Source organism: Prunus persica, chromosome G2 (genome assembly GCF_000346465.2).
Source record: "Prunus persica cultivar Lovell chromosome G2, Prunus_persica_NCBIv2, whole genome shotgun sequence".
Taxonomy (NCBI): Eukaryota; Viridiplantae; Streptophyta; class Magnoliopsida; order Rosales; family Rosaceae; genus Prunus; species Prunus persica.
In genome coordinates, this window is record NC_034010.1 from 19,331,419 (window position 1) to 19,401,629 (window position 70,211).

The 70,211-nt window shown below is 37.4% G+C and overlaps 7 protein-coding genes across 9 annotated transcripts in view; 2 read left to right on the plus strand and 5 right to left on the minus strand.

Moving 5' to 3' along the window:
• Positions 1-2,493, minus strand: part of LOC18785781 (TMV resistance protein N) — a 5,283-nt gene extending 2,790 nt beyond the window's left edge. The window contains exons 1-4 of the mRNA XM_020558072.1: positions 1,829-2,493; positions 607-1,705; positions 200-496; positions 1-93 (exon numbers count right to left, since the gene is read on the minus strand). The exon at positions 1-93 is cut by the window's left edge and continues 735 nt beyond it. Of these exons, the coding sequence (XP_020413661.1) occupies positions 1-93; positions 200-496; positions 607-1,705; positions 1,829-2,334 (1,995 nt within the window). The 5' untranslated portion in view covers positions 2,335-2,493. The remainder of the gene's footprint in view (positions 94-199; positions 497-606; positions 1,706-1,828) is intronic.
• On the minus strand, positions 4,616-8,593 carry LOC18787308. Its single transcript, XM_007221096.2, has 9 exons — positions 8,252-8,593; positions 7,827-7,893; positions 7,617-7,694; positions 7,236-7,288; positions 6,552-6,635; positions 5,486-5,538; positions 5,337-5,401; positions 5,169-5,227; positions 4,616-4,972 (listed from the first exon to the last, which is right to left on the minus strand). Exons 1-9 carry the CDS (start codon positions 8,495-8,497, stop codon positions 4,883-4,885), a joined length of 795 nt encoding a protein of 264 aa, XP_007221158.2. The 5' UTR covers positions 8,498-8,593; the 3' UTR covers positions 4,616-4,882.
• Positions 19,786-39,238, plus strand: LOC18787307 (CCR4-NOT transcription complex subunit 1). Of its 2 annotated transcripts, none has more exons than XM_020556540.1 (51): positions 19,786-20,097; positions 21,158-21,455; positions 21,588-21,816; positions 21,939-22,278; positions 22,379-22,492; positions 22,591-22,719; positions 22,812-23,003; positions 23,088-23,282; positions 23,462-23,599; positions 23,700-23,822; positions 23,914-24,164; positions 24,633-24,736; positions 25,292-25,386; positions 25,463-25,699; positions 26,489-26,677; positions 26,806-26,890; positions 26,982-27,049; positions 27,949-28,094; positions 28,211-28,319; positions 28,433-28,579; positions 28,701-28,748; positions 28,828-28,956; positions 29,056-29,289; positions 29,371-29,511; positions 29,691-29,776; positions 29,855-29,960; positions 31,039-31,134; positions 31,456-31,608; positions 32,103-32,282; positions 32,376-32,554; positions 32,658-32,793; positions 32,881-33,006; positions 33,176-33,220; positions 33,426-33,503; positions 33,706-33,822; positions 34,415-34,541; positions 34,621-34,721; positions 34,790-34,927; positions 35,025-35,108; positions 35,417-35,563; positions 35,646-35,777; positions 35,880-35,909; positions 35,996-36,142; positions 36,237-36,298; positions 36,739-36,892; positions 36,991-37,182; positions 37,273-37,377; positions 37,580-37,714; positions 38,086-38,319; positions 38,690-38,794; positions 38,888-39,238. In XM_020556540.1, exons 1-51 carry the CDS (start codon positions 19,999-20,001, stop codon positions 39,035-39,037), a joined length of 7,185 nt encoding a protein of 2,394 aa, XP_020412129.1. In that variant the 5' UTR covers positions 19,786-19,998; the 3' UTR covers positions 39,038-39,238. The 2 variants fall into 2 exon arrangements, with proteins under 2 accessions (XP_020412129.1, XP_020412130.1); XM_020556541.1 differs by having other exon boundaries at positions 29,371-29,502.
• LOC18787109 lies at positions 39,698-42,005 on the minus strand. The gene is made up of 3 exons (XM_020558189.1): positions 41,004-42,005; positions 40,842-40,923; positions 39,698-40,461 (listed from the first exon to the last, which is right to left on the minus strand). The coding sequence occupies exons 1-3, from the start codon at positions 41,390-41,392 to the stop codon at positions 40,201-40,203; spliced, it is 732 nt and encodes a 243-aa protein (XP_020413778.1). The 5' UTR covers positions 41,393-42,005; the 3' UTR covers positions 39,698-40,200.
• On the minus strand, positions 44,947-46,450 carry LOC18786266 (protein transport protein Sec61 subunit beta). 2 transcript variants are annotated; one of them, XM_007220440.2, is made up of 2 exons: positions 46,333-46,450; positions 44,947-45,463 (listed from the first exon to the last, which is right to left on the minus strand). In XM_007220440.2, the coding sequence occupies exon 2, from the start codon at positions 45,458-45,460 to the stop codon at positions 45,209-45,211; it is 252 nt and encodes an 83-aa protein (XP_007220502.1). In that variant the 5' UTR covers positions 45,461-45,463; positions 46,333-46,450; the 3' UTR covers positions 44,947-45,208. The 2 variants fall into 2 exon arrangements, with proteins under 2 accessions (XP_007220502.1, XP_020414193.1); XM_020558604.1 differs by lacking the exon at positions 46,333-46,450 and adding an exon at positions 46,239-46,325.
• Positions 47,024-51,043, minus strand: LOC18787043 (F-box protein At5g51370). Its single transcript, XM_007217919.2, has 2 exons — positions 49,661-51,043; positions 47,024-47,872 (listed from the first exon to the last, which is right to left on the minus strand). Exons 1-2 carry the CDS (start codon positions 50,881-50,883, stop codon positions 47,599-47,601), a joined length of 1,497 nt encoding a protein of 498 aa, XP_007217981.2. The 5' UTR covers positions 50,884-51,043; the 3' UTR covers positions 47,024-47,598.
• On the plus strand, positions 53,952-57,655 carry LOC18784605 (transcription factor UNE10). Its single transcript, XM_007217930.2, has 6 exons — positions 53,952-54,467; positions 54,586-55,231; positions 55,379-55,483; positions 55,872-55,937; positions 56,911-57,261; positions 57,410-57,655. The coding sequence occupies exons 1-6, from the start codon at positions 54,367-54,369 to the stop codon at positions 57,491-57,493; spliced, it is 1,353 nt and encodes a 450-aa protein (XP_007217992.1). The 5' UTR covers positions 53,952-54,366; the 3' UTR covers positions 57,494-57,655.

Here is a 70,211-nt window from a genome sequence, read left to right on the forward strand (position 1 = left end):
CAATCTATCCAGATTGGGGACCAATGAGAAGTCGCCGGTTTCAGTGAGCTCATGGGAATTGCTGAGATCAAGGATCTTTAATGATGGAAGATGCTGTGAAAAGAAAAATGTAAGAAGGCAGGAGTTTATTCTTGTAGATTTGTCTACCAGTTAATCCCTAAGAAAAACTAAAATGAAAAGTGTGGAGTAGCATGCATACCTTTGTTCCCTTCCAGATTTGCCTTAAGCTACTATAGGGCATTTCAAGAACAACCAAGCTCTCCAAAAGAAAGTCACTGGGTATAGAGTCTAAAGGGAATTTAAGCCAATACAACCATCTCAGTCCTTTAGGAAATTCTTCATAACATCCCTTGAGCTGTACAAAACTAAGCTGGAGTAGTTTTAGTTTAACCATCCTTCTAAATGCATTAGTTTCGAAGACTACCATATTTGATTTTCTCAAAGGAGTCTCTACAGGGTGCAGATTAAGGGCAAGACCTTCAACTTTCTTTGAACCCTAGTACAAAGAAAATAGAAAACAAAGCATTTGGATTAGTAACCAACATGAATGCACAAAAACAGAAAAAATATTATGCTTGCGGCATACATAATGAGCATGTTTCTTACATTCTTTTCTCTCAATACATTGAGAGAATCCTTATGATGCCATAATCTACTACGTTTCTCCAGCTCTTTTGATTCTTGGCGAACAATTTCTCTTCCCATGTCACGAATCATTTGATGCATCTTCACCTTATTATATTCATCAATTGTTAACAAACACCTATCGAGGAGATTTTGAATGCCAACAATTGTAAAGAAATCACATCCATCTAGTATATTCACTGTGACATCTTTCTCATTTCCAATGAAGAAACATGCAATATGGAGGAATAATTGTTGGTCATGGTCGTCTTGTAAAGAGTCGTAGCTTATTCTGAGCTTATTCACAATGTCACCGTTTGGAATAACTTCCAATTTCTTTAATGCACTTTCCCATACATCTGTACTCTGCCCTGATAGTGAAGAACCCAAAATTTTAAGAGCTAATGGAAGTCCTCCGCTGTGGTTTACTACCTTTTCTGAAAGTTTCACATAACCTTCAACTGGATAGTTCTGTCCGAAAGCGTGGCAACTAAAGAGCTCCAATGATTCAACATGATTTAAGGTTTCAACATTATGCACCTTAACATCTTGATGAGCCTTCAACAACCCCACACACCTAGTTGTTATAATAATTTTACTTCCTGGATAAAACCATTTTCGCATTCGAAGTACAACATCTAATTGGTTCGTATGATCCACATCATCAAGGACAAGAAGAACTTTTTTACAGCTTATAACATCCTTAATCTTAATTATTCCCTCACTAACACTATGTATCTTCACTGTTCTTCCACCCAAAATATCAGAGAGAAGTTGTACTTGCATTTGAACCAGACCATCGGGACCTTCTGAAATCTCCCTGATATTTTCAAGGAAACTTCTTCCTTCAAATCTTGAAAATTTTGAATTATAAACAACTTGTGCAATGGTTGTCTTCCCTATTCCACCAATCCCATAAATCAAAAATATCCCAACATCAGATGATCCATCTTGTAACCATAAATTAATCTCTTTGACTCGAGAATCCATTCCAATTAGGTAAGGGGCAACACTCAATGGTGTGCGACTTAGCTTGCCTTCAATCACTTTAACAATTTTCTTGATAAACTTTGCCTCGTGCCTAGAAAATTGCAATCCAAATGAAAATAAATGGGGAAATCAAAATATAAAGTCTGATATGTTAATATTATATATATCATGAAAGAAAGCTTTAAAAGGACCAGTTACAAATAATGAAATTTACCCATCACATTCATTTTGTAAGACCATGCCTGCAAGATCTGCAACTTCTGCAAGTGCTGCCCTCCATCCTTTCACCTTGTCCTTGTTCAGAGATCGATTTTTTTGGTGTCCAGCAAATGCTTTTGCAAAGCTTCCAGTCTGCTTCCTCACCTCTGATGGATCGATGTCGTAGAAGACTGGTAAAACTACATGATCAGAGGTCCTCTTGCGTTGCAGGATCATCACAAGCTCGTCAAGGCACCATTTGGAAGACGCATAGTCTTTCGAAAACACAATGACAGAACTTCGAGAGTGTTGGATTGCTTTCTCCAGCTCTGGCTTGATATCTTCCCCTCTCTCAAGTTCATCGTCGTCTCGGAAAGTTTGAAGCCCTGCGTTGACAAAGGCTGTATAGATGTGGTCAGTAAAAGTTTTGCGAGTGTCTTCACCTCTGAAACTCAAGAACACATGATAACTGCAACCACAAGTATCTGAAGAGGAGGCTTCTTGAGCTCTAACAAGTGCCATTGATGAACAAGCAGCTCAGTAAATCTAGCTGGTATTTTTTCCTTGCAGGTTTCTTAGCTGATTATATCATGATCAGGTGATATTAAAGCGCGTTTCAAAACAATCTGCTCATGAATGTCCTTTCCTGGTCAAGAAAGTAAAAGCAGTCTACTCCATCAACTCAAAAGCAAATGGCATAGATACCAATGCATGTCCTTTTTTTTTTTATATCCTAAACGCAATAATTCGTGGTAGCTGTTGATTAAGGGGAAAACTTCTGAGTGCGAGACCACACATCGGTGTGACAATCATATTAAAAAATTTACTGTAAATAAGAGTCTTGGAACTAAACATTAAAAGAAAATAAGTTGTATCGTCTCTCTAATTGAAGTAGAATCCATATCTAAACAAGTCGGATATAAGTTATTGGTCTAACACATATACTTTCAACCTCCGTTAAAAAGAGTGCATAATATGTACTAATATTGAGTTGAGATTGTACAATTAATTTTATTCAAATTGAAATTAACGACCTTGTTTAATTTAAATTTTACATAACTGATTCCACTTTTGTTGCATGACCTCATTGAGGCACAGAGAAGAAACATAAGTTACCTTGGTTTGATCCATTTTTGTGAGCCAAGTTCATGATTTGGAGCTTTGATGTAGTTTTAGTGGTCTCGTTTATTTTCAGTGGAATCCAAACTCCTTGCTTTTTGACAAAAGATGGCGTTGATGGTTTTGGGTGAAGGCAATGGCATCATGAGTCATGAGGCCATCCCTAATGGGGCTCTATTTGAGGCTCAACCATCACAGAACTCTCATATATGTACCTAAGAGCAACTCCAGCGAGGAGCCCTAGTCTCTGTCTGGGGGGGTTTGGGCCAAAAAGCTATTTCCAGCAACAAGCTGAAGCCCGGGTGCAAGGTGGGACCCAGCAACCTGGACTGGCCCGAGCTCCAGCCTGAGTTTTGGTTCTAATGTCAACGAGCTACAGTGCCGCTACAGTCCACATGTCGCACTTTGGGCTCTCTGATCAGATTTTTTTCTCCAATCCAACGGCAACCAATTTTTGTGCAATAAAAAAATGAAAAAAATCAAATTTTTTCCAATAAAATACTGAATTTTTTTTCTATATATACCAAAATTTTATCCGATTGAGATATAAATTTTATAATAAATATTGACAAGTACGAATCCAAAAATCTTATTCGAAAAGATTATCCAAATTAATTGTTTAGGTAAACAAATTTGTGAAAAAAATAAAAAAATAAATAGTATTTGCCCTTTGCCATGGCAACCGGTGGAAACACACAATACCATTTGCAAGAACAACTACTATTCATGTGAATAGTGGCTGCCCTAACTTCCTCTTTGCCATGACAAAGGACAAATGGATGAAGTTGCTCTAATGTCAAAAAAGGTCCAAAATGCCAAAAAAATGTCAACCCCTTCAGCCTGAGTGGTTCCCACATGAATCACTTTTTTCTATCCTCAATTGCACAGGACGTGCAACTGCCCAAATACTCTCCTACCAAACCACATGCGCAGGGCCCGCTAGCACATAAAAAACACTTGATTTTTGTACCCTCCTCTTTTTCTACCATTTCTTTTTCTTCTTCAAATGAAAGTCTTCTTTCTTACTTTTTTAATAGAAATAAATAGCTAGTTTTTTTTATTTACTCTAATCACTTTTTTTAAAAATTTTGTTCAAATTTTGAATTATTGGATTAATATCCGACGGTAGATGACTACAATCTCTTAGACTCCTGTAGTCCAAGAGATCGGAACTGTATAACATAAACATACATTAAAAAGTAATAAATTAACAAAAATAAAAAATAGCACATAAATTAAATTACAGCATCCTATTGTGAGAGAGATGCCTTTAAAATCTTAAAGATTCCATTGAAACTCTAAATGGATCTCTATCAATCTCTTTTGGAGCCCTTACCATTGGGAATGGCTTGACAAAGGTGTACGTACGTTCCCACCACCGACTGTCACTGAAAGCTCTCTCTCTCCACCATCACTCTGATTTGATGCAGCACCAATTTGGTTTAAAAAGAAATTGAGAACCTAATGCGTAGGCCTAGCCTTTTGCTGGAATTTTTCTTGGAAATTTAGAAAAGATATAAGATAATAAATATTTTTTAATCAAACGATATTAGAAGAGAGATATTCGAGAATCTTTTTGGTTTTTTGCTAAATACTATTAACAACTAGATCTATAACCGTCCACAATATTGGTCGGGTTGCGACAATTGTACCTGCCAAAACAGATTAGCATTTGACAGAGAGATTTAATGGAGAATTCCCAGCAAGTTGGGGACGTTTTGTTGCTAATTATCAGCCTGTAGTTGAACTAATCACAAAACTCAAACTTTTTTCTGTATGGCCTATCTCCTGCCGAAGGAGAAGAACCAAAAAAATGAGAAATTTGTATTCTTAAGCAATATTGCTTCTACAAAAAGACTCATGAACAAAAAGTTATAAGAACTCCAATAAATTCAATTATTGACACTTGTATGAAGTCACTGTAACTGAGGGAATGGCTGTGAAAGAATTCTCAGACTGAGATCCCATAATTGCTAATTTTTGTGACTTCCTTTGTCAAAGCATTCCTTTCTTGCTTTGCCTCGGTAGCTAGTTTGGAGACCTGCAAAGGGGACAACCCAAGATGAGCACTTCACGCAAAAGTGTATATGAAATCCATAACAAGGAAATATTTGTACAAGCCAGTTTTCAAAGGTCATTTTTTATGGTTTTTGTCTTTATGAATTTAAGTGCTTGTATCTTTTTTATCTGGAAAAGGAAGAAATAATTAAGTGCAATGCTATGATCTGAGAACTCACTTGTGACCGGAACATGGATGCTTCTCTTCTAGGAAGTTCACCAAGGATATCTTTTAAACCTGATACAAGAAAGAACAACGTATAAGCAACAGAAGCAAAATGTTTCATTTGACTACACTTTTAACTGCTTAATGTCAACAAATTTTAGGGTTAAAAGTAACTGCATACCCGCTGCTTGTCTTTCAATCTTATAAGCTGAGCGAATGACACTTTCAATTTGTTTCCCTGTTTGTCTGCCAATAGAATTTGGACATGAAAAGTAAGTGCAATAGAAAATGGAGTGAATTATAAACTGCTCCTCTTTTACAAATGCAAACCTGAGTTTTGTCCTTCCCCTTATCAGTTCCTCTTCAGCATGTGAAGCCCTCTTCTGCAAACAATAACTATACCATGAGTTCAATTCCTAGGAATGCTTGCTAGATTAAACATAATGAGCAAAAAACCACAATATTGAACAGGGCACTCCATTATGCAAACAATTATTCTTTCAAAATTTTATTTTACTTCCTTCATTAATGCACATATCTCAATGTATCAACCAGGATGCATCCATGCCTTCTGAAACAATTTTTCCCTAAAGTTCAAGTGATATTTTGATCATTTAGACAAATTTCTGCTCACATTAATAGAAGAATAATACCATCCTTCCAATTTGTTACAACACAAGTTTCTCTTGCCCATTAATTCCCTAGGCTGCCTCCGAGTTGTATTGTTGCTTAAAGGAAAATCTTCCTCATTCATTGTCAAGTGGCATCATAATGATCAGATATCTACCTCAAAGCTCTATGTGATGCACGTAGAAAAATATTTCTCATTTATTGTCGCAATTTTTCAGGTGTCATCAAACCTTTCAACCCTCCGGTTTTCCAGTTTAGTGTGCATAGGGTTCTGTGGGAGCCAGTGGCAGACCTCTTGTAAAGTTTAGGTAACTACTCAAGTTGACAGTTTGGTAGGTACTTATAATTGCCCTTTGTCAAACTTTTGGTGAGGGTAGATTCAAAGAGCACATGAAAAATTCAAATTACCTCAGGGGCTCTGACAACAGTGACAACCTTACATTTGCAAAAAATTCATACTGAAGAAAAGCAAGACATCCTATTTATTTTTGGCAAAAGATTATTCTTCTTGTTGATTTACTCTACTAGTATTCATACTTTGCAAACCAGTAGGAAGCCCAAAATTCTTCATAATATATGTCCATTGCACAAGAGTTTGCCAAAACATTTTCCAATAACATTTATCGTCAATAAAAGTATTGCTTTTCACAAGTCACAATCAAGCAATAGAGAACTAAAATAATCAATGCATCAACAGATCACATGTTGTGAATCAAGAGAGAGAGAGAGAGAGAGAGAGAGAGAGAGAGAGAGAGAGAGAGGTTACCTCTAATTTTTCACCTTCAGCCTTTAGAAGATCAATTGAATGTCGCAACTCCTTTACTTTGGCATCAGCTCTAGAAAGTAAAGACTGCAGCAAGAAAAAAGTGCTGAAGCTAATCTTTACATAGATATAATGACTACGCATCTTGTGTTTGCAATAATATTACAGTTTAACAAATTTTAAGCCTTGTTCTCTCACAACATGCCACAGAACTCTCTAGTCAACTTCGTCACAAATTACTCCCATGCAATTTCTTTATAAAATAAACTTCCATCCTTAAATCCACATGATACTGACAATCTTGAGATCATTACCATGTCACCACAATTGGCTCCAGAGGCAAAAAGCTCCTCATGGTTGAAATTTAGTCCCCACCAGTTTCTTTTTCTCTTTTCCACATTAGAAATCAAAGTACAAACCAAATTTTCTAAACACTGGAAGACAGAATGCTAAGACTCTGGCAACAATAAAACATGTCATCAAAGAATACATACTCATATGGGGAGTGGCCATTATTATTAGCTGGTCGTTGGATCTCTAAATATCAAATTAAAATCTCACCCCTCTGTTGGTCATTGTTACATAGCTACGCAATGCACTAAATATGAAGATTCACTCCATCTGTAAAAAGGGTTAGTGATGCTACCAATGCAACTGAATGTGTCTTTAAAACCAATCCATTCTTACCTCTTCGCTCACAAAAAGGCGCAAAGTTTTGTGGTACAACAGGCGTCGTGGCCCTGCAGATAAAAAGATAATTACGGGCAGTGACCATGGGTTGATACTTGATATTATGTAAAACTTCTCACAACTTAAATTGTTATCTACAATTCATTTCAAACATTAGCACGGAATCCTAAAACTTCCTGTTACACATTTTCAAGTATAATCAGTAGCATCCCTGAGATTCAACAACACATGGTTTTTTACATTTACCTACTAGAGTAAGTAATAAAAGTAAGGCTTGAATTGCTAGAAAAATGTTTAAAGAAACTAAAGTTTGAATGTATGCAACCCTTCAAAAACCTGATAAATATGATAGAATCTGCTAAGGAAATGAAACCATACTTTTTAAAACCAGAAGACCCAAACCAGCAGCAACTCCACCAGTAATCATGGGATGTGAAGCCGCAATAAGAACACCCTCTGCACCAAAAAAGTGTAAATATATATTTCTTTTTCAGTCTGAAACTTCTAAAATCTTTAATGATGTAAACAAAAGATAACGAACAACTCAATTTTTGTTTTTGAAAAAACAAAGATAAACCAAACACTAACCTTTAATCTTCCCAAAAAACATATCCTCATAAGTACCATAATCAGACTTGATATCTTCCAAAGAGTTCTGCATTCAGACATTCAAACTCATGGAAACAATGACCATATTTCTTCACAGAATTGCAGAATTGACAATCTAAACATTTGAAATTTGAATTGACTATTTGATATTTTCATTAGAGATTACAAATGGCAATCTTCTTTCTTTCTTGTAGCTTTCAATAAAAAAACAATTCCTTTGTTCTACTGGCACCACGAATCTAAAATATCAAAAATTGAAAATAAAATTCGCATAAACGATTTAGAGACTCTCTTCCGTACTGCATTAATTTCATTGTTTTCTAAGGAACCAAAGAGGAAATGTAAAAAATAATAATAATAATAATTAAAATTAAAAATGGAGAATTGAAGGAATCTCTCTTTACAATGGTTTGGCTGAAATGAGCAGCGGAGGTGGACCGAATCTCGGAGAGACGTGATCTAGAAGCTTCGATGGCGGACTCGAAAGTCTCTTCGATGGTCTTCTGGTAAACCCGAGCCTGCTCGACCGCGTAGTCGATCCACGGAGTGGCAGATTGCTCTAGGGTATGGAGACTGTGACTTATGGAGTCGTTGGGTGATATGGCTGGCTTCTCTTCTGAGGAGTTTTCTGGCAGTGGCACCGTCGCCATTGTTAATGCAATTGAGATTGTTCACTCTCTTCTGATAAAATTTTTTTTGGCTGCAAATCGTTGAGGTCGACGGAGTTGCTGAATCCATGGACCCGGCTAATCTGGTCTTGTTAACCGGGTCGGGTTGTGGTGCTTCTTTATTCATGGGCCGTGTTAAGAACTTCCTTTATCAGGCTTAGAGCAACTTCAACCATTTACCCTTTGTCATAACAGGAGTTGATAGAGCAGCCACTATTCACATGAATAGTGATTGCCTTTGTAAATAGCATTGTAAGTTTTCACCTATTGCCATGGCAATGGGCAATTACTATTCATTTTTTTTTTTCATAAATTTTTTTATTCAATAATTAATTTGGATAATATTTTTTGATAAGATTTTCGGGTTCTTACGTGTCAAGACTATTCATAATCAGATAAAATTTTCCGATAAGATTTTTGCGTTCAAATTTCGGATGAATTTTAAATTTCAGATAAAATTTTCATTCAATCAAATCAAGCCACATGACATCTCTATCTTGCCAAAATTTTCTATAAAACCAGAGGCTCAGCTCATACCTATCACACCACATCTTTCTATATTTTCATTTCTCAAAGTTTAGAATTCATACTCCATTCTCAATAGAAGATTTTAGAAGATGCTTGGAGAGGCAAGAGCGAGAAAACAAATGAGAGAAGCCGTAGACAAGATGAAATAAATATGTTGCAGAGATAAGAAGATGAACAAGTTGCCATAGCAGTGGCTTTGCTTGATGAAGAGAACCAAGGTCGTCATTGTGGTTCACAAGTCGACCGTCGCCGAAATGTTGACAGACATAGTCATTCTCTGGGTAAGAATATTTTGGAAGATTATTTTAACTCAACTTCTTTCTACTCTGATGTTGATTTTCAAAGGCGATATAGAATGCAACCCCATTTGTTCAATAAAGTCATGCATGATATTTGCAATTATGATGCATACTTTGTTCAAAAGTGTGATGCTGCTTGGGTTTTGGGACTTCCTCCGGAGCAAAAGCTTATAGCTGTTATACGAATGTTGGCGCATGGTTCATTTGCTGATCAAGTGGATGAGATTGCCCGGATTGGGAAGTCCACTACATTGGTGGCATTGGTAAGATTTTGTGATGCGGTTGAAACTCTGTGCACTAGGGACTACCTGCGTAGACCTACTCCCAGGGACTTCCAACGGTTTCTACAAAAAGCTGAAGCTCGAGGATTTCCAAGAATGATTGGTAGCATCGACTGCATACACTGGCAATGGAAGAATTGCCCAAACTGCATGGCAAGGAGATTACAAGAATAGAAAAGGCCAAAAAATTATCATCCTTGAAGCCGCTGCTGGCTTCGATACATGGGTTTGGCATGCCTTCTTCGAAGTTGCCGGATCCCAAAATGACCTCAACGTGCTGGGTCAATCCCCAGTCTTTAACGATGTTTTGAAAGGTGAAGGCCCGAAATATCACATACCAAATCAACAATACAGTGTACCATACGGGATTTTATCTAGCTGATGGCATCTACTTGAGGTGGACCACATTTGTCAAATCCATTTCGAATCCCCGATTCTAGAAGCAAAAATTATTTGCTTCATATCAAGAAGGATACAGGAAAGATGTCGAAAGGTGTTTTGGCATCCTCCAAACTCGATGGTTGATTATTCGAGGTGCGGCGCGTATGTTTGATGAGGAGGTCCTGAGAAGCATTATGATGTCTTGCATCATCTTCCATAATATGATTGTGGAGGATGAGTATGATTATGATGTTGCAGAGGTCTACGAACCAGATCCCATGAACACGGCCTTGACACGAATTTATGAAAGGCCCATGGGGTCAAGTGGAGAACCGTTTGAGCCGGATATGTTGGTTAGGGATGATCGTTTCATGACCCGTATGATAGATCAATATACAGAGATGCAATCTTCGTATATTCATGAAAGACGTCAACTTGACTTGATGGAGCATCTATGGGCGGTGAAAGGCAATGAAAATGAATGATGGAGCATAGATGCTTTGGTTAGGTTTTATTTAGTTATGGTTTGGTTGTGTTGATTTTTATTTATTATGGTTTGGTTGTGGTTTGTTATTATTATTGTGCCTTGGTTGTAGTTTTTTATTTTATTTTTTATTATGCTTTGGTTGTGGATTTTCCTTTTAATTATATTTTGTTTGATGTATGGAATATGTTGAATAAAAAGGTGTTTTATTGAATGCTTTGTTTATTAAATAAAGAAAGCCAATACAAGTCATTAAGAATTACTACTACTAAAATAAAATACATGAATTACAACAACTTTAATAGAAAAAATGAAAAATACAAATACAGAAAAGGTATGCCAACTAATTTAATGGTTTTGAACATTTAACCAATCCGTGTTGCTAGGCCTATCATCCTGGAAAAGTCTTCTTCTCATAACATCCCTTCGTTCTAGCTTCCAAAATTGTTTTGTTTCAGGGGACATATGGCTTGTATCCATCGCTATGGTTTCCCGATCCGTCTTGTCCATCTTTTTTGTGTGCAAATACTTCCATTCTTGTGCATATTCTGCTCGAATTGCCATCTCGTTCTCTTGGCATTTCTGCTCCATTTCAACTCTTATGGCGCTTTGCCTTTCAATTTCCTCCAAATTTTTTGATGTATTACTGCTCGAATTACCCCATTTCTTTGCCTTCGCAGCTCTTCGGCCAATGGGCCTCAGCTCCTTTTCGATAGGTGAGTCTTGACTCATTGGGGAATCGAGAGGTGAATCAGATGTCATTGAATTACGGAGTGGCGTCTCTTTTAACTTAACGGCGGGACCCGTGGGAATAATTTAGAAGCGTTTGCAATTTTTCACCACCTCCCAACATTCATGATGGTTGAAAGTTTCTTTGTCTTGCCCAATTGCACCAAACCACATCTGTGCTTGAATCATCTATTAACAAAATAATAATGGAAATGCAAGAAATATTTAAAATATATTGGATATGCAAGTAACAAAAAATAATAATAATGGAAATGCAATTAACCTTTCAAAATATTAGAAGTGCAAGAAATATTAAGAAACAATTGGAAATGCAATAAATATTAACAAAATATTGAAAATGCAAGAAACATTAATATATATATATATATATATATTAGGACATTAAACAAAATAAAACGAAAATTAGAAAATATTTACCTCGCTACTAAGATTTTTCCCGCTTCTATGGTTGTCCCTCGTTTTTGCCAAGACATCTCTCTATTTTGCCAACTCTTTATTGAGAATTTTCCACCTACTTAACAATGTCATTTCGGTACGAGTTGACCCTGGAATTTTTTCATAAAATTCGGCATAAATTTTTTTCTACATATGACAAAATTTCATCTCATTGCCTGACACGAGACAATGACTAATTTGGACCCATGACTCTGACAAGAAAACATCTTCCAATGTGCTCCACGCCCCTCCGGTTTCGATAGAAGAAGCCATAAAGATAAGAAATAAAAATACAATTTGAAATAGAGGAAAATGTTGAGTAAAAAGTGAATAAAAGTAGAAGTAGAAGAAAATGTATGAGGATTGGTGTTGAAAGTGAAGAGTAATTCAGAATTTTTTGGTATTTTTTTTAAAAAATTTCGATTTTTTTCATAATTTTATTGCCAAAAAAATGCCAGTCGTTGGATTGGAGGAGGAAAAGCAGATTAGAGCGCCTAGGCCTTGACACCTTTCTTCTACTCGTTGGAGCTTGCGCAGGGCAGACATCAGCGCACTCAAGTTTAAATTTTTTTTACCGTTGGCGCGTGCATTGCATGCGCCAACGGTAAAAAAATGTTAAACCGCGCGATGACGTCGCGCCTGACGTCATCCCCTTTCGGGCTCGAGCTCGGGCGAAACTTGCATTCTGGCATGCCCGTCTTCGTGGTTCCCACTTCTAGCACAGGCAAGATTGGCCCACTGGAATTGGATTTGTGTGCAACCCCCCTCCCCCAGCCCGAGGCTTGGGCTCCTGGCTGGAATGGCTCTTAGAGGCAATGACAAGACAAAAGCTGTTACTATTCACATAATAGTGGCAACCCTTGCAAAAGGCTAATAGTATTTCCACCAATTGCCATGGCAACCCAAGGGCAATCACTATTCACATGAGATATGAAGAGACGAATTTATATAGAGTTTTGGTGTGGGAAGAATATGACTAAGTATTTATTCAAAAAATTCTGAATTTTTCAGTATTTTTTTAAATTTTTTTCGTTGCTGACGCCCGCAGGCTAGAGCACAGACTCTCTTTGCCTTTGGGCTGGCCCGATTTGCTGGGACCCAGCTGGAGCCCGGGCAACTTATGCCCGCTAGAACGTCAAAACGGGGCTTGGGTCCCCTCATACCCTGGCAAGGGCTACCACTAGAGTTGCTCTTATGCCGAGTCCTAGCCATGGTAATCCAACTATTACTTTTAAAGTTAAAATGGCAAAAAGTTACTTTTAGTTATGTAGTTTGTCGAATTTTCTACTTTTACTTTTGTGGTTTCAATTCTTGCAATTGGACACATATAGTTTAATATCTTTGCATTTCAAAGACATGTCCAAAGTGTTATCTAATTCTGTGACGTAGTAAGTATGTATCATAAAACTGGATGAGTATTTTGGCAGGATTAGAAGGAATTTGACAAAATTTGTAATGTGTCCTTAAATTGCGATGGATTAAAACTAAATGGGCAAATTGATAGAATTGAAACTATAAGGACCAAAGTGGTAAAATAGGTAATGACAGGACCCGCCCCAAAATTTCTCGAAACTCGAGACGAATCTTGTGGAAATTTCGACATCACTCTGATGTCAGGCCCACTTACTAAAGACCGAGACTTTCTACCAAAATTTTGGCAAAGTCTCCCCTGTAATTTGAACAATCTCAAAAATTTTAACCTGCATAAAACACATTTAATATCCCAATAGGCAGCACGCACAATATAATTTCATGCAATTCACAAATTCAGTCTTCAGCCCTCACATAAATCGAAGCGAAACCAAATTACCAACAAAGCCCTTAAACCAAATATTGCCTTAAGCAAGGCAAATAATAAACTCAAATAAGAATTATGAATACCAAACGCAACTCACAACATCGAACTTTCCCAATTCCAACATACGAGGTTCTAACCTCTTAACATAATCACATCTCATTCTCACCCGAATTTCAGGACCAACGACAAGGTCCGCACCATACTCAACAAAAGTTTAACCCGCAGCTGCACCTAGGCACTACCCTAGGCTGCCTATGTACCCTTACTGAGGGATCAAGCCACACGTAGTTCTTTCGACTAAATCCTGGTTCCAACCACCTACAAAACCTTTATTCATCTGTATGTTAATCACATAATCTCCTCATACACTGGAACGTCCAACGCCACGTATGGGGCCTGTCTCATACGCCGGAAGAATCTCACAACACGTGTGAGACCTAACAACCATGAAATCTCTCCATACGCCGGAATATCCAACGCCACGTATGGGGTCTGTCAGCACGCCGAAAAATCCTGCGCCACATGTGACCTAACAATTATATCATCTCCCCATACGCCGGAACATCCAACGCCACTTATGGGGTCTGTCTTCAGGCCGGAAAATCCTATGCCACGTGGGACCTAACAATCACAAAATCTCCCCATACGCCTGAACATCCAACGCCACTTATGGGGTCTGTCAGCACGCCGAAAAATCTCACGCCACGTGTGACCTAATAATCATATCATCTTTCCATACGCCGGAACATTTAACGTCACGTATGGGGTCTGTCCTCACGCCGGAAAATCATACGCCACGTGGGACCTAACAATCACACAATCTCCCCGTACGCCGGAACATCCAACGCCACGTATAGGGCCTGTCAGCACGCCGAAAAATCCTACCCCATGTGTGACCTAACAATCATATCATCTTTGCATACGCCGGAACATCCAACGCCACGTATAGGGTCTGTCATCACGCCGGAAAATCTTACGCCACGTGGGACCTAACAATCATAGGGTAGTACTTACATAGTGTAATCAATATCCGGGGAGGTACATAGGGTAGTGCGTATAACACTTCAAACTGACATACTCTCAATTATTTAAACTAATACTAGAGGTATTCCTAATTTAGTGATATCAGTCTATAGTAGACTGCAACGTAATTAAATCAGAAAAATAATATTATTTTTAGACCAATGATCATGCACATGGACATAATTTTCATAAAGATCCTAGAACAATTTAAATATTATTCAACGCTTGTTTTCACACAAATTCCATAATATAATGTACCACACAACTAGAACATTATACTTTATTTATAATCAAATAATATTAATCAATGATAAGTAACAACCTCTAAGGAAAATCCTAAATCGAATCAATTTCCAATTTAACCTCAAATAACAATTTAGACTCGATAAAAATGTTATCCTAATACCTTCTGAAGGGTGAAACTACCTCTGAAGACTCACGGTCAATCGAGAGTCAAACTACCCAAACTTGGTCAAACAGGCCCTCGGGGCCCACGACTACCAAATTCTGATATGAAAGTTCCTATGGGTTCCACAAGGGTTGGGATACACGTCTTACAAGTTTAGTCCGGATCGAACGGTCGAATCTCTCACGATCGGACGATTACTATAAAACACAAACTTCAAGTTGTTAAATCGGAACATCCGGGGCTCCGATTCACGATCCATCGAATCCCATACGATCCTAAGATTGTCTAGATTAACATATTATAAATTTAATACTATCCAACGGTTCAAACATATCGAACCCAGATAACACACAATGTACGATATCCGTTCGAGACTCAAACGGTATCCAAATTGAAATCCGAGCACACCTACGCGCTCGAGACAACAAAGGGATCGCATCGGGACACAATGCCCCTTTTCTACAGTGCACACGCGCTTCCACACGCGCCGGCAGTGCGTGGGTGTCTAAAGCGATTAAGCATCGCTAGAAATTCTCAAAATCACGGCTCAAGGTTCCTACCCTAGGTTTAAAACCCTATTTGAAGTCACTTTTGTTCTTGGACCTACCCCCAAAATTGACCGAAAGTGGCTAGAATCGCGAGCCCAAAATCGACCGAATTTCAATTCGTAAATCGAATCATCAACACTCAAAATTAACGAAATCCTACCAAACTATCAGCTATATCATGAAAAATAGGTGAGAAAACATACCTCACTCATCAGAAACGGAGGCTGGAGGAGGGAGAACGAGCGGCTGGAATTTTCCTTCCGAAACCGGTCCGTTTTCTGTAAAATTCGATTGTGTCACTGCCGGCTGGCGTCGGAGAACAGGTAGGGAAGGACATCGGAGTCTGGCCGGTCATTTTGAGACCGGTCCTTGCCCAAACGGTGGCCGGACGTGGCTGTGGCAACCAGGGGGGTTTCGCGACATGAGAGAGAGAGAGTGCGCGGGGAGAGAGAGAGAGAAAAAAAAATCTGATTTTTATCAAACTTTTTTGAAATATTTACGATTGTGCCACTGAGGGTATTTTGATCATATCTTTCTCGTTACAACTCCGATTCAGGCCCACTACGTGTCTACGGACTCATCTCACCGTGCTCTACGCAATGGTGCAGTCGAAATTCCCAAATTTATTCTCGATCAAAAAGTCAACTTTAAACCTAATAAAATATTCTAGGAGCAAAGTGGTCTTTTATCTAAATAAACTAATATTTAGCAATTTATTTAGGACCAGGTCGTTACAGGTAACCTACTTAGACTAAAAATAACTTTTTGCCTTTTAAAATCTACATTGAATACCCTTCGCGATGAATATGAGAATTTGAGGCGATGGGTTTGGATTTTGTGACTTCAAATTCAAATAATTATGTTTCGGCCCAACTTGAGTTTAAATATTTGAATTTGACCCAATTCGATTAAGAATTTCATAAGCTAAAACATCAAGGGCTCGTTTGTTTATATAAATTTGATTGAGTAGGTTTGGATATGAGGAAAAACTTAGTTGCAACAGGGAGAGCCATAAAGTGTTATTATCCCTAACCAATAATGTTACGCCACATGGAAATATGATCACGCATGTTATAGTGTTATTAGTCGAAGATAGCAAAATAGTGATATCCCCATTTCATAGAAGTCTTTTTCTTGGATTTGAAGGATTGAACCCAAATGTTTATGTTTAGTTTTCATTGCATGAATTAGATTTACTTGAAATGGTAAAGTTCAATTTAGTAACCGGTAGTTGTACTTGTGAGTCATGTTTGTCCTTACAATCTCAATTTTAATACTTAAGTATCCCATATTTTTTTTTAGTGTGATTCTGACTTTAGGGAATTGTCAAAATTCCCATTAGTTGAGTACATGGCAACCATAGCAACAAAACAAACATGTGATAATTTGGTTGTCCCACTTTTTGTCCCATGTTTTAAAGTCAATTTGAGGGTATTTTCGAACAAGCCTAATTTTAGGATAAAACCATACTCAAAATAGATATTTTGGGTAGGAAGACATTAGTTGTTTGAAAATAACCTCAAATATACTTTGAAAAAAACAAAAAGGTGCAACTCAGGGCTGGCTGCCACATAGGCAGCTAACCAGAATTTTGATGGAAACCATAACACCAAAATCACTTTGAAAAAAATTGACAAATCAGAGGTACTTAATTGTTAAAATTAAGATTGTATGAACAAACATGACTTACAAGTACAACTCCATAGTACCAAATTGAAATTAACCATAGTTGAAATTGAACTAGAATATGATAAGCCCAAATTTCTCATTCTCTTTATTTATACCCTCTATCCTCTCCTTATCTATTACCAAACAACGAATTTAAAAAATATATGAATTTGAATATGAAAATTTAAAATTCAAGTCCATATCCTTCTTCTTTTATATTTTTAAAAAGGGTTATTTACTAAAATGGTCCTCCAACTATTGCTCCAGTATCGTTTTGGTCCACCAACTAAAATTTTCATTTCAATAGCCCTTCGACTCTTCATTTGGTATCAAGATGGTCCTACCGTCAAAGTTTGTCAATTTTACTGTGAAATTGAGGGGTAAAACCGTCCATATACAATAACTAAACTCATTCCTTATCTCACGACTCCAACCCATATATCAGCCTCCCCCATCTCAGCTTCCCTCATCCTTAACCCAGCCCCCCTTCCCCAACCCCCTCTATCTCTTGCATAAAGTAGCAACTTCAAGCCCAAATAGCCCCGCAAATCTGGCCAACCCGATTCAAATAACATTCCCAGATCAGATCTGAGTTAGTGTATAGAGAGAGAGAGAGAGAGAGAGAGAGAGAGAGAGAGAGAGAAAGAAAGAAACACCCTTATTCATAGGTTTTCATTTTCGTAGCTTTGGGTGGTAATTATCGTGGATTTGAGAGAGAGAGAGAGTGCGGGTCATGGTGAGAGCGGCTAGGGGTGGTGAGGTGACGGTGGGTGGAGGCTGAGAGGAGGGAGGTTGCGGGGTTGGAGAGGTGGGGTTGGGTAATGCTGGGTTTGTTTGTTTTGGGGTTACTTTTTTTAATTTTTTGTTGTTTATTTTTGTATTTATCTGATTTAAATTTTTTTAATTAATTTAAACAATATAAAAAAAATTATTACTTTTTAAGTCCATGTCAGCTGGAAAAAAAAGCCATATTAGTGGTGAGCTTCAATTTTTTCAATTTTAAAATTAGGTACAAGTTCCTATAATAGTTTCCTTTAATTTTTAATTCATATGGACAATTTTACCCTTAAATTTAACGGCAATATTAACAGACTTTGATGGTAGGGCCGTTTTGATACCAAATGAAGAATTAAGGGACTATTGAAATAAAAATTTTAGTTAGTAGACCAAAATGATACTATAGCAAAAGTTGAGGGACCATTTCGATCAATAACCCTTTTAAAAAGTCAATATCCTTCTAACAAAATGGGCTTTAGCACTTGAAATGACCATTAGAACTATAAGTATTTCATCCTATTTCACGAGTCTCTCTCTACTGTGTATCTCCTCCATATCTCATTCTCTAGCTTTCGTCCATCTATTTCATCTATCTCTTCACTCATTCCAATATGAAGGATTATTCAATCAAATAATAAATAGTAAGTGGGTTAATTTGAAAATAAATGAATTGCTAGTTGTAGAATATTACTCTTGTAAGAATAAACCAAATCCTCGTTAAATTGTATTTTTCCAATAAAAGGGGCTTGTACGTGTTCTGCAATACCCCCGGTCCGATCTAAAATTTGAGATTTTAAAATGTTTGTTTTAATTGAATTGAATCGGACATTTAATATATATATTCTTTTTCCATAACCCTACACTTGTTTTTTTTCCTCTCTCGCAACGACTTATTAATTCTCGAATTTTGGTCCCTATCTCTCATCTACCTCACGATATCTCTCATTTGTCTCTCAATCTCTTTAATATAAGTCAATCTCTTAACTTTGTGTCTCGATCTCCCTTTCGATCTTCTCGATCTTTGGAGTCCAACGTCATTGATACTCATATTTAGAGATTTTCTAGCTGTTGTTGCTCAAATTTGGAGTCTAGCATCGATCTCTCTCTTTTCCTGTATGTCTACTTCTTGTCAAGAACCGACCCAATCATAATGGTTTTTCGGTGCATCGACCATTTGGTTCTAATGAGCAATGATTCATGTTAGTCCAATACCACCTTAAAATTTCGAAAAGAGGAAGACACGTACAAAACACAAATTGATTTTGAATTAATTTATAACATATAGTTCGGATAGTTATTATTCAACCTATTATGTTAATCGAGACTTTCAATTCGAATCGATTTGGTATAAAATATAGATAACAAATAAATAATTACCGCCACAAATGCTCATCCCTAGATTTATCGGGACCTGTTTCGTAACGTTTTAAGGGGTTGTTTTCATTTTCAGAGAACAAAAATGAGGTAAAAACACGTTCAATAGCCCAAAAACAGAAAACACTGAAAATGTTTTCATAAAAGGAAAACAAGTTCATGTGTCCTTGTAGAAAACAGAAAAAAAAAATTGTTTTCATTCTCATAGGAAACATTTTTATAAAAATAACTCACATATTATTTCAAATTGTACTACCAGACAAGTTTTCATTGTTTTTGTTATCTGAAGATGTTTTCTAATTAATCTACCAGACGTATTTTCATATGAAAATGCGTTTTCATTTTCTCATTTTCATTTTAGGAAAACATTCTCTGAAAATGCTCTCTAAAAACATCACTAGACGGCCCTTATTTCCCTTATTTGTTTTTCCAACACACGTGGCTCCACTAGAAGGTAAGCATTAGTCGATGAAAAAGAACCCGCAGGTAACCGAGTTGAGTTTCCAGCGGAGAGACCATCGTGTGCGCTACCACTATAATAATACACACTCCAAATTCAGATCAGACGCCACCAACCAAGTCTCAACCTTTCGCTTCTGTCGACGATTCTCGAAATCCCTAAAGTGCCCCTGTTTTTCTCCAAAATCTCGCTCCCCTGCACCCTCTGCTTCGCAATCTCTATCTGAGCAAACCCTAGCACCCCTCCCAAATCCTTCTCCGTCTACGCGATGCTGAAGTTTTCGCCGACCACCGCGAGCCAGATTCGCTTTCTCCTCCAAAGCCTCAACGATGCCAACTCTGACTCTGTACTCCGAGAGCTCTCTCAGGTACTCCCGCTCTGTTTTGGTTTTTGTGTTTTATTCATCTTGTTTGTGATAATGTATTGGACGCCTAATTTTCTGTAAATTTCGGAGTTTTGTGGAATTTAGACGAACTCATTCCACTCGGTTGCATTTCTGGACTTCAGCTACTAATAAAAGTGAAAAAAAGAAGACAGGATTAAAATTTGGCCGCGTAGTTTAATTTTGGATTGCTCAGTATGGTGCTTGAATGCAGTGTTGAACTTTAGCTTCATAGTGTTTGTATGACACAACGCCTGCGTTGTGTTTCTCTGTGTTCAAATTTGAAGAAATGGGCGGATCAAAGGAAATGCTAAATGTGCTAAGATTTGCACAAATTTAGTTTACAATCTGATGGCAGCTGAGTTAGCGTGCCATGCTTCTGCTGGCATAAGTCAAACTGACATGGCATTGCCACATAAGCTTCTCTGTCAGTTTGTACCAGAAAAGTTGTACTACCCATTGCAACTCAAACAGAAGTTTAGCATAAAATTGTGTTCGGTGAGTGGGGTGGCAGGACCATGACGAATTGAATTAGAAGTGGGGAAAGTTAAGTAGGGGGAATAGGCGAAAATTCCAAGTCGTGTTGTGTTTTGTATTTTCTATTTGTAAATATTTTCTGGTGTTCATTTCTCCAGCGTGCATTGGATGTTGAAATGTTTTCAACTAACAGCTTTAGTATATGAAATCTGAATATTCTTTGTTTTTTGGTGAAGATATTCATATTTTCAGTTGAGTGAATGGTTAACAATACACACTGGATTAGGAATTACTTATCATGCATGTGATCTGTTTGCTTTAATTTTTTTTAGTCCAGTCTACAATATCTGTAGCTCTTACACATGGCCATTGAATGTTTATGTTTATTTCTATGCTGAGGGCGAAGAATCTTTCCAATCTTGAATTTTTAAATTTTGATATACTTCTGGATAAGAAAATATTTAATGTGGCTGATAACAAGTACCCTTGAATAAGGTTATTTTTTGAGCTTATCTAATCATGCATCGTACTGGATCTCTTGCTGATGTAGTTTGTGGTTTCATGGCAGTTTACTGAATATGGAATTGAGGGAAGCATTTTGCTGCTCCAGACCTGTCTGGGTCATCTCACTAATTACGGAACAGACTTGAAGAATGTGGCACTGGAACGGGTTCTTTCCTCAGTTTTTAAATATCTTCTTGACAGACCTAATTTCAATACAGTGTTTTGTGAGTCCCTAAGAAATACAGAGATCAATGAAGGAATTCTAGAGAATTTCTCGAATGCATTACACCTGTCTGTATGTGAGAAGATTGCCATTGGTCTTGCGTTGTCAGATTCTGAAAACCTAGACAGCAGGACATGTGGTAAGTTTCAGTTAAAATGATGGTGAACTGTTTGACTGATGTATTCTTGCTCAAAAAAATTTCTTTTGCACTGTTAGTATCTTATAATTTTGCTGTAATTTCAATGTAGAATTTAATACTGTTTGTTTCCAGGCAAGAACTTCTGTATGGCTCAGATCCAGAAGTTGTGTGAAAATCCTGTTGCGATGAACTCTTCTGAGCAAATTCAGAACACTGTTATGTTCCTCCAGCGGTCTGATGGCCTTTCCAAGCATGTTGATTCCTTTATGCAGATGTTATCTTTATTACAGCTGAAAGATGACAGTTTGTTTGTTCTAACTCCATTGCTTTCAGATGAGCTTCGTGATGCCAATTTTTTGAGGTACGGTAATTTTCTAGTTGTCTTTCTGCTAGAACTACTTGGTATTAGGTTATTTGCCTTTTCTATCTATTTGTCATGCCAAAATAGATCCTGTGCTCAATAGCTTCTGCTTTTTGCTGCAGCAATGTGGGTTTGTTCCATGAAAGTGGAGAAAATGATTTTGATGCTATTTTAGCAGAAATGGAGAAGGAAATGAGCATGGGAGATATAATGAAGGAATTAGGTTATGGATGCACAGTTGATTCATCTCAGTGTAAAGAGATTTTATCCCTTTTCTTACCACTCACTGAGTTTACTATCTCAAAAATACTTGGCATGATTGCCTGTACTCACGCTGGTCTCGAGGACAATCAGAATACATTTTCAACCTTCCGGTTGGCACTTGGTGACAGCACTTTGTCTGACATGCCTATGTTGAACACCTGGAATATTGATGTCCTTGTAGATACAATCAAGCAACTTGTGAGTTACTTGTAATCTTCTTCCATTTTTTGTTTGAGTTGTGACTTAGTGGAGGAAAGTGCATCCGTTTTCTTTTCCTAATTTTGTTTGCTGATTACAGGCTCCCGGCACCAACTGGATACGGGTTATGGAAAATTTGGATCATGAGGGATTTTACATTCCTAATCAGGAGGCTTTCTCTTTTTTCATGTCTGTATATCAGCATGTGTGTCAGGTAGGTTTTGTATTCTTGCAGTTTTTTAGATTACTATTGTGCAAATTGTGATGTTTTAGTCTATATTAATCTGTGGTCTCCGGACTTGAGCTGTGCAGGAGCCCTTTCCCCTCCATGTCATCTGTGGATCTGTCTGGAAGAACACCGAGGGTCAGCTATCCTTTCTTAGACATGCTGTATCAGCACCACCTGAAGTGTTTACCTTTGCTCATTCTGTTAGGCAGCTGGTACAATCTTATATTCATCCAGCTTATACATGTTCCCTGTCCCCTCATGTTATATTTGTTTGACCATTCTGAGTTACCTATCATTTTTTCAGGCCTATATTGATGCTGTGCATGGCCATAAGCTTCAACTTGGACATGCAAATCATGCGTGGTTGTGTCTTGATCTTTTGGATGTACTGTGTCTACTAGCTGAGAGGGGTCATGCTCTTGCAGTTCGATCGATGCTTGAGTATCCTCTTAAACACTGTCCTGAAGTCCTGCTTCTTGGGATGGCACATATAAATGTACCTCTCTAAAATTGATGTTTTAAAACACTAGATTCTCATAATACTTTCTCTCGGTTGATAAATTTATACGTGCCATTGCAGACTGCATACAACCTGCTGCAATATGAAGTGTCTTTTACTGTTTTCCCCATGATAGTAAAAAATTCCATGGGCAGTGGCATGATTAACCACCTCTGGCATATTAACATCTCGCTGGTGCTGCGGGGATTCGTTGATGCTCACAATAGTGATCCAGATAGTATGGCTAGAATATTGGATATCTGTGAAGAGCTAAAGGTAAGTTTGGGGTGTACTTATGAATGATCTTCCAACCAGTGTCTGTTGCACTTGTTGCTGTATAATTGAGAATCAAGATAGTGTGTGTTGTGTCAGTCAGCGTTTTTTTTTTTTTTGGGGTTGTATTAATGTTACTGGAATTTCCATTTATTTCTCGTATGTTCTTCTTTGTTTTGTAGATTCTGTCATCCGTCTTAGAGATGATTCCTTCCCCTTTTAGTATCAGACTGGCGGCTCTTGCTTCCAGAAAAGAGTTTATAGACCTTGAGAAGTGGTTGAGTAATAATTTGAATACATATAAAGATACTTTCTTTGAGGTAATGTAACTTTTGTCTCCGTCCCCTGCTACAAATTTAGGTAGCAATAATATTAAAATCATGCATATCACTGTCTTATACGAATAATGCAAAATTTCAGGAGTGCATCAAGTTCTTGAAGGAGATTCAATTTGGTGGATCACAGGATTTTTCCACCAGACCTTTCCAACATTCTGGTGCTGTGTCAAATCTTTATGTGGACACTGCTACTACATTCTCGAAGGTTCGACAACTTGGCATGCGATTTTGTTTTCTATGATGTAGAGCTTCATCATCTATCATGCAGAATTTCATCATCTGAATGTTGATTTTAGGTTCTTAAAGCTCATGTTGGCTTGATTACCTCTAGCCAACTTACTGAGGAGATGGAAAGATTGTCTGTAACAATTATGGATTCTAATCCAAGGCTGCAGAATGGTGGCACTACAGAGTCATCAACTGATGGATATGCAGATGATATTGAAGCGGAAGCAAACTCTTACTTCCATCAAATGTTTTCTGGTCAGTTGACAATTGATTCAATGGTCCAAATGCTTGCCCGATTCAAGGAATCTTCTGTAAAAAGGTATGTCTGTTGAGCGTTTGAATCAGGATACTTTAATATTATTTCCTCAATCTTCTCTCATCTTTTCAAAAGCCAACTATTGCCTACTTTTATCTTGTTCAATTGCAGGCCATAGATCTTGTGAAGTACACATGATACTAGATTTTCTTTGGTCAAAGTTAGGATTGACTTTTAAAAGAATCTAATTATGCATCTTTGAGTTAGTACAGTTTGTATCATGTCTTGCTTTTCCCCAGCCCCACCTCACGCATGAGAACCCAAATTGCTTTTTGATAGTTTCATTCTCTTACGTGCCGTATGTATGTAATATTGATGTAATATTGTTTTGGCACTTCTTACTCTTCTATTGGTTTAATTATAGTAGAAGGGAAGGTCCGTACTAAAATCTGCTGAAGCTTCTTACTTTCACATTATATTATTTTTAAAATTGAGAGTTAATTAACAATTCTTTGCTGCATGAATTGACAGGGAACAGTCAATTTTTGAGTGCATGATTGCTAATCTGTTTGAAGAGTACAGATTCTTCCCCAAGTATCCTGAAAGACAGCTCAAAATTGCTGCAGTTCTCTTTGGTGAGTGTTTTTAATGACTCCTCAGTCCAAATTGTATTTCTAGATTTGCCCTAAAACTTTAATTTGTCTAAAGACTGTAAAGAGTAATGTACAACAGAGTTCAGTACAATACATTTTGGTTGAGCTGAGAGTTTGTTTTTTTAAATGGGCAGGGGAGCCACATATTTGGTATCTGTTAGGAGGTAGTATGAGAAACAGTTAAGAATAAACTTTTTTTGGTATCTACTATTTTCTAATTATGTGGTCAACTTGATGGTCATTATTTGACATGTCATTAGCATGCATTTGTTAATGAATAAACCAGATGTGATTCTTGTCCTTTTTAAAGTTTTCTTTTGTGCGTGTGTAGAAGAACTCATAAGATTTGAGTTAGTTGCGATATATATAATTATGATTCTTTCCCATTGTCTGTCCCCTTAGCTTTTCTATGAAAACGTTGTGAAATGGATTCCCTCTGTAGTGTGATAGATTTTTTTTCTTTTAAATATATGGTTTCGTATGCCCTAATTTGTTTTAGGGATGACTGTTTCATTGTTATTGTATGCAATGTTTCAGGTTCTGTCATCAAGCACCAGCTTGTAACTCATCTGACTCTTGGGATTGCTCTGCGTGGTGTTTTAGATGCATTACGCAAGCCTGCGGATTCAAAAGTTCGTAATATTTCTCATTAACTTCTCTCATTAGTTTTTCATATCATGATATTGCTGATGATCTTTCTACTTGCAGATGTTTGTGTTTGGAACTAAGGCTTTGGAGCAGTTTGTGGATCGTCTGATTGAGTGGCCGCAGTATTGCAATCACATTCTTCAAATATCACATCTGCGTAGTACTCATTCAGAGCTCGTGGCTTTCATTGAACAGGCTCTTGCTAGGATTTCATCAGGCCATTCAGACTCAGATGGAAGCAACCATGCTTCTGCTCATCACCACAGTCCCAGTCAAGCTTCCTCAGGAAATGTGGAGGTCAGTGGTGTACTTGGATTTGTGATGTGTCATTATTCAAAAAATTTATCAAAATACTTAGAAAAGGATGCATTGCAAAGCAGTTTATAACCAGAAAAAAAGTATACATTTTCTTGCAATTGAGAAAAAAAGTATACATTTTCATTCTACTCTTGAAATTTACCAGTACGAGAACCAAATGTCTTTTACACATCCAGGTTCTCAGTTGTGTAAATTTTCAATCATTGCATATCGCAGTGAATAATTTGTGATGTTTAAGTATAAAATTACTACCATTAGGCCATAGATTTCTCGCCGTGTCCTTTTTTTTTTTTCTTTCTTCATTTTCTTTTACACATCTATTCTAGAATTCGGGTCTTCACCATGATCCTTCTCCCATGCCCAAAATGTTCCAGTGGACATCACTGAAATATTAATTTCTTTAACTACAACAAATGTAATCACATATCTGATCAGTCCACATTTTAATGGTACTGGATGCAATTTTCCAGAGCTATGTAATGCCCTTTGATGTTTACACCAGAAGAACTTCATTCCAAGGCTCATCGGAAGTAAAATCATGCTGGAAGTTTTGGATATATTTACATCACCAAATTGTCTCTTACACTCTTAGGATTATGTGTCAGATGCCATTTGTTTGTTCTTTTTAAATCTTTTGTTATGAAATTATTAATTTCATACATTTAGGATACATGTATTGAATTTAACCATGCCTTGTTATTTCAATATATTTGAGCGAGCTGAGCTATTGTTGCCCACTTATGCTTACATGCTGAGTCATTAATGCAGTTAAATGGTTCGAGCATCTTACATACTGGGCAGCAACTATCATCTCCTCTCCAGCTCCAACAGAGACATGAAAGTTCTCTTGATGACCGTCATAAAGCCTCAACTTCATCCAATGACATAAAGCCACTTTTATCTTCTGTTGTGCAACCTTCGGTTATTCCTTTAGGCGATGCTCCTAGTATTCAGAAGGCATGCCTGCTTACATTTTTGAAAAGGGGGTTTTTTTTTTGGGGGTGTGGTGGTGTGTGGGACTATATTCTATCAGCTCCTTGTATTATTAAATTTTGATTCCCCCTCATTTTCTTATAAAATTGCAGTCACAAAGTGCAGTCAGTGCTCCGGCAATGTTGTCTTCTTCTTCCCCTGGTTTTGTTCGTCCTTCACGAGGAGTTACTTCTACAAGTAATTTTCAACTTCTTTGCCAAGTCATTATTTCATCCGTACATAATTAAGTTCCTGGTGAATGTTACAATAATGTGCAATACAAATACAGGGTTTGGCTCTGCTTTGAACATCGAAACATTAGTTGCTGCTGCTGAGAAAAGAGAAACTCCCATTGAGGTATTGTGTTCCATCTTATAGGCCTCGTATTCATGCAAGATGCTGTGACTTAGTGTGTGTTGATATATTATACATACATACATATATATATATATATATATCTTTTTGTTTTCACACTATCACATGCCTGGTGTAGATATGTACATTGCAGTCAGGTTTCTAAAACTTACGTGGGGGCCCAACTCCACCTTACCTATTCTTAGTGGTCTTAGCTGCTGTAGCCGCTTCTGTTTCACAACTATATCGTCATATTTGATTGACATTAATACTCCTTATTCAGTGTGTTCTATATTTCGATAAGTGTTTTTGACATAAGTATGCATCAGATCAGATTGTTTTTATATGAGGGCCCAGACTGTGATGGCATTTGTTTTTTTCTACTGCAAATATGACATCTTAATATTGTCATTAGTCTTCTTCTTCTCTTTGCCCTGTTTGAATATTCTTACAGAAAATTTGCTCTTATGGACTAATTAGCCAATGTATCCGATTGCTGGGTTCAAATTTTAATTACCTCTTGGTTAAGGGCTTTAACTCTGTATAATAGTGAGGGTGATGCTTATGGTATGTTTTTGAGTATATGTGATTTGCTAATCTACACTTTAATGAAGAAGTATCTAAGATGGCTACTTTATATACTTTTCCATTTTTGTTGTTTACTGAATTGATTTGGGATGCTGCTGGAACAGGGAGCAAAAGAGTTGAGTTTCTGTGTTTTTATGTTTCTCTCTTATTCTGTGTTTTTAAAGTCTCAGCCTTGTATGTTTTTGAAAAAATTGTAATTTTCTGAGGTTGATATTATGTTAGAACTTTGAAGTTTCCGGGCAAAGTATTCAGCTTGTCCGTGTCATGTGTTCTTCTGATATTAATGCTTACATGTTCCCAATTCTCTTTTACAGGCTCCAGCATCAGAGGTTCAGGACAAGATATCATTTATAATTAATAATATTTCAGTTGCTAATGTTGAAGCCAAGTCAAAGGAGTTTACAGAAGTAATGAAAGATCAATACCATCCTTGGTTTGCGCAGTATATGGTTATGAAAAGGTTAGGAACTTTTTGGAAATGAGATATGCATAGATAAATTTGTTTGTATTTTGATTGTCTCATTTCCCTTTGGTTATTGTCTTAACATGTGGTGCACCTACCTAACCTCTTGGCAGGGCAAGCATTGAGCCGAATTTTCACGACTTGTACCTGAAATTTCTGGACAAAGTTAATTCTAAGGGTTTGAATAAGGAGATTGTTCAAGCTACTTATGAGAACTGCAAGGTTTGTGTCTTTTCTATTTTTCTTCTGGTCAGATGCGCGGTTTATTGTCTTACATGTATGATATTTGTGCATTTGAGTATGATTATATATTTAATGCCTGTGCATTGTCTCAGGTTCTTCTTGGATCAGAGCTTATAAAATCAAGCTCAGAAGAGCGCTCGTTGTTAAAAAATTTAGGGAGCTGGCTTGGGAAGCTTACAATTGGAAGGAATCAAGTCTTAAGGGCTCGTGAAATAGATCCCAAGTCTTTGATTATAGAGGTGTGAGTTTGATCAATGTTGTTGTTCTTGATTTGGTTATTCTTAGTGGATTAGACTTATGCTACCTATTAAGTGGTTACCTTTTGGTTTTTTCTGATCTATCCCTCCCCCACCCCTACAGGCATATGAGAAAGGGTTGATGATTGCAGTTATACCCTTTACTTCAAAGGTATAGTTATGCTTGTTTTGCTTTCTTTTTTTCCTGACGGAAGGGACATGAAGATCTTATGCTCTTTTACTTGCTGCAGATTCTGGAGCCATGCCAAAGTAGCCTGGCATACCAACCACCAAATCCCTGGACAATGGGTATTCTTGGATTACTTGCTGAGATCTATTCAATGCCAAACTTAAAGATGAACCTGAAGTTTGACATAGAGGTACACATACGTTTTCATTTGGTTATCTATTGAAGCTTGCCTTCCATAATTTCGTTATAGAATTTCTAGTGTATCTGCCTTATTATTTTGGAATTTCAGGTTCTATTCAAGAATCTTGGTGTGGATTTGAAGGAGATAACACCAAGTTCTCTTCTCAAGGATCGCAACAGAGAACTTGAAGGGAATCCTGATTTCTCTAACAAAGATGTTGGAGCATCCCAACCACAGATGGTTGCTGAAGTGAAATCTGGAATCATATCTCCACTAAATCAAGTTGATCTACCACTTGAGGTTGCGCCATCTTCTGGGAGCCATACACATCTATTACCTCAGGTTTGTCAGAACATTTTCTTGAGAATTGAGATCTTGTTGGGTTGTTTTTAACCTTGACAATTTAATGTATTTTCTATTTAGTATGGCACTCCTCTTCATCTTCCACCTGGTACCTTTAACGAGGATGAGAAGCTTGCTGCTTTAGGGTTGTCTGATCAGATTCCTTCTGCTCAAGGACTGTTACAAGCTACTCCATCACAATCACCGTTTTCTGTGAGTCAGGTGCAGCTCAATGTTTTCATGTTTTTGTTGTTGGTTTTTTTTTTGGGGGGGGTGGTGTTGGTGGGGCGGTGTTGGTTGTGTGTATGTTCAAGTATGGTCTAGTAGGGATGTTTGCCTCCTTCTTGTTAGTGTTTTTGTCCTCTGATCCTCTACTTGGCTTGGCCTCTGGCCATTTGCAGCTTCCCACACAAATACCTAATATCGGAACTCACGTAATCATTAACCAGAAGCTAACTGGCTTGGGATTGCAACTGCATTTTCAGAGGTTCTATGATAGTCCTTTCTTACAGTGTACCTTGACCAGCACTTTGTTAGAATTACTCATTTTTAAAATATAATGCAGAGTGGTTCCAATCGCAATGGACAGAGCTATCAAAGAGATAGTATCTGGTATTGTTCAGCGCAGTGTTTCTATAGCTACCCAGACCACTAAGGAGCTTGTTTTAAAGGTTAGTTAACTGAATAATTCTTGCCACTGTTGACTATTATTTGAATAAATTTGCTATTTTATCTTTCAGGCTGTGTCCTGGTTAAATCTTGTCATCTTTGCATAATGTCTTATTTCATGTCCACCTCGTCACTATGGCTCTTTGATGACTCGAACTTCATCTTCTTGTACCCCCATTGTTCTACTTTAGCTTCTACAACACATTCCTTCAATCAATCCTTGTTTTGCCACTCCCCCATTGATATCCATGTTACAGTTGCACTTTATATTTTGTATAAGCTCATTCTTGAGGGCCAACTGTATTCTTATGTAAAGCGTAGTGGGCCTTGTTCAGTTATGTCAGAATTTCAGAAGCATTTCTGCACTTTGGTCTTTGCATTGGGACTCATTATGCATTTCCATTTCTAATCTTGAATTGGCTTGTTGGTGGCAATTTAAAAGAATGTGTGGTTGCTATTTCAATTCTATGTACTATTTTTCTGGAGCAATATTTTGATATTGTAATGTTCCTCTTGCTTTTGTTTGTATAAATGGGGTTGGAGTCAGTGCAATCCAGAGTTGGCGTTGATGTCCATTCACGACTCTGATATGTACGTGCATCCTACATGCCTGAATAAAAGATTTATAGGTGTTTTTTTATCTAAATAATGAGGGAATAATGTTACAAGAAAAACTAGTGCTCCTGTATGACTTTCTCTTTTTGTATTGCTGTTTAATATTAGTCACATTTCCAAGGTTAAAATTTCAACACATTTAACCATTCTAGGAAAGCCTTCCTTACCGCTCTCATCTGATGCTAAATTTGGGGCACTGAACTGCGAGAACATTTGCACTGTAAAAGATTGTTTCATGGGTTGGATGTCAAAAATAAGTGTCTTTGATGTAGATCTGTTTCCACTGTTCTACCCTGCACTGTTATTGTTCCTTACACTGTTTCTATGGGTTGTGATTGGGAAGTATATTGCTGTAGTGCCGATTCTTGGAAATGTTTAGTTTGGTTGCTAACTAAAGAGTTTTCCGAAACAGTAATCTGTCTAGTAATTTACCCTAATTCTCTTTCCAATTCCTTGTGTTGGTAGGATTATGCCATGGAATCAGATGAGACGAGAATATTTAATGCAGCTCACTTGATGGTTGCGAGTTTGGCAGGAAGTCTAGCTCATGTGACATGCAAGGTATTTCCTCTTACAATAAATTTCTTGGGATTGTTTTGGGAAAATTTGTATTGTGAATGCGACCTATTATTTTAACACATGTACGATCACTAGCACAGTATGCTGGTTTAAGGGTTCATCATTCAGGGTATGCATATGCGTGTCATTATTTGGGTAGATTTGTAACACCACATTGGAACGCCACGCATTGTGTCTGATACAAATAACAATTTCTACTCCAAATACTATTCATTGCTGCAAATTTATTGGGGTGCCTTTTCTTGGTGTGAGGACTTCTTTTATTTCCCTGTGTTCATCTTCTGTTCGTGTTTCTGGAAGCAGGAACCTTTGCGTAGTTCAATATCAACTCAGCTCAGGAATTCCCTTCAGGGATTAAATATTGCCAGTGATCTTCTAGAACATGCTGTACAACTTGTTACTAATGATAATCTGGATCTTGGCTGTGCAGTTATTGAACAGGCTGCGACTGATAAGGTTTGGCTTGATGAATACACACGCACACACATAATATCTATATATGTATATGTTTTTGAAAGTTACTGTTATTGTTTGTTTACATCAGTTCTTTTTGTGTTGATTTACCATGGTGGCAAAATGTGAAACAACAAAAGAAAGCTTCTGTATTGCTCATATTAGGAAGAATGTGTGCAAAGAATGGTCTTTTGATGTTAGTGTTACCATTGGCAGGTTAATGTCAATATTTGAGAATTTTTCTGCCAGTCTAAAAACATTTCACTACACATTTGTTTATGCTAGGATGTAACTTAAAACAAAAATACATCTGGGTCAATTGGAAAGGAAGTGAAATATGTTTTAGAATTATATGCTGACAGAAGTTTGCTTTGGAAGATTGAAATTTGAATTTAGATAAACTAGTTCTGATCTGTAATTATTCAAAATGATCCACATGTAGAGATAACATGGATATTCAATTATGCTGTTGTTCACTTGTGTTTAACTGCTTGCAGGCCATACAAACAATTGACGGGGAAATAGCTCAACAGCTCTCATTAAGAAGGAAGAGAGATGGTGTTGGTGCAACCTTTTTTGATACTAACATCTATACTCAAGGTTCCATGGGCGTTGTGCCGGAGGCCCTTCGCCCTAAACCTGGCCATTTGTCCCTTTCTCAACAGCGAGTTTATGAGGTAATGCGCTACTTTTTGGTACTGATATGGTCTGGTGATGAGATGAATGTCAAGCAATTTGTTTTCTTCTTACACTTCCCCTTTATTATATAGGACTTTGTTCGGCTACCCTGGCAGAACCAGTCTAGCCAGAACTCGCATGTTCTTCCTGCTGGTACTCCAGCATCAGGACAACTTAACACAGGCTACTCAGCAGGCCCTGGAAGCAAATTTGATGCAGTTTCTCGTCCGCTGGATGAGGGCATTGAACCCAATTCAGCTCTGCATCTTAGGTTTCTTTTATATATTTTGTTTCTAGTTTTTAAGTTATGTAGTTCATGTACTTCTTGAAGTATTAGTTGCTTGAATGTTTGTAATTTTGGTGTAATGTTTCAGTGCTTCCTCTATTCATGTCGGGGTGGGTGATGGTGTTTCCCAGCAGAGTTCTGAAAATGATTCTGTCATTGGTTCATTTCCTTCTGCTGCTTCTGCCCCAGAGCTACAATCAGTAGAGTCGTCTGATGCTGTAAAGGTTGAAAAAACTTTTTACATGATATTATAATTCTCAAGTTACTTTTTACATGAAAAAACTTTATTCTTACTTACATTTTGGGGCTAGGAATCTGGAGTTTCTTCACAGCCACAACCTTCACCTGCTGTAACTGAGCGTCTTGGAAGTAACATTTCAGAACCTTCTCTCAACACGAGGGATGCATTGGATAAATACCAGATTGTGGCACAAAAGGTTGGAAATAACCTTTGTAGCTTGTCCTTTCTTTCTGATGTTTGTCTCGTCTTTATTTGTATAGCAAATGAGTTCTTGATATATCCTTCATCGATATATATTTTTTGTTTACTTTTTATTTTTAGTGTTTATGAGTTAATGAAAACCTAATCTTCTGTATTGTTTTCAGTTGGAAGCTCTGGTAACTAGTGATGCTAGAGATGTAGAAATTCAGGTACTGTTCTGTTCGTCTTTATGGTATCTTCTTCCTCCAAATTGTATCTTGAAGGGTATTATCCATGTATACGTGCATCAAAACTAGTTGGTATAGAATAAACCTTGAAAGTGTTTTCCCTTTTGTAGTCATACATACATAAGTACATACACTATGACATGTATATTTTACACTAGATGAATGTTCTCTGGCATGTCTTATCCAGGGAGTCATTGGTGAAGTTCCTGAGATTATACTCAGATGTGTTAGTCGAGATGAGGCTGCCTTGGCTGTGGCTCAAAAGGTCAGTGCTATCCTTTGTGAGAAGCTTTTGTGTTATTTGTTCCTTTGAATAGTTAATCATTACAGCTAACTTGAATGCTTATGGAGTTTCTCTGTTGATGTGAAGCAACTGGTTTGATTATCCCTGGACAGAAATTTATGTTTCTGGTAAATATTTGTCCATTGATTTTAATGCTTCGAGTTTGTTTTTAATCTTGAAACAGGTTTTCAAGGGTTTATACGAGAATGCATCCAACCATATTCATGTCGGTGCTCATCTTGCAATCCTGACTGCCATTCGTGATGTTTGCAAGCTTGTTGTTAAGGAGCTCACTAGTTGGGTATGCACTATTGTACTTGTGTTATGAGAGAGATATTTTTGTCTGGAAAGCCTCTATGTTTTCCTTTGAACATAATTATTTCTTGATTTGGATCATATTTGGGTTACCTAATTTTCGTACAACTTTTTTGCCCTTAATGATCCTTAAATTTCGGCTTTTCTTGGTGAGCATAACTTTATAAATTTCTAATTATTTTCCTTACTATAGTTCTTGTGGTTTTTCTCCAGTCCTTTTTGGGGTTGTTTGGCCTTTTTGTTTTGTTTTGCCTCAGTCTGTTTTTCCTCCATCAGCTCGTAGCCTGTTTGGAGGCAGTTGTTTCCTTTGCTTTTGGTTTATGCGGGTTTGTTTGGGCGTAGTGGATCCCTTATCCACTTCTTGTTTCTTTTCAGTTTCTTTTTAATAATATCGTTTCTATTATAAAAAAATTATTTTCCTTACTATTGTCCGTACTTAGGATTTTATTATTATGATCTTGTCAATTCTATTCGTAGCAGTTAAGACTTAGATAATAGTACGATCTAGATATATTAATAGCACTTCTATTCATGTCACATTTTCCCATTCTAATATATTGGGTTGCTACTTCTTGCAGGTTATTTATTCCGAGGAGGAGCGGAAGTTTAACAAAGATATTACTGTTGGCCTTATTCACAGTGAATTGCTAAACCTTGCAGAGTACAATGTTCATATGGCCAAACTTATTGACGGTGGCAGGAATAGTACGTAAAATGGCTGTTTTGTTTACAATATTAATACTACTGCAGTTGATGTAACTTACTGATATCTTAAAATCTGCAGAGCCTGCAACTGAGTTTTCCATTTCCCTTCTCCAAACTTTGGTGATTGAAGAATCTAAAGTTATATCAGAACTTCATAATCTTGTTGATGCTTTGGCAAAGGTTTGTGTAAAAAAATTGCGCTTTGTGTTTTACATTAGTACAGTTTGTTTACTGATTCTGATACACAGCTCGCTGCAAAGCCTGGATCTCCTGAGTCACTACAGCAGCTGGTTGAAATGGTGAAGAATCCTGCTTCTAATGTGGCTGCTCCATCTGCTATTAATGTTGGAAAGGAGGACAAGGCCAGACAATCTAGAGATAAAAAGGTCAGTGGAGATGTCTTTAGTATTTCGGCCTACTTTATGTGTATTTTCTTCTGACTCGATTATAATAATAAATTTGTTTTTTTTTGGGCTGAAACAGGCTCCTGTTCACTCTCCTGTGAACAGGGAAGACTTTAGTAATGTGGAGTCTGTGGAACCTGATCCTGCTGGTTTCCGTGAGCAGGTACCACGATACATTCTTTATAACCCTGAACTGCACATTGTTAGATGTTGAGGATATTCAACAGAACTATTATTTGCAGTGAATATTTGAACTAAAGAAAATTTGTAAGGATGTAACTGGGACATGACTTGGTTGCTTGGTACATAAGGGTGGGAGGAGTATTGTTGTTTTGAATTTAGGTGGATAAATATGGGTACCATCCTTGATATTGTATTTAGAGCACAAATACAAATATGTCTATGGATGAAAGAGTGGTACATGTAAAGTTGTTCTCTGATGTGTTTTCAACTTCTTTGAATATGCTGTAGGTGTCAATGCTGTTCGCCGAGTGGTACCGGATTTGTGAACTTCCTGGTGCAAATGATGCAGCTTGTGCCCATTTCATCTTACAGTTGCATCAAAATGGTCTGCTGAAGGGGGATGAAATGACAGAGCGGTTTTTCCGCGTCCTCACAGTAAGTTTTCAATTTCTAGAATGGTATGTTACAGAATGATATGAGGAGTTACCAAGCATGTGTTTTTTTTCCTCATCTGCAGGAGCTTTCTGTTGCACATTGCGTGTCTTCTGAGGTGATGAATCCAGGCACATTGCAAACACCACAACAAGTGCAGAGTCTCTCCTTCCTTGCCATTGATATCTATGCTAAACTTGTCTTCTCAATTTTGAAGGTAATTATTCCGTCGTAATTTTATTTTATGCTCCTAATGATTCATGTACAAAGTTTTTATTTTATATTTTATGAAACTTACATGTCTTGTTTGATTGAGCAGGGATCGAATAAACTATTTCTCTTGACTAAGGTGAGCACAAGGAGATTTTGAGTTTGATTGAATCTTGTTTTTAGTGCTTATCCAATAATGCTTTTGCATGATTTGGCCCCTGGCAGATTTTAACAGTCACAGTGAGATTCATTCAAAAGGATGCAGAGGAAAAGAAAGCATCTTTCAATCCAAGACCATATTTTAGATTGTTTGTTAACTGGCTGCTGGACCTTGGTTCTCTGGATCCTGTGGTTGATGGTGCTAACTTTCAGGTCTGGATCAAGTGGATTGCTGCTAGGGTCTTTTGCCTTTGTTTTGTCATTATTGTTTATGCTGACTCACTAATTTTGGTTGTCTATGTTGCAGATCTTGTCAGCATTTGCAAATGCATTTAATGCTTTGCAGCCTGTTAAAGTTCCTACATTCAGGTTAGCATCCTGGTTATATTCATTACTCTTTTGTCAATGGTAGGAAATGAAATGTCAGTTCTTAAGACAAGGAAATGGTAGCTTATATGGTTGAGTTTGTATATTATTAGGTTTCCAGCTCTGTGATTATGAACTTGTAGGTGATTGGATGATATTGTAGGGATTTTATTTAACTACGGATTGGGTTGGAGTTGATTTTGCACTGGCCCCTATAATTACTCCTTTTGTCTCTTCCTTTCCCTCCTTTTCTTTTTATCCCTTCTCTATTTCTATCTCTGTGCTGTTCTCTATTGGTTGTGCATCATTGCAATTCATGATTGGAAAGATTATCATTCAGTCTTGGTGTACAAAAGTTAGATATGATATTTTTGTAAGAACAAATTGTGATATTTTATTCCTTGGAACTTTGTGCGTTCCTATACTGATAAATATTTTATCAGCTTTGCTTGGCTCGAGTTGGTGAGTCATAGGAGTTTTATGCCAAAAATGCTCGCTGGGAATGGCCAGAAGGGCTGGCCCCTTATCCAACGTTTGCTGGTACACTTGTTTCAATTCATGGAGCCATTTTTGAGGAACGCTGAACTAGGAGTTCCGGTCTGCCCCTTTTTTCCTGCTGGGCTTCATTGTATGTTGCAGTGTTGCTTAAATTGCTTTCTGTCTCACAGCATTTTCTCGTATTTTTATCCATGTAGGTTCATTTCCTGTATAAAGGCACGCTTAGGGTGCTGCTAGTGCTACTTCATGATTTCCCAGAATTTCTGTGTGATTATCACTTTACCTTCTGTGATGTTATTCCTCCAAGCTGCATTCAAATGCGAAATATCATTCTCAGTGCATTTCCCCGTAATATGAGGCTGCCGGATCCATCTACTCCAAACTTGAAGGTTGCCGACGATCCTGCATATTTACTCTGTAACATTTATGGGTATGAAAACTAATCTGGTGGGGACTGGTTTGTCCTTGTATATATGCAGATTGATTTGCTTGCTGAAATCAGTCAGTCTCCACGTATTCTTTCCGAGGTTGATGCAACTCTAAAATTGAAGCAGATGAAAACCGATGTGGACGAGTATCTCAAGGTATGCACAATTTTCAACTTGTAGACTAATACTGTTTTATTGCTCATGTGCTAATTAGGTTTTATGTACAGGTGGACTGATACATCTTTTGTGTGGACATTTTGACCTTCCCCATTTAGTGTCCCCTTTCTACAGTTTTCTCTATTCTGCTTTTCTTAGTTCAAATTTTTATTAAGATTAAATGTTGTTTGAAAATTTGCAGACAAGGCAACAAGGTTCTTCATTTCTGACTGAACTGAAGCAAAAATTGCTACTTCCATCAAACGATGTTGCCTTGGCTGGTACTCGTTACAACGTACCCCTCATCAACTCCCTTGTGCTTTATGTTGGGATGCAGGTACTTGTTCTTATGCTAATATTATGCCTCTACATATCATTTGTCTCTAAGGTGACATATGCTACAAGTTTCGACTGTTCTAATACTTGTTTGTTTAAAATCAGTGTTCTTGTTTTGCAATATTGGAACCTACATAGAATCCATTGCTTTCCATAAGTTCCCACTTCAAAAAGTTCACAACTTGTTTGTAAGATTTTCTTGATTTCCACGTTCTAGTGAACTCTGACTGCTATGCTTTGCTGAAGAAGAGGCATTAAGGAATTTTTTAAATCCGAATTCTAAAGATCTTTCTGACTCGGTATTTGGAGAGGGTCTTGACTTGAGTAGAGAGTGGATGGTCCAGTGCTTACTTTTTTGGTTTAATTTTACAGGCTATCCAGCAGCTTCAGTCTAGAACACCTCATGCACAGTCTCCCCAAAGTGTTCCATTCGCTGTCTATTTGGTGGGTGCTGCTTTGGATATTTTCCAGACTCTGATAGTGGACCTAGATACTGAAGGGCGCTACCTTTTCCTAAATGCGATTGCAAACCAACTGCGCTATCCAAACACTCATACCCATTACTTTTCGTTCATTGTTCTTTACTTGTTTGCCGAATCAAACCAGGTGAGACAAGTTAGATGTTTGCTTTTGTTTATGATATTCATTGTCTGTTCTTGTGGTTAGTCCCATGGGCAATCGGAGCACTTTGTTTTAATGTTTCCGGGGACTTATATCACAAGTCTTGGATGCGAAAGCATTGTGATCAAGTTGTTAAACATGCAGACTGCCATATATAACATACAAGTTAAATGTGCACATTTCGCGATATGTTGCATATTTATGGGCGGGTAGATCCTTAATGTAGGGTTTAATTCTTACCAGATAATCTTTGATAATGGCCACAGAACCCCAATGCATGTTTCTAGATTGCTTTCATATCAATTATGATTCAGCTGCATACATCTTCTAACTGCCAACATTTTTTATGCTTCAGCATGAAATTATCCAGGAGCAAATCACAAGAGTACTGTTGGAACGTCTGATTGTTAATCGACCGCATCCATGGGGTCTTCTGATTACCTTCATTGAGCTTATCAAGGTAAATGTCCATCCCTTTGAAAAAGAAAATAGAAAGAAGCTTAAATTTTGCAACCTGCAGATTTGTTCTAATCGTTATGTTGTATTATTTCAGAACCCTAGATACCAGTTCTGGAACCGAGCTTTCATACGGTGTGCGCCAGAGATTGAAAAACTCTTTGAATCTGTCTCAAGATCCTGCGGCGGTCCAAAACCTGTGGATGAAAGCATGGTCTCAGGTTGGGTATCCGAGAGTGCACACTGATCAAGAGCAATTCCTCTCGGTTTGTGAATCATTTCCAAATTGCACAGATTGTTTTGCATGGCCAAACAATATGATTTGTACTATAACCATCAGCAAGCTGCATGTACTTGTAATTATTGTATTGTAGTTGATCTGTTGTAATTAGATAGATACCTACATTGTAAATTTTTTTCTTAATGCAGTTATTTCACTTTCTTTTTCTCTTGCTGCCTTCATTAATTGGTTGCTCGACAAGCAGGCATGTTGAAAATGACCCCAAAACTCCAGGGTGCAAAATGTCATTAACCCTAAAATTTATATGAGATGTCAATCTTACCCCAGGAAACTGCCAGTGGCTGGGCGATTTACTTTATTAGCAAAAGATAATTAGGCTCCTGCTTTTGGTTAAAAAAAACTCTTTTTGCCATGAAGAGAGAGGGAAGTTTCATTTTTAATCTAGATCTTTGAAAGAAAACGTGCTTTACCCGGAAAGTTACCAATATTTCTCTTTTTTTATATTTAAATTTTGGGGTAAATACTGTTTAGCATCGATTATGCGTGTCCCTCTTTTATGGCACACAGGATAAAAGAGAAAAAGAGAACTAATTAACTGTTCTCAGTAAAACGGGGTTATTGTAATTGTTTTTTTATTTTTCACGTTTTGGGAGTTTTCTTGGGGTGTTGAAGATGATTATGGCAAAGAGTTTGATCTTTTGCAAAGGAAGCACTACGCACCTCTTTTGCACCTAAAGTGGTGGATATGTACCACCTCTTGTAGAGGTAGGATCCACCAATACAAGTAGGCTCACCTGCAAGTTTGCTCCGAAAATGGATTATTGAGATTTGCCGCTAAAAAAAGGTGGTGTTGGGTTGAGTGATAATTCATTTGAAGAGTTTCTCAGTGTTGAGAAAGAGGAGCTTTTGGGGGTTTAACAAATAGTAGGGATTGCGCTATCACTATTAACATAGGGTTCAATGACTTCTGGTGGAAATAATACCCAAGTTTATTTCTTGCAGTTTAGATAACAAAAGTATCATCAGAGTCTAAACTTTCCTAGACCAACATGGCATGACATGAAAGATTAGTTGATTTCAATTACATATGGTTCGGTTGTGTCCCATGCCAGATAGCTTCTTCTGTGATTTTATCCTCTATGTTTAAGGAGTCAGAGAAAGCAAATGGTTTAGGATCGTCGCATTTCTGATGTTAGCGCAGTGCATCGGACAGATTTGAGATACATAGACTTGCAGTAGGCAGCGACTTTGTGCCATATGAGTTTCTTGGTGGAGAAGGTAGCCCTCTGGTAAGTTTCTGAAACTGCAGATATTTTCCCGATTGTGGATCGTCTTACTTTTATCTTCTTCTTGTGTGCCTCTTCCTTGGCTATGCGCATATTCTTCCATGTGTTCTCCACTGCTTTTGCACGTTGCTTCTCCAGTTTGCTCTTCCAAATTCAAAGTTTAGAATCATTATTTTTTGGCTCTAACATTATCTCTATTAGAGATGTCATCTGTAGTGTTGTCTAAAAACAATGGTTTTATTGTTTGGATAAGTAATTTTGTATGTAACCGTAACACCATCACATGTTATAATGAGTGTATATTATTTATATTAAAAGCCAAAGTAGAAACCCATCTCCCAACACGTATAATTATTTGGGTGGATTAATGAAATGATGTGACCTAAACTGTCCGTCACATACAAAAGTTTCCCCCAAATAGCATGCAAAGCAGATTCAGTTTCAAACAATTTCATACCGCAGTCAACATGGCATAAACAACTTCCATTTGATTAAAGCAGATTAACCTTCAAACAATTTCATACCTCAATCTTTTTAATCTCCTTCAAGGCCTTGCTGGTCTGCTTGAATTCCCAGTCGTCTATAGCAGCCTCTTCTTCTCTCAACCTGCCAAGACTCAAAACATGGTAATTGATTACAAAAACCTTTCATAAATATATGCTCAAAATAGATGGAGTCTTCCTCACTTGGTCACGAGTCTCATATGCTCAGCCTTTGTCCATGCTTCTATTTCAGCCTTGAGCTCCTGCTGCTTGAACTCATCTAAGAATTCATGGTAGGGTTTTGGCCGATCCATCAGCTGCTTATCTCCTTCAGCGTTTGGGTTTTCATCAGCATCAGATTCTTCATGGCTGCTCTGATCAGCAGACTGTACAACATGTTTATACTCTTCATTATAAACTGAGCTGTCTTCTCTCTCTCTTTCTGAAGGTGATTCCCGGCCATGATCAAATTCATGGTGAGGATCTGAGAATATGCTTTCACGCATTGACAACTTGCTCAGGCAGGAACCTTTAGAAATTTTGTTCTGCGAATTGGGGTGACAGAAACGACCAAAGTCTTTGGAGTTCTCCATCCTTTCCTTCACTTCAAAACCAGAAAAGGTGCCCTTGGGGACATTTGAAGCAGCACATAATCATATTCACATCATGATAATTTTTTTCTTTTTTGGCATGAGTTTTTCTCATCATAGACAGTTTTAAAAAAAATTAATGGATAAAAGGAAGAAATGGAAAAAAACAAAAAACAAAAAAACAACAACAACAATCGGAGGATATATGCAATACTTAGCATACAAACGAAAAATATAGCTCCAAAAGGAACCTCTATGGCATACACTCATTTTGTTGTGCTGCTATTTAACCAAGTCCTTTTTTTTAAAAAAAAAAAAAAATACCAAAATAACAAATACGAATCTACAATATATGCAGGTATAGTTGATATTGGTGCTGCTATTTCCACTCACATTTCTTATTTCCCCACGCACATTTTAATGACAATATTGAATCAAATAGTACTTCATCATGCTTTCACAAGTTTCTATATACAATATTACCCATCCTCAAAATGTGAATCAAATATAAGAATCCAAAGAGAAATATATGAATCAAATATGTTTCCCACAGTAATATTCACTCTAAAACAAAAGAAAAACGTTGAAAAAGAATGAAACATATGTAATCAAATTTCCAAAATAAAAATATATATGTATATATATATACACACGCACATATATCATACCTGGTACCAATGACAAAGAAGAAGAAAAAAGACATGAGCTATTGTAAGATGGAAATTTTGGTATGAGTATAGGGGGTGAGAATATAAGGGAGTGAGGAAATAGGAAAGGTTGGTGAAAATATCAGGACTCATCGATATTTGATCTCTATTATGATCTGTTGAAATTTGTTAATATTGACAAAATATCGACAATGTACCACTACCATAACAGGTAATGTAGATCACTTCCCCAGAGCCAGAGAAGTGAAATAATCGTTCTAGAAAATTTAAAATGAAACCTAAGCTACACATGCAAAATTCTCAATTCCCATGATCCATAATACCAATGAAATTATCAGAGATAAGCGCATAAAGCCATTGTAGAAGAATATCAAAAGGGCTATAATATCTTGAAATTAAGAGAACACACACACACATATATATATATTGTGTATATAATATACCTGGGTTCTTGGAGTGGAAGGCTCAGTAGTGGGCAGGTCAGAGTAGAAACTATCTGCCTTGAAAGTGCAAAAAGTTGCAGAGCTGCTAAGTGGGCCACTGCTACAACCTGGTGGTGGAGATCGTGGCAAAGCATCCATGAGAGGGTTCATGCTCCAAGTTGCCTTTGAGTTTTTGAAGGTTCTGGCTGATAAGGAACGAGTGTCATCGTTTTTATTCAACTCCGACGACTTCGTAGCAGCCCCCTTGGGATTCATCATGCTGGGTTTCGTCCTCATGCTGGGTTTCGTCCTCATGCTGTCGGTTTTGGAGAAACTTGGGTTTTTTCTTGTTTGGGACATCATTTTCTTGGAGTCTCTTGGTTCTTGAAATGTGGCCTAGTTTTTACTGCTATTGGCTGTCACAGTAAGAGAGAGGAGGAGGAGGTTGATGGGGAAGAGAGAATTATTCCAGTCTGTGGTTCCTATTTGGGTTATTGACCATTAGGAATTGATAAGCTGTCTTCTTCATAAAGCGCTTTTATATGGTTTTAGTCGCCTGCCCTTATAGAAACTTCTTTTATGGCAAGCGACCTCTATGGGAAGTTGGTATCTGTTCGAGAATTATGTAGATTTGTCCTTAATGTCTTAAGATTTGGTTTTGTTAATTTGTTGGATTTTTTTATCCATCTTTTTCTCTTTGATGCAAGCGATATTGAATAAGAGAGATAGCTGAACACACAAGACCTTAGTTATGGGATTGAATAAGAGAGATAGCTGAACACACAAGACCTTAGTTACGGGGACAAATGATCTTCACCTCTTGAGCTATGATATCTTTGTGAATATTTATACATTTTAATCATCTCTTCTTTGGTCTCAGGTGAATTAATTCTCCTTTCAATGATATTTAATCTCACCAAACAAACTATTTAAATGATTACTATAAATGATAGAAGAAAAATAAACCCCAGGTTTTTGGATATGTATCAACACATTCAATGGAAAATAATGATGTATTATATAAAATTAACCGTGAATTGCATGTTAACTATAAAGATTAGTAAAGTCACTAGATACTTGCAATATAAATGTATATTATGAATACCATAAAAGTTTATTATTTTATTTATTCATAATAATTATGAATAGTTTATAGGAAGTGTTCAATAATTAAGAAAGAAATTTAAAAAAAAATTATTTTTGATATACATATAAATTTGAGTTATTTAAGTGACAAAAAAATTTAGTACAAATTCTTCCTAGATGGTAAGCAAATTGAATGGGTAATAATAAATTCCATTAAGGAAATGATAACTGTATTGAAAATTCAGATATTAAGACTATATTGAAGAGGGGATGCTGTCTGAATAGTTTGGTAAGTAAAACATATTCGGGACTATAGTTGCTTTGACTTGTATTTGTTTTTATCAATAAATTACTATGGTTTATTCTAAAAATTAGTAGTAGTGAGAGGTCTTTATCTTTTACATTGTCTCATTTGTTTTGATTTTATTTAGGTTAAGCATTTTGGTTTAGGAGTTCGTTAATGTTTAGAGAATATATTGAAAATTATAATTAATTAGAAATTGCAAAGGGTTTGTAGCTCAAGTGGTTAACAAAAATCCAAAACGGCGTTTTGTTCGGATCCAACGAAGAACTTGTTTTAGAATACACCCACAAAATCAGGTTTTTTTTCTTTCTTGAAACAATCTGCTAGGGAGTTCATCAAAAACTGCCACCCCTTATGCTTCCTCCTATTTCATAATATTAATCATCTTCTTCGAATCTTGTCACAGCAGCTCGAGTCTCGCAAAGTTTTGTTTCAAATTCAGGGTTTGGTTTGATATGTTTTTCTCGATTGCTACTCTTATTAAGGTTTGCGCGTCATGTAAATGGTTGTTGCTTTCTTTTCTTTCTTTGTGTTGCTTGTTTTCATCTTTACTTTTTATTTTATGCTTCTTTGTCTTTGATAGCTTGATTTGCTTTGCTTACACTATGAACATGCTTCGATCAATTTGTTTAAATTCTTTATCAATTCGATCAAGTTTTTGGTGTGTCCGAACAGAGAGAATTGGGGAATTTTGAAAAGGATAGATGCAGACCAAGGATTGGTATTTGTATGAGAGCTGGGACCAAACCCCGCTTCTCACAAACTATTTGCCCTATTTGGAATTTGTCTCTCATCACGGACACATAGTTTTCCATCAACCAGAAAAGACCCGAGAAAAAGCAGAGAATCCCGATCCCCCAATAAGTAAAGAAGCTCACAATTTTCATCCTTCTGGGGTCCTTCTGGGTTGGGGAGTACTTGGGTACGCATTCTCAAAGTTCATCTTACTTCCCCCACACAAAAGCCTCTGCAAATCAGTGCAGTGGATTTACCATCAAGTGATTGCTCAGCCTCAAAATTTTACACAAGAATTTTGAGTCCCAAGTCTTGCACCGTGTCCATTTTATATTCAAGCGATTGATATCAAATTGTGCTCATTATCTAAAATCCATCCAATGGCCAGCATTCATACAAAAAATTGATCAAACTGTAGAAGAGGAGGAGGGCCTAGAATTCCATTCAAGTAAAGGAGGCTCTAGTTCTAATACACTGAACCAAAAATGTCTAAAACTCTGCTTCAACCATTCGCATATTACAAAGAAAGCTTATAAAACCGAAGTTCATTCATAAATCACCATATTGAGTCTTGTTTCCTATTGTTAGCACAGCAACCTTCCTTCTAAGCCTCTCTGCGCACAAAATAGAGCTTACCCATGACATGAAGAACGGCAACAAAGGCAATGAAACCAATGCTCATGATGAGAACAACATTCGGGGAGATCTTGAGTCCCGGGGCATCATCAGTGTAAAACTGGAGCATTGTCCCTGCTGCACCGCCTGAAGCACCTCCACTTGTCGTCCTCCTCCTTCGCATGCTCGCAGTAGCTGCGGCACTTCCCCTTGGGGCAGGTGCTCCACCGCCTAGAACCATTTTCTGTTACCACCAAAACAGACATTTAGAACCTCAATCCAACCTTTATGGTACAAAAATAAACGACCAAATCCACACACATAGGGAGAAAAAAAGAGAGGACAAAAAAGCTTCTAGGAGAGGAGTTTGGCATTATTTAAGAACAGACCTAGATGGAGCTTTGACAATTCCGTGAACATATAGAATAGAACTCATAAAGAAAAAGTTTTATAAATAGATCCAACATATGCAAAATCAAAGCTTTTTGTTCTCCAATTCAATGAATTTGATTCCAAACAGATTTGACCAGAATGATTAGCATAACCAACTTAAAGGCCAAACAATAACAAACAAGAACGTATAGAATAGCATTAACAGTAATTGGGGTTCAGAGACTAGCAGAACCGTTTCATAGCTGAAAAACTTTTGTAATCAAAATCCATCAACTCCATTTCTACATATTTACAGTTTAGACTAAAAGCACCCATCTGTGTATCAAAATGATAACATGCATGCAGAGATCCACAGAATAGGGCAATTTGAAAGAAAAATAGGAATATTAGCAGAAACAAAATATTAATCCAAACGAAAATTCACTACCGCAGTTCATCTAATCCGTCGAGTTCAACTTCAAACAACCAAAAAATACAGAAAACAAAGAGAAAATTCAGATGATTATACAGAAATTAAGAGAACCTAATACTCAATTGAGCAACGAAAAGTTTCGATTTTTCAAAACAAATCAGATCCAATAACACAATCACGAAAAAAGCAGTAAAAGATCTGCAATCAGAATTACCCAAAAAGAAACACGAAACTGAAGATTGCATGCAGTAGATCTGCAAGGTTACACGAACAAATCGAAGGAGAGAAGATGAAGGGGAAGAACTGACCTGAGTCGACTCGGTGAAGAGAACGAGTTGAGATGCTGGCGTGTATCGAAGGTTGAAGATCCGAGAAGGGTTTTTGACTCCGATGGGCTGAAAATCCGTTTTATTACGTAACGCAAACGCGTTGTCGTTTCCTTTTGTCTACGTGGCTTGACCGCTTGACGCTTCCACGCCTACTCCACCAATTGTTTCCTGCCACGTCAAATCTGACGTATGCAGTCGTTCCAAATATCACTGCTTTGATTTTATTTCAAATATTTATATTTTTTATTTACATTTACGTATAAATTTTGAAGAGGAAAAGTCCAAGACAGCCTTCAAATACGATGACCGATTGGGAAAATTGCTGACGTTTCATGAGAAGACAAGTGTGGATATTTTCATTTTCATTTTCAGTTTAAATGGTAATTTCTGTCAAATTTGGATGACTAAATAATTTTCGATTGCTCAACTTATTTGTATAGATATCAGCCAAATTAGAATAATCACCAGGAAAAATTAATTTAAAATAAAATGAGAACATGAGTTCTATTTAAAAAAAATTTGAGATGCATATCGCAAAATACAGGGACAGTTACGAGAATTTTAAAGAACTTCCATCAATACTCATGGTACCTCATCCATCAACATATCTTGTAGAGTATAAAAATTTATGAAAATATCTCACAAACTTGCGATGCTGTCGAAGAACCTACACTCAAAACTCCAATCAGTTGAGACATTAACGTAATAGCGACGAAACAAATTCAACAACACCATAGCAGTTGCATGAAACCACAATGAGCTTCATTCCTAGAATATGTCATTACATTCTGTGAAAAAATAACTTCATTCCTAGAACACGTTACATATCAATGATGTCGAAAGAGGAGATAAACTGTGCTCGTGTTTTTGCTTGTTCTAACTCCTAGCAAGTTAGTACAGCTACTTAATATGACAAAATTAGCATGACCAACCTTGCTGAACATTAAAGAAACAGGACTAGGCTTAAATCACAATGACAACTTGATGCTGAGCTGTGGACATCCAGGTTATCAACACACAAGTGGGGAGAGAGAGAGGACTAGAATGTCTTTTAATGATGACAAACTCCTTTCGGCAGTCTTGCTGTAAGCGAGGAAGCAAACCATCCTCTGTTATCATAATGATGGACATCTAAATAAGATATGATGATTACAACCTATATATTTTGTGCGTTGATCCAAACACTGAACAACTGCCAAGTGATTTGATGCTCATTCAACCGAAGTCAAGATTCCCATCAAGAAGTTAAGGCTTTAAGCTCTTGAAAAACCTGCCACCTTTCAGTCCCACTCCAGTCCCAGCAAGACTTGATGACAAGAGAGATCGGGTATTTGGTCGCCATGTCAACTCTTTCAGAACGGAAAATAAGGTTGCCAAGGCAGGAGTTGTTTCACTGTCTGTTATATTGTTACATGATACTACTCTAAGCCTTTGAAGCTCTTTCCAACAAAGGAGCACCGACTCCAGACCTCCTGTCGTCAGCAATGAGCATCCTTGCAGAGAAATCAGCTTCACCCTCCTATGTCAAGAAAAAGGGTAAAACCATTATGAAGGGTAAAAATTGAAATCAACAAATAGGTGTTATTCAACATTAATCTCATGCTAGACAATGCCTCAAATCATTATACATATCTACTCAAGCAGCCATTGATTGGAAGACCAGACTCAAACATAAGAATGATGGATAATCATACATATAGCTGGTGTCCAGATAAATCATGAAAGCTTTGTGCATAATGATTCCTTTTCCTTTTCATAAACCCAAAAAGAAAGAAGGACTTCGGATCTTATGGGGAAAAGCTCTGATGTTTTCTGAAGAAAGTTCTGATGTTTCCGCGTAATGCATGGAACCATGCATGGGCCACTGACGGATGCATTTCCAAGTACCAACTTCGCTAAAAACTTATTCCACATTGATTCGTTTTCCAGGTATGCTATGTCTCTTTATGGAAATTCAAAATAATTGCAGTATAACTTGTAGTAGGAAAAGAATTACACCACATAATTATGTAATCATAGCAAATTAGTGTTCTCCAACTGGTCAAATAAAAAGTATATTCATTAAACCTACGACATATGACATCTTTGTGAATTCTACTTTTAAGAGTCTTCTGCTTGTAGTATTTTCAATTGGACTGCTTAGTGTGAATTCCAATTTTCTTTTGGACTGAGATTTATTTGAGTTGAGACTGATCTCGAGCTATAGTCTTCTACAGCCAATGTAATGTTGACTATTCTAACAAAGGCTTTTCTTTGGAATGATGGTTTAGCTGGTGTCCTCTTGTTTCAGGATTGTGTAAAAGTCACAGGGTTTACTTTACCAGCTCATCCAATTGACAATCCTACGTGCTTGGGACGGTGAGAAACAAGTTGGGTAAGCAGTTTAGAAAGATAAGGAGAAAAGAGGTCGTTTGGGATGGAGAAGCGACTACAAGTTTGTTAGTAATAACACAGACTTTGATAAAGAAAAAAAAAAACTGCAACACACTAGGCAACTCCTTCGATAAACGAGAAGGAATATCTGAATTCTGTTAATTATACCCTAATTACGTTGAGGCATATTAACAGACATAAACTTTGTCCTTATTCTCGTGAACTTTCTTAGTTCAGAAACATATTTGATACCAGACTCCTGATTGTGCAACCTTCAGAACCGTGTAAGTTTTATGGAAGAACTTTAAAACTTAAGAGTTAATTGGGTTTTGGCCAATTCACAGGTAACAATTCACCACACGTTAAAACTTTAGAGTTGACAATTCATAATAACTCATAAAATCCGTGCATTACCTATGATTAAGATTATAAAATGTAATTATCAAGGAATCTATTCAAATCATAAAAAATAGGTCTAAACAAGGAATTTAGTGAAGCTATTTGAGAAATTCTGATATTTGGAACTCTACAAGGATCAAGTGCCTGGATCAAATACCATGGGAGATAGAGGCCACAAAAACTTAGTGTAAAGTCTGATTTTCATGATCATCGTTCCCGAAAACTATTCACATTTCAAATCTATATAACATTACTTAGTTAGCCTTGGATGACTGGATTAGAAGCATTCAGTAAACACAACAAAGGTGGGACAGGATAGTGGAGTCCCAGATTTAAATGGCCCTGCCTTTTCAAGGCAGTTGTAGCCTTAAAGGCAGAGATTATTCACACAAGTTCCAATCCAATCTTTCACTGGAAGAGCTAATGATAAATGGACCACAGATCTAAAATCAATTAAAAGGTTTGCATGGTATGAATGATTCAGACAACAAAAAGAGATAAGCACAAATGGGGGAAGAAAAAAAAAAAATCGTACCTACAAATACTCGCAAATGCAAATACTTCATCCTCCAACCCCCAACAATCCTGCAGAACAATATCCCTAACAGCCTCACACACCAAGAACAATGCTCTCACACCATGCTTATCCCTCACTTGACACCGCCGTAAATGCAACTCCTCAATGGTGGGACAAAATCCCAAGTGCTCATCAGGGCCGGGGCTCGAATCAATGTCCTTGCAAGACTGAAGCGTCAAAGTCTTCAAATTCCCACAAAAGGGCAGAGAAGCCAACCACCCACCATCCATCCTATGATCATTGAGAGTCAACTCCTCAAGCATTTGGCAACACTGCCCAATTGCCTTAATCCCATCATAGCTCCCTTCACACCCACAAAGCTCAAGCTTCACTAACCTCCTACACCCCTGAGCTAAAATTGTCAACCCAATATCCGAAATCACTGCCTTGTAAAACCCATCAACGCAAGCAATCAATTTCACAATCTGCAAGTTCCTACACGCACGAATTCCCTTCAATGCCAAGTCTCCACAACAATGCAGCTCCAATTCCTGCAGTGTTTGACAATCCTCAGCAATCCTCAACAACCCATTTTCACTCGCACCTATAACCGCAATTCGGCGCAAATTCGGGTACGAACTGGCAATCAACCTGAGCCCATCATCCACCACACTGTTCTTCAACACATCACTTTCCTCAATAAACCCATTTGGGCTGAAAAGCGAGTCGATATGAACAGTCAAAGCCTTCCTCGTCACAAGAATCCCCGAATTCCGCGGAGACCGAATGCAAGCATGGACGATATCAAACTCAGTGAGGTTCGGGAACCGGGCGAAGACCCGACCCGAGTCCAAAAACCCCCAATCAAAGACCTTTACAGATTGCACCAAGCGGCCATGGAGGTACAGCCAGCGCTTGCAGACAAGGGAGTTGGGGAGGTACTGGGAAATTGGGAGCTTGGCGAAGATGGAGAGGAGAAGCTCATCGGATAAGAGGGAGGTGGAATCTGGTCCGGGAGGGTCTAGGGTAAGAGAATTGAACCCAGAAGAGAGGTCAGGCTCAGAGTGAGGAGAAGGTGAAGCAGTTGAAGGAGAGAGAGAGCTGTAGTGGTGGTGGCTCTGAAGCTGCATCTTCATGATAACATACTTGAGAGCTTGGTCTGGGAGACTCAATGGCCTCGGCCTCTTCAGAACTTGTGACTTTGTTGGGCTACCAGATTTTCTGTCTGGTGAATATGACATTTATCGAAGCTCAAGAGAAAGCAAAGAAAAAGGATAAAAGCAAATAAATTAATTTAAAAAGCTCACTAATTAGGGTTAGGGTTTGCAAAAATCTAATCTTTTGTTAATCACAATCTCTCTCTCTGTCTTTCTCTCTCTACATTCTGGAAAAAAGATTGGATTTTGGATAAATGAAGTGTGTGTGAAATGTTAATGTAAGTGAGGAAGAAAAAACGATTCTGTTATCCAGTGCAGCGCCACCGACGGTTAACTAAAACTAGAGGTGAAATTCATTAGCCAAAACGAAGTATTGATGACGTGGAACGAGATCATTGGAGGATGTAGTTATAACGAGTGGAGTAGTTAGTAGAGGATCAGTTGCGATCTTCTTGTTGGTTTTGGGCTGGGAATGATCAACAAATGAGTCTTTGGCATCATATAATTCGGAGGCGATAACGAGAGCATCATTCGATTTTGAAAACAAATTAAAAGTTTGTCTCATGTGAGGGGTAACAAAATTTGGCTGTGTTTGGAAAGTACAACTCAAAACTCCCAAGTCCTACCTTAAATAAAAACAAGTACACCTCAAATTACTTTTTTAAGGATAAACATGCTATCTTTTGCCCTTTATTTCCACGTAATAATATAATAATTGCATTTTTCCTTTTTTCCTTTTTGTGCTTTTTTTCTTTTGCAGGTGTAATCAAGAAGAGAGTAAAGTGAGCAATGAAACCTATATCATTGTTGTTGGATTGCATTTTAGGGTTGATGATCGGATATGGAAAGGATCATCTAATTTTGGAATGCTAAATCTATGAGATATTACTCAAAAGAGTTGTGTTTTTGTTGGGTTTTAATTACAATTTCAATTAGTGATCGCTTGTGTTAATACGAGTTTTGATAAGAGATTCAACTTAGTTTTTTGATATTATTATTGGGCTCACCCATGACTATTATCCAATAATATGAATTAATTTAATTTATGATTTTTCAGGTATTGAATTACAAATTGTAATGTGACTCTCATATAAAGTTGTTGCCATATAATATAGTAATGATTATTTATTTCTACTGATAACAAGTATTTGGTAAACAAGTATGCATTCTTCAACAATAAAGGATTAATATCATTTAAATAATAAATTGGCAATTTGGAAGCCCTTCAAATACAACTTCCCATAAACTTGTCAAAACTACTTTTTTATTTTTGGGTATGGTAACATTCAGTCAACAACATTTGGTGTGGGAAAAACTAGAAAATCAAACTAGATATATGAGAATGTAACAAGAACCCTAATTTGAGAATGTCATTGTTTGGACATTTTGCAGCTCATCATGCCAACAGCTGACATTTTGTTAGTAATGACTTGGAAATGTGAGTGATTATTATTTGATTGAAATTGTGCCCTCGTGATATCCCAAAAGCTATATCTTTCCTCGTGATATCTGCCCAAAAGCAATATCTATCTTGTAAACAAACTGCCAATACAACACCTATTTCTAAGGCATCAAACGTCAACCTCTCTCTCTCTCTCTCTCTCTCTCTCTACATGATCTCTACTTCCTCTTTTCCTCTTTTCGGTTATGAAATACAACCACCACCTCAAAATGGATACCAAAAAGCTATCGGTAGAAGTGGATGCAAAGCCCATTATAAGCCCATCTACTTGTTACACTTGTCCATGTATTGTGTTCGGGCCGTTGCCCCATTGGATATGGATTTTGGTGAGAGAAGCATATGGTGACCAAAGCCCACTCTAGCTTTGTTGCACTAGTGTCGTGCTTAAGGCGCTTGAAATTTGAACTTAAGACTTCCTCCGATATATAGTAAGAGCTAAAATACTACAATACTAAAAATATATGGTTTTATTTTTTTTCTACCCAAGAAAATCGTCGGTTACCAACTGATTCGAACCGACCCGATTGGAACAGATTTCTACAGGAACATTTACCAAACGAATTAAGTGTGCTCGTTTTCTCATTTAAGGATCAGATCTAATCCCTATCTAGAGTCATTGAATTGAGTCGATTTATTGGTCGTTGAAGAGAAAAGCCTTGAACAAACTTTAATGAGACCCCGCCCTTTGTCTCTCTAGCCGTACAACAGTGACATTGCAACTCACAAAACAAAAGGGGCGGTCAAATCTTGGCGGAGGTTGGGACCTTAACTCTTCAAAGAAATTAAATAGAAGCCTGCTGCGTGGCGATGAGCTGTGGGTGAAGAAGAAGGTGTCTAAAATATCCATTGTAATAGCACTACATCACCCACGTACAAATCCTTACATCACTCACTCACTCACTAGGCAGCCCCTTGACCAAAAAACCCAGTTTCCCACCACGCGCAGTTTCCAATATAAACTTTCTTACGTGTTTGTTTGTTTTTTGTTAGGCTGAGAACTCTGCCTTCAATTCACTTCACACCACAATTCACCCCTTGATATATCCCTCTCTCTCTCTCTCTTTCTCTCTACCACATAATCTATTCCATGTTCAGTTTGTGATGGGAAGAAAGTTTCATTAATTTGCCTTTGTCTTTCTCTTGGTAATGGGAAACCCTCATGACCCCACTCTCTCTCATAATTATTATTAGGTATTTAAGTTGAATTTCGAATACATGCCATTACTTGCAAATTATATGTACGTATAGTATAAATTTATAAGTGGATGAAATATGATGTATATTACTTTATATCGCACTTAACTCCTCAACGTAGTGTTTGGAATACAAGGAGATTCGGGACTTCTATAAGGACTTGTAGAATTCTTCGTATATACGATGATACTATGATTATCGATCAACCGATAATGCAAGTGAGATGGATGGTCGACTGGCACACAAAAGAAGGCCTCTCTACCTCTCTCTCTTTCTCATCCTACGGTCTTGCATCATGGAGCATATATGTATTTGTAACATGTCTTAGGTGGTAATTCTTCATTGTACAAATCAAGCCAGAGACGTCCCCATCTTCCCATCATTTAATCTACACATTACATTATTACATTGCAGACACCTATAATAAAATCAATGTACCATTCCTATGCAAACACACACACACACATTGACACGTACGAACTCAAAGATTTTTGTTTTGAATGAACTCTTCTTCTTTTTTATTTTTTTATTTTTTTATTTTATTTTTATTGCTGCAACAACTTTTCGGTACCTGTAATTTTCTCCTAATATCAGATAGTATACAATAAAGCGTGTCAGACATTTCCTTAATTTCCATTGCTATTATTAGCCACCAGCACTGGGACATAAAAAAACGACCCGGCCCCTATCTCTCTCACTCTCTCTCTCTCTCTCTCTCTCTCTTTCTCAGCAACTTCTCATTGCCCCTTTTTCTCAATCTCAAACACTTTGGAGCCGGTCCTGTTTCACACAAATTAACACAAAATAATTGAAGAAGAAGAAGAAGAAAGAAATATATTACCTTCTTCTCTCTCTCTGCTCTACACATTAACACAAGAAACTCAAATTAAGTGAAGTCTCTTGGTCTCAAAATGAACCAGTGTGTTCCCAGCTGGGATCTTGATGACATTTCTACTCCACCTGCTCCTAGGCTGTCTCTTCGCTCTTCCACTCCATCTGCTGATGTCCCCATGTATGAATCAATCTCTCTCTCTCTCTCTCTCTCTCTCTCTCTACTTGTTATATATGTACATGGTTTGGTTAATTAATTATCCAAGTGAAGCACTTAAATTAATTGTATGTATATGCAGGTTGGACTATGAAGTAGCAGAGCTGACATGGGAAAACGGCCAGGTAGCCATGCACGGCTTAGGTCTGCCGCGCCCGCCGGCGAAGCCCTCATTAACCACTGCGAAGTACACCACCTGGGACAAGCCCCGGGCAAGTGGCACCCTCGAGTCAATAGTCAACCAAGCCACCTCTACTTTGCCCCTTCCCAGTAAACCCCCCTTCGATTCTTCCGGTGGCGGCTCTAATGGGGAACTAGTAAGCTGGTTTGATCACCATCGCGCTGCTGCTGTTCGTTCAACAGAAGTAACGCCCTCCACCACTATGACTATGGACGCTTTGGTTCCTTGCAGAAACCAAAGCGATAACTCAAGTAGTCATATGATGGAGTCCATGTCCATGCCTGTTGTGATTTCAGGCTCGGACGTGGTTGGGTGTTCCACTGGAGTGGAGTCCTGCAGTGGCGCTACAGGCGCCGCCACCCAGGATGACGACACCATGCTTTCAGGGAAACACGGGAGTTTGTCACGTGTCCCCGAAACACCGGAGTGGAGCAGCAGATCCCAGAGCGTGAGCGGTAGCGCAACGTTTGGGATGGACAGTCACCCTGTCACACTTGACAGTACAAAGGCAAGCGACCATGACTCCGTTTGTCACAGTAGACCACAGGCAAACTCTCCCTACTTTTACTCCGCTAATTAATACAAACATTTTCAATGATTTTAAGAAATAAGTTAATGTATTTATTCGTCTGATGATTGTTTAGTTATTTTATTTGTTTATTTATCATTACTTGTTGTTTTGTTATTTTTGAAGAGGGAGGCAGGAGATGAAGATGACAGAAAGAAACGAAGTACTGGAAAATCCTCAGTTTCTACAAAGAGGAGTAGGGCTGCTGCTATTCATAACCAATCTGAACGTGTATGTTATACATCTTCATTCAAATTATGTGGATTTTGCATCCAATTCAATCATATAATATGATCATCTTTTATACGCAACATAACATGTTATTTTGTTGGACTGTGAAATCAAATGTATTATACGAAAAGACGTGGTCTTATTCGTAATTTACAATTTAATACCACCTATTTAAAATTGTATTTTCCATGAGGAGAGAGATACAGAACTCATAGCAAATGATTGGGTAGTATAAAGTAGGTGATAGATAGCATCAAAACAGTCCAAGGAAACAAAAGTATTTGACCATCTTCGGAAAGAAATTATCATTTGGGGAGATGGGGGTTGTTTCGTAATATCGCAATTAATTTTTCTTAATAATCAAGTTCTTTGATTTTTTTTCCTTCAGAAAAGGAGAGATAAGATCAACCAAAGGATGAAGACGCTGCAGAAACTGGTCCCAAATTCCAGTAAGGTATGATGTTCCACTTTTGGGTTTTGTGCACTATCTTTATTGTTTTAGTTCTATCGAATAATATTACGAACCAAAAAATATCTCAAAAATATCGAATACTTATTCATATGTATAGTTTCATTGTAAGGAATAAAAACCTTAACCTATTCTAATCGTAACTCATATATGATATAAGAACGTATAATTAATGAACTACTAATTTACCCTCACACCCACGACAAGAGTAGTACCGTTCTCGTCTTCCACATCTTTTGAACCAAAGAAAAAAGATACCAATTATCACTTAAGATTTCACCGTTTGTCTTCATTCATAGGGAGGATGCATGTTCAAGGCTAGTGACAAAATAAAAAGCCACTTTCAAGGTACTTTGGTTTAAGAGTTTGATTGATAAGCAGGCAGGGCTGCCAATTGCCATAAATGTGGTCCAAAAATTGAATTTTGCATTTACATGGTTGTGGTGTTTTTGGTGAATTCGATGATCCTAGTCCACATATCCATTTTGCAACCAGGTAAAATTGGCCAGCAGGTTGTTCGCTATGGGGACAACTGCCTGCTTCCACATAAATCTTCCCAAGTGGTAGGCCCTAATGCTTCTGTATTGTGTTTGTCCCAAATAAGCAGTAACTTCCTTTGTATATTACGCATATAGTCTGTAACTTGTAGACCCAAGATGTGCAAAAATAGGATAAAAGATCTACTTATAGTACCTACAGTCTCAGTCAGTGCCTGTTCTTCTAGTCTGTAACTGTCACTCGCGATTTTTGAACGTAGGTCACTGTGAGATTCACATTTAATCAACGTTGGATTGACTTTGAAACAAATCCGAAATTGAATGTGAAATGAATATTTTGTATTTTGTTGATGTAGGTTTTAGGAAAAGTTAATTGAGTGTATTATCTCAAGATAAAGTGAGCTACATTTAGAAACATGGGGGGGCAACATTTGAGCTTGACATTTAACGTTTTATTTCAGACTGATAAAGCTTCAATGCTAGACGAAGTGATTGAGTATTTGAAAAATTTGCAAGCACAAATCCAAATGATAAGCAGAATGAACATGCCAGCCATGATGTTGCCAATGGCCATGCAACAGCAACTTCAAATGTCCATGATGGCCGCAGCCCCAAGAAACATGGGAATGGGAATGGGAATGGGAATGGACATGAACACTATGGTCCGCCCCAACATCCCGGGCATCTCCCCGGTTCTTCACCCGGCTGCATTCATGCCCATGGCCTCATGGGATGGCTCCGGTGGGGATAGGTCTGCTTCAGCAACAGTAATGCCTGATCCCTTGTCCGCCTTCCTTGCATGCCAATCACAGGTACGCTTATGCCTATACTATATGGACAGTTTGAATATTTGTATATAAAGTTACGTTGTGTTATCAAACAATCTTGCATGTTATATTAGCAGATTTTAAATGAGCATTCTTAATTACCTTCTTTACTAAATGTGCACATTCTTTTCAGCCCATGACTATGGATGCGTACAGCATGATGGCAGCCATGTATCAGCAATTCCATCAACCGCCAGCATCTAGTTCTAAGAGCTAAGCTTTAAATTCATGCTCCATATATTGATTGATTTTAAGAAGGGCCAAGAGTTGGTTTCAACCTGTGAAGTTTCAAATGCTTTGGTGCGACCGATAGATACTGTATATGATTGGTATTTAATGGGAACATTTAATGAAAATAATATTTTTGACTTCATGGAAATTCGTTTGACGGCTCAATTTAAATTGGACTATTTCAATTAAATCAAACTTACATTTTAAACGTTATTTGATGAATTCATAAATGATATGACTTGAATTATTAAATTGAATAACTATCCAACGTATTGTATCAATCAATTAACGTGCAAGTTTAGCAAGAAGAAACTATTGTATGAGGCAAAAGGATGAGAACATACATAAAAACTGAGTTGAGAAGTTGGAGGAATGAAATCATCAAATTTAAAACACACCCAAGTTTGATTGGGTTGGATTCTGAAAGCAACAGATGGCCAACATCTAACATGCCATGCTTGCATAAAGATGAACATTTAAATGATTGGATGCTCGTTTGTCAACTTTGATCAACATGTCACCTCCCATATTCGTCAAAAAGGGTTCCTCTCATGTTATCATCGTACTGTAGCTCGAATGACTCTGGGCAATTTATTTGTGTATCTAAAATCTTATTAATAAAGTATCCATATTTTTATTTATTTTTAATTTGAAAGTACCCTCATTTTTTATGGTGCTTAAGATGCCAAGCTCCACTATCCAGGCTTCAGTATCCAGGATTTGACCCATTATCAGTCTTTCAGAATATGTAACTTTCCTATTCATGAACTTCAAATTTGTGGTGATCAAATTTTCTTTGCTCATTTGATATTGTTTAGATAAATAGTCATTCTTAATTCTGATGTGATATGAGATGTAAATAGTTAAAGAAACATTGTTAGTTTTTAGTCAATGGCTCCCCTCCAACAAATTATACATAAATAACTTAAATATATTAGCTTTAACATGTAGTTGGTCTTCCTAACCTTACAATTCTAGTTTCGTTCTTGCTCAAACGAGTGCTGAGATCAGTGCTGTAGCCCATGGAGATTTTTAGGAAAAAAAGAATCGAACTTATATATTTGCCTTGTTTTAAATATAGCCCAATATGTATTAACCTATCAGAGTTCAAAAAAGTTTAATTCTTTATGAATTTAGTTGCATGACACTAATAAAAATACACATTAAAATAAGTACTTTTTCAATTTTGTTGTTGAACATATTTTCATTTTGATAATATGTGGTTTCCAATTGTATTAATATGTGTTTTATGCTAAAGCTTATTGGAAATTGCAAGGGTTTTATAGCTCAAATGGTTAAAATCATTTACCCTTGACCTAGGTTGGATTTCTCCCTTCCCCAGTATAACTTGTGTCTAGAGAGAAAAAAAAAAATTGGAAATTAGTCAATAGAGCTATGAACTAATGTGTAAATACATTTAAAAAAATGATCATAGATTTGTAGCTAATAACTTCAGTTAACCCACCCGTTTAAAATTTACTAATTCCGTCATTGACTGAGATAAGCATTTCTATGTTTAACCGTTGCATAATATCCCTTATCTTTCTATCTGTATTCATGTGTGAGCGTAAGACCAGATGTGACGGGCTAAAAGGCCATACTTTCTATGCATAAAGGTGCATGGTACAAGGAAAGTATAGGATAGATAATTGAGGTTCATGGCTTCTTCTCTTTCTAATCAACCAGAGACAGGGGCCTAAATTTCTATATATGCATGGGACCTCAGCAGACAAATCTAGCAAGACGGAGCCACCTTAGGGCCTGCCCTGGCCCCGGCCCCCCACAATTGTTCCTATACATATTGGATTATAGAGTTGCAGCTCGTATTTTGAAGAATAACACACCATATAACCATTGTAGTGGTCCTTCCCAATGCAATTACTGTTGGGTGATTGGATGCAATTATATATCACATGTTTATAGTTTCACTATACACTGTTAATACAGAGTAAAGAAAGGAAAGTAATGCCATATTAGTTGGTTAATTCTCCAATAATATTCAAAATCAATACCCTTTACAACCACCACTAAATCCTCAACACATACAATCCTAACTCCGTCCTTATGTAGGATACACTAAACACATATTTATAGTTTCACTTTACACAATTAATATAGAGTAAAGAAAGGAAAGTAACGCAATATTAGCTGATTAATTCTCCAATAATATTGAAAATCAATACCCTTTTTATAGTCTATTATTTATTGTTGTAGGTTAAATTTTTCTTTCAAAAACTTGTGTTATGATTTGGGCCCCCACACATACAATCCTAACTCCGTCCCTATAGAATACATCAATGGGGTTTGGTGTTGATGTGAATGCGAGGCCGGCCACTTTGTGACCTTTTCTGAAATAATGGGAAACTTGAGAGAAGTGGAGAGCGAGGAAAACGCTTGGACTGAGAGATCACCACATACCTTCTATTGAAAATCTTAGGGTTTCTTTTATACTTTTTTTTAATTTTTTATTATTTTTAAATTAATTTTGTTATAGCTCGTAGCATCCTATTCGATCCTTTTAGTCATGTCGAATCAAAATGTATTGCATGTCCTTTTCAATAAAGAAAAATGCAAACTGATTAGTTTTGGAGGTAACCTGGGATTGGATGTGAAAAAGATTCAAACTCCACATGAATTTTAGACTTTTTATCACATATGGACCTTAAGGTTCATGAAAATATCACTTTTGATCCTTTATGTGTCAAGCTGAAAAGGTCAACAAAACAACACACTTAAAAAACAAAATTAAAATGCCTAATTGAGGACTACCACAGCCAACTGAAGGATTACCATCATCAAATCCATCGCATCTAACTTTTAAGCTAATGCATAACATGTGATAGATATAAAAAAAAAACGTGATTTCCAGCGATCTAATTGCACACAACAACGAACAAATATGCATGAGATTATTAGAGATACAACATACATATAAAGAAGAACAAAAGTAAATTGGGTGAGTGAGAAAGGTTGAAATAAAGTATGAAAGAAAGAGTACTCTTGTCCAATTTTTTTCAAGGACAAGCACGACGATCTATTAAAAAGGAAGTAGGTGCCGACTATAACCAAAAAAACAAAAGGAAGCAGCGACTTGATTGGTTTGAACTCCACTTTCTTTCATCTTCCCTTCATCTTTCACAAAATTATGATTTAACTTCTTTCTATTATTGTAAACTTATTTCAGGGTTATCTACAATGCTAATCAGGTATTTGTAGATGAATGTTAATTCACTTACTATTTTTATTTCTATTTTTATCAAAGTACTTTCGTTTACTCACACACGCATCATAATACGTCGTTTCATTAGCTTCGAGTCAACAACGATACATTAGCTTTCATAAGAATGTAACAACGGTTAGAATCAACCCAGAGGTACATGTGAGTGTGACCGACCTTTTAGCTTTAATTTTGTAAGATTAAAAAAAATAATGTCAGCGTTCTACTAGCAATTTGCATGATTGATTTGTTGCTGTCACCTGTGGCTTTTTGCGACAAAGTCTATAAAGGTATTTGATGCGACTATTGGATGAGCACGCGTTGAATTAGACTTTTGCCGGCGAATCACATCTTGTCTGATATAACTACTATACAACCAAAGCCAGAGTTATTATTATTATTATTTTTTCGAATGTTTTTTATTTTATTTTGTAAGCTGGGGGGGGGGGGGGGGGGGGGGGGGGGGGGAACCTAAAATCCCTCAAATTTTCTAACTGCAATTAAAATGACACGTATAAAATAAATAAGAACAAAAAAAAAAAGTGTCATGGACCACAATCATTGAATAGATTTCACATAGGAAAGATGCCTTTAGGTTTAGGACCATTTGTATTGGCTTCTTTCAGGGTTGTTGTTTTCCATTCCTATCAAAGGAAAAACAAATGGTCATTTTCTTGTGCAATATGTGGGTTTAAATTTTTCTTTGAATCATCCAATGGGATTTGCCCATTTAGGGTTAACAGATATCTAATATGGAACATGAGGATTTTCCTTTGTCACTCTTGTTAGAGGTTAAACTACAATGCTCAATGAAAGGTTGCCTTGCCTATTAAGAGAAAGATGAGTTTTTCTATTTACACCTTATGAACATTTTATTTATCAAACCGTATTGGAGGAGGGGTTTTGAACGCGGGACTTATAACTGCTAGTTATCTTATAACTTATTGAGCAACTTGAAGGACTTTTCTTTCGATTAATGAGAGAGGAACTGAACAGGAGTGCTGCTATTTTCACTATCTGTCCTATTTCTCTACCCATCTTATCTTCAAATTTTTCAAAATAAATTTAGAGTGGTGATTTCCCCACTCCAATTTTATCCACTTACACTCCATTTTATAACTAAAAAAGGAGTGTAAGTGGATAAAATTGGAGTGGGGAAATCATTACCCTAAATTTATCCTTTGTAAAATGACTTTTAAGGACTTAAGGAAAAAAAACCTCAACTCATTTATCCATAATGCTTTCAGAACTTGCAAGGCAGATAATAAAAAACTGAAGGATCCATAAAATCAAAATATTATACTAAAACATTTATATAGTACATCAAACACAACTTGATTCTCTTTATATCTCAACTACTAATGTTTAGCAAAGAGAATTTGCTTGAATTAATAATTAAAGGGTATTTTAGAAATAATGGGGAGTGAAAAAATATGATTGTGTTTTTTCAAATTTACTATGTAAGAAAACAATACAGGAAGTAGAAATAACAGCACTCTTAAACAAAGACTTTTTGGTAGATTATGATACATGAAAGTCGGGCGGGAGATGTGCGTCATGATGTGCAGAGTCCACAAGTATGCCTAATTTGCGAAGCCCAGCAAGACCTTGGGAAGAACCACCATAGATGGGCCTTTGCTTTGAGGGCAACCAAATGCACTGCTTATGGAAATGAGCTTATAAGTCATAAGGTATGAGTTGGGTCGTTGTTAAAGGGCTTCACTAGAAAGGTTGGCTTTTAGCTTTTTTTGTTGTTGTTTTGGTCTGAGGGTTGGCTTTTAATGAGTTCTGTTTACTGTGGGCTTCGGCCTTTACCCTCTTATTTTATTTTTTTTGGGTTTCTCTCACTTTGGTCCCAATAATCACTTTTGTTCCAAGTTGATTCTTAAACTTTTGAAGGTGTTCCAAGTTGATTCTCTCTGTGTTCCCTTGTTTTGGTATCAGAGCCGTAAGAGTTACGGTCTTTGTCTAAGTCTGCTACTCATTCCCGCCCAAGTGGCTGGTTTAAGCATCTGAGTAGAAGGTTTCATCTTCTTCCTCTTCTTTTCTTTTATTCTCCAAGTTGTCTGTTCATCTTTCTCTAAGGTCTGACCCGTGAGTCCTTTTTGCTAGATCTGTAAGTCCCGAGGGTAGGGCGTTTGTGCTGGGCAGGAGACAGAAAATTGAGAAAGGTTAATAGGTTATTTGTAGAGTAAACGGTGAGTCTAGGAAGTCCCTGTTTATCTTCTTCCTCAGTCCGTTTGAGTCAAACACTTGAGTAGCCATGAGTCGTTTTCTTAGGTCGAATTCCTGTAAGTCAAGCAGTTCTAAGACCAGTATAAGTCGACTCCCTGAGATAGTTAATGAAGAACAATTTGAATATGATTCTAGTTGCAAAGAACAATTAGATTTTAGAGATTGGAATATCCCTAAAGTCCCGAGTCAAAAAATCTATAAGAAACATTGGTTGCCTTCCAGTTTTAATAGCACCACACATGTCAAAACAGTTGAACAAGTTTACGCTCTTAGTAAAGAACACGAAACTTGCCAGTTGCTTAATCTTGAGTCAATCAAAAAGCACAAGACTGATGGAAACAATTTCCTGCATATTGGTCTTGTTCAAGTTGCCGTTAAGCCCCTAACCAGGTTAGGATTAAAAGCCTCCATACTGCTCTGTTTACGCGATGCCCGGTTCACCGCGTTCAGTGACAGTACGCTAGGAGTTATTGAGTCCAGTTTGTGTAACGGTCCAGTTCATTTTGATTGTTACCCAGACTTCACTGTAAGCCTTAGTGATCCACATATATTGAGAACCCTAACTCTCAATATTAAGACTGAAGGTTATAATGTCCTCCCAGGAACCCAACCTTTAGCATTAGTTTACAGAATTTACTATAAGGTCACAGGAACCAATATGAACTTCCAGGCCTTAAACAAAAGCCCAAAGGATCAGACAGTCCTGATCCAGAGTCACACCTCAGACGCCCATATTCAAGTTCCCCAGACCATTAAATGGTCAGAAGTTGCCCTTCCAACAGATTGGACCCTAGTTACCGAGAGCCAACCAGCTCCGATTCAACGTAGTCTAAATAATTTAGATTACATTCAACAGTACTTAGATGGCACGGTTAAGATTAGGTTCGATAACCAGCCTCTACGTAAGTCTAATGTCCAGTTACACCAGTTACCAACCCCTGGTCAGTCTCAAAGGCATGCCCCAGCTAGGCACTCCTTTACTGCCTCTTCCTCCACTCTAGAACGAGACCTAGAGTTAGAAAAAACCATGATAGATTTAAAGCTTGAGTCCCTGAGAAGATCCTCTCAGGTAACCCAGCCCTGCTACGGCAAGGCCTCAGTAGAAGAAAAGTCAGAATCCCCTGAGTCACCTACCCAGTCTGACTTTGTAGTTGAAAACTATGCCGCAGTTGATAACCAGCTAAGAACCCTTAATAGAAAATTTAAAATTGATTGGTCGCGTCTTAACAGCCATCTCAAAGCCCCTGAGAACCTGTCTAGACGAGATAGTTATCACCAAGCCTTCCCTGATAGTAGCCGCCGCTTAGAAATCTTTAGTGAATGGAAAGATTACATGCGGTCTGCCCAAGTTGAAATTTTCTACCTTGATTTTGTTGAAAGCCGCTATATGTCAAATGATGAGTTAAAAACCTTAACTCAGCAAAATTGGAAAATGGCAGATAAGTCTGTCGTTGAGTCTAGCCATCCCCCAGTAGAAACCATAATTATTGAGCATAAAGATACTCTTATTCCTGCTACTCCTTTCAAAACATTTGAAAATAGTGACAGTAATAGAAGAATTCTTGAGCAAAATAATTATACCAACCAGAGTCTAATCGTAATAGGAAAACAGTTGGATACAATAGAAACTAAAATTGATAAGTTAGGTTTTACAGACGTAGAGTCTAAAAAGAAAGTTGAAAAACCAATTGTCCAGTTCCAGGATCTTAGGTCTAGCCCGACCCTTAAGATCACACCTACAATGAAGAAAATAGAAGACATGTTAGCCCAGTTGACCCCTGCCAAAGTTGAGAAATCTGGTCTTAAAACACTAGATGCCTTTGCAGTAGAAAATACCTCTGAGTCTGAATCTTCAGAAGTAAGCAATATTTCTAAAATTGAAAAAGCCTTTCAAACTTTAGAAATCCAAGTTGAACCCAAAGTTAAGAAATTAGAAAAGTTTGTCAGCCCCAGTAGTCTGACCAAAAATTGGTATCCCAGACCAACACCTCCTGACATTCAATTTGAAGAAAGAAACCTGCAGACCCAGTTCTCTGTTTCTTCCGACAAATTGTATGAATGGAATATTGATGGTCTCTCTGAGCAAGAGATCCTCAATAAGTTACAACATATGTCCATGGTTGCCAATAGTTATATCACCAATCACAGTTTCAGACAGTCTGAAATTGTCCCTCTGTTAGTCACTGGTTTCACCGGTACTCTCAGAAGTTGGTGGGATAAACATCTGAGTCCTGAGTCTAAAAGCCGAATAACCTTTGCTGTAAAACTTAATGATGACGGTCACCCTATCTTTGACGAACGAATAGGTCAAGGTATAGAAGACGGTGTCAACACTCTGTTTTACACCATAATCGACCACTTCATAGGAACCCCTAGTAATCAAACTGCTAGGATCCATGATCAGTTGAGTAATCTTAGATGCCCAAAGTTGTCCGATTTCAGATGGTATAAAGATGTCTTCATCTCTAGAGTAATGCTTAGAGACGATAGTAATCAACCATTCTGGAAAGAAAAATTTGTTAATGGACTGCCAAATCTATTTGCCCATAAGATCAGAACTACCCTCAGTAATGAATTAGGTCATATTGATTGGGATAGTTTAACTTATGGTAACATTGTAAGCACAATTAATCAAGTTGGCATGAAAATGTGTGTTGATTACAAAATCGGAAAACAAATACAGTCCGATAGGAAATCAGCCAAGTATGAGTTAGGAAACTTCTGTGAACAGTATGGTCTCAGTAGTTTGCCGCCCTCTAGAAGAAACAAGTCTAGGCCAAGTCACCTTAGGAAACGCCGGTTTTCCTCTAAAAGAAAACATTTTGCTGACAAAAGTGATAATGAGTTTTATAAGAAAAGAAAAAGTTTTAAAAGAAAAAATTGGTCTAAAGCCCCAAGAAAAGCCCAGAAGAGTCGACCCAAAACCGATAAGTCCAAAGTTAAATGTTTTAAATGTCAAAAATTTGGTCATTTTGCCTCTGAGTGTAAAGTCAAAGATGCCATTAAGCAGTTGCAGATCTCAGAAGCTGACAGAGAAAAGTTGATTCAAGTTTTAGAGTTGCGAGACTCTGAAACTAGCAGCCCCGAAACCTTAGTTGCCAGCTCTGGATATGATTCTGAACGATCTTCAGATTCCCAGCCTAGTTCCCCTGATGTCCAATTTGGATGCACCGATAAGTGTTGTAATAGATTAAAATCTATTTTTGTTCTTACAAAACAGGAAGAACAAGAAGAGTTATTAATCGACCTGATAAGCCGAGTAGAAAACCCTGAGTTAAAGTCCGATTATTTGAAAAAATTACGAAAAGTCATCAATCAGGAAAACTCTAGTAGTCCTAAACCACAGCCGGTCAGTTTAGCCACTACTATAGAAAAGTTTGCCCAGAAAAAGAAAGAAGTTACCTTACAAGACCTCCAGTTAGAAGTCAAAATAGTCAAACAAGAATTAGCCGAGTTAAGACAGATTAGTAACCAGTTGCAGGTTGAAAACCATACAATCAGGCAAGACTTAACAAGTCTTCAAAAAGGCAAAATGCCTTTAGAGCCTGGTAGCCAGTCAGACAGTCCTGTTGGTTCTGACGAAGAAACCCCAGTTGTCAACTTAATCAAACAAGTCAATTTCCGAAAATGGTATTCGAAAGTTACGATAGTTGTCAAAGATTTTGAGTTTACCACAGTTGCCTTATTTGATTCAGGAGCCGACCTTAACTGTATTCAGGAAGGTCTAATTCCTACTAAGTACTACCAGAAGTCTAGAGAAACCCTAAGCACTGCTTCAGGAAAATCTCTCCAGTTGAATTATGAGTTGCCTAAAGCCCATATTTGCCAAAACAAAGTTTGTTTCAAAACTTCATTTGTCTTAGTTAAAAATATTACTGATGAGGTTATCTTAGGATTACCTTTTATAAGTCTGCTTTATCCCTTCCAGGTAGAATACGATGGTGTTATTTCTACCCAGTTAGGTGAGAAAGTTAAGTTTAGTTTTCTCTCTAAACCTGAGTTGCATAATCTGAAAGCCCTACAGAAACAGTCTGTCTCTAGGTCTTTACAGGTTATCCAGAAAACTAACCAGTTGAAATTCCTTAAGGAAGAAATTAAGTTTAAGAGAGTTGAACAACAACTTGCCAGTCAGTCCTTACAGTTGCAAATTCAAAAATTTGAACAAAGATTAAAAGAAGAAATTTGTTCTGAGTTGCCCACAGCCTTTTGGTATAGGAAACAGCATGTTGTCCGTCTTCCTTATATCAAAACCTTTAGTGAGAAAAATATCCCCACTAAAGCAAGACCAATCCAAATGAGTCAAGAAATGATGGAGTTCTGTAAGAAAGAAATTGAGGAGTTACTCCAAAAGAAAATAATTCGTAAGAGTAAGTCCCCCTGATCGTGTCCCGCTTTTTATGTCCAGAAAAATGCTGAACTAGAAAGAGGAGTCCCCAGATTAGTCATCAATTATAAGCCCCTTAATGCGATCCTAGAATGGATTAGGTATCCTATACCTAATAAAAGAGATCTCATTAATCGATTAGAAAAAGCAGTTGTCTATTCTAAGTTTGATATGAAAAGTGGTTTCTGGCAAATCCAAATAGATGAGTCAGATAGATATAAGACTGCATTCGTCACTCCCTTTGGTCATTACGAATGGAATGTAATGCCCTTTGGTTTGAAAAATGCTCCTAGTGAATTCCAGAATATCATGAATGATATATTCAATCCCTATAGTCAGTTTTCGATTGTTTATATTGATGATGTTCTGATCTTTTCTGAGTCAATAGAACAACATTGGAAACATTTGAATAAGTTCCTTCAAGTTGTCAAACGAAATGGTTTAGTTGTTTCTGCCAAAAAGATCAAGTTATTCCAAACCAATATTCGTTTTCTTGGTTTCAATATTTGTCAGTCGCAAATCTCCCCAATTGATCGAGTCATTCAGTTTGCTGACAAGTTCCCTGATCAAATTCTTGATAAGAGTCAACTCCAGAGGTTTTTAGGATCTCTAAATTATATCTCTGACTTCTATCAGAATCTGAGAAAACAGTGTAAGCCCCTATTTGATAGGTTGCAGAGCAATCCTCCTCCTTGGTCGTCTATACACACTGAAGTTGTCAAACAAATTAAGTCTCATGTCAAGACACTTCCCTGTCTTGGTATTCCTTCAGTTGATTCTTTCAAAATAGTTGAAACAGATGCCTCTGACATAGGTTATGGTGGCATTCTTAAGCAAAAAGTTAGTCCAAGTTCTCCAGAACAAATTGTTCGATTCCATTCTGGAACCTGGACTCAGTCGCAGCATAATTACAGTACTATTAAAAAAGAAATATTAGCTATTGTATTATGCATTAGTAAATTTCAAGATGATTTGCTTAATCAAAAGTTTTTAATCAGAGTTGATTGTAAGTCTGCAAAACATGTTTTAGAAAAAGATGTTCAAAACATTGCATCTAAACAGATTTTTGCACGATGGCAAAGTATTTTAAGTATATTTGATTTTGAAATTGAATATTTGAAAGGAAGTGAGAATTCTGTTCCTGATTTTCTCACTCGAGAATTCTTGCAGGATGCACAATGGCTCCCAAGAAAGACAAACAAAAAGCAGTAGCCAATCAGCCTAAGTCGCCCAAGTCAACCCAGTCATCCCAGTCGCTCAGAGTCCTTCCTTCCTCCATGAGTCAATCTAAGCCAGAGTTGCCCCAGCAAATAGTTCCATATCCGGGTCACCCCCCATTATCAGTTGCCACCCCAATCTCAGTTGCAAACAGATTTTCCTCTTTAGGATCAACAGTTGGCCAAATTCGCCCCAGTTATCAATCTACCCTAGTTTCTCGTTATGACCCCTTTGCAGTTGAAATCCCTGCAGGGCCATCAGTTGCTTATAAAAAATCGTCCCCTTATTTGCCTAAAAGTAATTCTCATTTATTTGTCATTGAGTCCGTTTATGATATTAATGCAAATCCAGTTAAAATTGCCAAACACTATTTCCCTCCTGGATTTCATTATATGCCCCAGAGTCCCTATAAGTCCCTCAAGTATTATAGAGATATATTACTTGAGACACAATCAGTTGAAATTAAGCCGATAAAGGATCGGGATCATCCTGAAACCATTCTTTATCATTCTCTTTACATTCATCAAATTGTCAGTCAACGATCTTTCAGTAGCCATCCTTACGAGTTGAAAATGCTTAAGTCAAAATTACAATATAATTATTCAGATTATATTGAAGCCTGGTATACTATTTTTCTTCACCAATCTGAAGATTTTAGTCATTCCTGGTTTATTAATTTTGATAATAAGTTCAAAAGCCCTTTCCCTTACTGGTTCCTCCACTGGTGGGAAAAATATGGACCAGTTGAAGAAATTCTACCAGTATCAGTTCTTGAGTTAATCCGCCATTATACAAAAAGTGCTAAGTTTTCCCTAGTTGATTTATTTTTCCCCAAACAGTTGCTGTTCGTTGCCAGATACAAGGTACCTTGGATCCTTAAATGGTCCTATGCCATCACCAAGGACACCCGTGTATTTGCCCGCCAATTCTCAGTCAAATGGTGGGACAAGTTTGAAGTTGACAGAATTGCCAAGTACGTCTACAGTGACCTCCCCCGGGAGCCAGTTGCTCACCCAGTATCTCCTACAGGCTCGGTCAGATCATCCTTATCAATTGAAGGAAAGTCTAAAGCTGAGCTCCAGGAAATTGCACGCCAGCTGATCATCCAGGCTTCTCAGATGGATGATGATGAGGACAATGTTTCTCCTCCATCGTCTAGTTGCCAGCCCATGCAGAGTCCTGCCAAGACAAAGTCATGGTTTGATGACAGCCAGGACCCCTATGATGCCTACGATCTAGGGGAATCCTCTCCATAATTGCCTCAGTTGCCAACAAGCAAGCCTCGTCAAAAGAAGTTGCCAATTTGCCAAAAGTAGTTGCCGACAGACCACTCTGTCAAAAGAAGACGCCAGACCACGTGAAAGCAGCAGACAAAGCATCTCTGCTTTTACTTTAGTCAGATCACCGAAAAGCAGCAGACAAAGCACTGTTTGCTTTTTGACAATCCACCGAAAGTAGCCGAAAGCATCTGCAGGAGTCAAAGTTACCTCTACAGTTGCTAAAAGTTGAATCAGGTTGAACATCCGTGTCTCTACAGCTGTCCAACCATAGTTGCCTTTTGTAAACCATAGTTGAAAGTTGTCTTTAAATTCAGGCTTCGGCCTCAGTTGTAGGCAGAACTGGTTTTACCAGCTGCATTTTATTTTCTTA

Coding starts and splice junctions, on each gene's coding strand:
- LOC18787308 (XM_007221096.2), bottom strand. CDS start 8,497: ATGGCGACGGTGCCACTGCCAGAAAACTCCTCAGAAGAGAAGCCAGCC. Junction 5,402..5,485: donor AGGGGAAGGACAAAACTCAG/GTTTGCATTTGT, acceptor TTCTATTGGCAG/ACAAACAGGGAAACAAATTG. Junction 4,973..5,168: donor CATCCATGTTCCGGTCACAA/GTGAGTTCTCAG, acceptor TCCCCTTTGCAG/GTCTCCAAACTAGCTACCGA.
- LOC18787109 (XM_020558189.1), bottom strand. CDS start 41,392: ATGGAGAACTCCAAAGACTTTGGTCGTTTCTGTCACCCCAATTCGCAG. Junction 40,924..41,003: donor CATATGAGACTCGTGACCAA/GTGAGGAAGACT, acceptor GAGTCTTGGCAG/GTTGAGAGAAGAAGAGGCTG. Junction 40,462..40,841: donor AGGAGATTAAAAAGATTGAG/GTATGAAATTGT, acceptor TGAATTTGGAAG/AGCAAACTGGAGAAGCAACG.
- LOC18787307 (XM_020556540.1), top strand. CDS start 19,999: ATGCTGAAGTTTTCGCCGACCACCGCGAGCCAGATTCGCTTTCTCCTC. Junction 21,456..21,587: donor CCTAGACAGCAGGACATGTG/GTAAGTTTCAGT, acceptor GTTTGTTTCCAG/GCAAGAACTTCTGTATGGCT. Junction 33,221..33,425: donor CTAGAGATGTAGAAATTCAG/GTACTGTTCTGT, acceptor TGTCTTATCCAG/GGAGTCATTGGTGAAGTTCC.
- LOC18787043 (XM_007217919.2), bottom strand. CDS start 50,883: ATGTCATATTCACCAGACAGAAAATCTGGTAGCCCAACAAAGTCACAA. Junction 47,873..49,660: donor GCATTTGCGAGTATTTGTAG/GTACGATTTTTT, acceptor TTCTTGACATAG/GAGGGTGAAGCTGATTTCTC.
- LOC18784605 (XM_007217930.2), top strand. CDS start 54,367: ATGAACCAGTGTGTTCCCAGCTGGGATCTTGATGACATTTCTACTCCA. Junction 55,232..55,378: donor TTTGTCACAGTAGACCACAG/GCAAACTCTCCC, acceptor TTATTTTTGAAG/AGGGAGGCAGGAGATGAAGA. Junction 55,484..55,871: donor TTCATAACCAATCTGAACGT/GTATGTTATACA, acceptor TTTTTCCTTCAG/AAAAGGAGAGATAAGATCAA.
- LOC18786266 (XM_007220440.2), bottom strand. CDS start 45,460: ATGGTTCTAGGCGGTGGAGCACCTGCCCCAAGGGGAAGTGCCGCAGCT.